This window comes from Arvicola amphibius, chromosome 4 (assembly GCF_903992535.2).
Source record: "Arvicola amphibius chromosome 4, mArvAmp1.2, whole genome shotgun sequence".
NCBI lineage: Eukaryota > Metazoa > Chordata > Mammalia > Rodentia > Cricetidae > Arvicola > Arvicola amphibius.
Genome location: NC_052050.1, coordinates 31,239,917 through 31,312,005, shown reverse-complemented (window position 1 = coordinate 31,312,005; position 72,089 = coordinate 31,239,917). Strand labels below are relative to the sequence as shown.

At 44.2% G+C, this 72,089-nt stretch overlaps 2 protein-coding genes across 3 annotated transcripts; one reads left to right on the top strand and one right to left on the bottom strand.

Annotated features, from left to right (window-relative positions):
• Positions 1-14,656: 14,656 nt before the first annotated feature.
• Positions 14,657-34,742, bottom strand: LOC119813125 (phosphatidylcholine transfer protein). Of its 2 annotated transcripts, XM_038328258.1 has the most exons (6): positions 34,548-34,741; positions 23,124-23,241; positions 19,821-19,900; positions 18,278-18,449; positions 17,142-17,209; positions 15,618-15,818 (listed from the first exon to the last, which is right to left on the bottom strand). In XM_038328258.1, exons 1-6 carry the CDS (start codon positions 34,686-34,688, stop codon positions 15,753-15,755), a joined length of 645 nt encoding a protein of 214 aa, XP_038184186.1. In that variant the 5' UTR covers positions 34,689-34,741; the 3' UTR covers positions 15,618-15,752. The 2 variants fall into 2 exon arrangements, with proteins under 2 accessions (XP_038184187.1, XP_038184186.1); XM_038328259.2 differs by lacking the exon at positions 17,142-17,209 and having other exon boundaries at positions 14,657-15,818; positions 34,548-34,742.
• Positions 34,743-61,322: 26,580 nt separating this feature from the next.
• On the top strand, positions 61,323-63,990 carry Tmem100 (transmembrane protein 100). The gene is made up of 2 exons (XM_038328714.1): positions 61,323-61,460; positions 62,872-63,990. The coding sequence occupies exon 2, from the start codon at positions 62,942-62,944 to the stop codon at positions 63,344-63,346; it is 405 nt and encodes a 134-aa protein (XP_038184642.1). The 5' UTR covers positions 61,323-61,460; positions 62,872-62,941; the 3' UTR covers positions 63,347-63,990.
• Positions 63,991-72,089: the final 8,099 nt, after the last annotated feature.

The following is a 72,089-nucleotide window of genomic DNA, read 5'->3' as shown; positions in this document are numbered from 1 at the left end:
ATCTCTTCAAATGTTGACTTGCTATCCTGCTCATTCTTACCAGAATGCAATCACACAGAGCTTAGAATTCATCTTGTCTCATATGCCTCTCAGATACTTGCCTTTCTTTTCTTTTTTTTTTTTTTTTAATTTGGTTGTTTGTTCTTTTTTTTTTTTTTTTTTTTTTTTTTTTTTTTTTTTTTTTTTTTTTTTTTTTGGTTTTTCGAGACAGGGTTTCTCTGTGGCTTTGGAGCCTGTCCTGGAACTAGCTCTTGTAGACCAGGCTGGTCTCGAACTCACAGAGATCCGCCTGCCTCTGCCTCCCGAGTGCTGGGATTAAAGGCGGGTTGTTTGTTCTTTTATTTTTAAGATTTAGTTATTTATTATACTGTGTCTGCATGTATGTCTTCAGGCCAGAAGAGGGCACCAGATCTCATTCCAGAGGGCTATGATCCAACATGTGGGTGCTGGGAATTGAACTCAAGATGTCTGGAAGATCAACCAGTGCTCTTAAGCTCTGAGTCATCTCTCCAGCCCTTTCCTTTATTGTATCTCTTCTTTCCATGATTCTATCTAAATATTTATATTTCATATATGTTCACATGTTTTTTCTCTATCACCTGTGCTTATTTAGTCTATCATATATTAAATATTTTATTTCAGATTTAATGTTTAAATTCCTTGGAATTTTTTTTTTGATTACTTAGTTGATTCTAATTCTCATCCAAAAATTGTGTCTTCACATCTAATGTTTTTGCATATAGCTTTTGTAGTATATGTAACAAAAATTAATATCCTCCCTTACCGATTAGACCCTATTATATGTCTTTATTTTTTTTTTTTTGTCACTGTATCTTGTAATTGCATTCTGGGATTTTCTTGAAAAGCATTGTATTGGGGGGGAACAATGTAACAAGAGTAAGCCTGAGTTATTTTGTCTTTCCTAAGAAAGATGTACTTTTGCTTATATCAGTGGAGATAGGTCACAATAAAATTTCAGATCTGATTATTTTAGAACTGGTCTTTGCTAATGAAATAGCTTCACTTCATCACTTACAGAGAGAACTTCAAATGTAGCAGGCCTCAGGTGAAGTCATAGAGCAAATGATGAATGATACCTAAAATTTTATACCATACAAACCTCATTTGTTTTACCTTATTATTGGGTTTGGGGACAGCAGACAGCCTGCGGTATTTACCAGATATTTATTTTTGATAGTTCTTTAAGACTTTTTAACCTCTGTTTAGCTTTCAGCCACCTTGCTTTGACTCCTAAATCGGCAATAAGCCCGGAAGCAGCCACAAAGCTCTGAAGGACTGACCTGTCTGTGCTTAGTAAATTTTTTTTATCGCTTTAAAAATCACTTGTTACATAGCTTTCTGTGCTTGCAAACATATTTTTGAAACATTAACCTTTGCAGCGCTTCTCCACAAAGTGGTCTGTTGGGAGCAGTGAGACCCCAGATCCTGAATTTCTTGTAATCCCCTGATCTGAGTGCCTACAGCTGCTCTGAGCACGAGACCTTCTGAAGTTCCTGATGGCAGGAGAGTGGTTTCTGGTGAATTTGGCTGGGGTGTGGCTATCTCTATAATCTGCCCATGAACACAATAAAAGGGGCATTCTTGGGGAATTCAAGGATGACCCGTGTCTCTGTCTTTCTGTCTGTGTGTGACTGTGTATTTTAACCTCCAGCCCCCTTGCCTGAAGCTCGGTAACTGGGTTCAAGCCCACGGAGAGCAGACACGGGGGCGAGTTGCGCCGCAGTGGTCTCTCTGGTGCAGACTTGCCTATCACAACCGCAGGTGGAAATCTCTTGCTTTTCTGTGACGACGAGAGATGGAGACCCAGTTTCACACCTCTCTCAGATTAGAAAACCTCTGCTGTCAATGTTTGGAATATGCCCATGGATGCTTCCCCTCTGCTATCCATCATTTCAATGTTGAAGTTCCTTAGACTTTCTCCTTGATCAGTACACGCTGCTGCCTACCTCCTGATGAAACCCAGTTCACATCTCCATTCCAGTACAGTTCTCTGGGCTTCAAATATGTCCCCAAATACTGTATGGAAACCTGTCCAGCTCCCCATGGTACTCTTAGGATTTAGAACACCTAATACTAAAGCCCTCCTGTTCCTCTGCTCCTTTTCACTGCCAGCAACTTCCTTTTACGCATCTTCCTCTGCCTTAATTAATTATGATTGCTTTAGAAAAGATCCTGCTTTTCTAAAGATCTCAATGACAAGCTCTATAAAGCATCCTCTAGTCTTCCTTGAGTAATTCATAACTGTCTATGTGCATTATACAATGTAGTATACATTGTATAGAATTATAACATGGCATATATTATTTATATGTAAAGCTATTGCTGTACTAGCCCACTGATCTATTGAGAGTGCCCTAGTTTAAGAGAGGTGACTTTTCTCAAAGACGTCCCAGCACCCTGTTGACACAGGGATGACAAATGCTTAGCTCATACCTGTTGTCACAGGCCCCACCCCCATTCTCTCCTGACAATCAGTATTGGTATCATTCTCCTTCAGTGGAGAATTTCCCGGTGAGGACAGACAGGGCTTTTAAAATTCTTCTCAAGATAGGAGATAAATTAAAGCCACTTGTCATCTCCTCTCAACTTTCCTCTACTAAAAATCATGGATTGGCACCGGAGATGTCTCCCTAAAAGAAATCTGATCACGTTTGGCACATGTTTAAAAACTCATAAGCATGGGTCTTCTTATTTATAAAATAAGGTAAGAGTTTGTAGCATAAGCCTTCATTTTACATTCCTAGGGGAATTCTTTACCTTTTTTATTGTTGGTGACAAAGTACTGTAAGCTCTCACAACAACCTCTCCTCTCTGACACCTACAATTCAAAGGGTTTTCAAGTTTCCTTTGTCTGTTATTGCTCCTTCCTCCCAGAACCCGAATCCCAATTGGCTGTCTGTCCACTTAACTCCTATTTTCCTTTATTTTTCAGAAACCTTACGATAGAATTAGTGGATCTAAACTTTTGATCACTACAACTCTTTACTAGGGTGCCACATTCCACTCACATGTTTCCAAATATTTACATATCCATCTGTCTAGATCATCCCAAATAACATAACTTGGTCCTTACTAGTTGCAAATTGCCTAACAGGTGTTACCTTACCACATCCTAACAGAATAAGTAAATGGACCAATTTCCCTTTCTCTTGGGGCCTACTGTCAATTATTTCCTTTCTGTCATTAATTCAAGAAATGGTTTTCTTTATTCTCTATTTTGTGATAGCCATAGAGCACCATCCAGGACACAAATCTGTGATCTCTTCAGAAGCATCACGCTGCATCCAAAGCAGCAAGGAGCGTGTAAGAATCTCCTTTAAGTCGTTTCGCACAAACATTTCAATCTGTCACGCTCCTTTCCATGGGTGAAAGAGCTGAAAATGAAGTGTTTGGCTCTTGGAGAGTTATGGTCCCATTCTTGGCTCACCTTGATAAATATTGATCTTGTATAAATTACTCAGGAGAGGCAGACGATGGTTCTCCGAGCAGCCGAGCAGCACACACAACCCCCCACTCCCCTTTATGCAAAGACATAAATCATCCATGAATAGAGCCCCACATGCTCTATGAATAAGTCCCTTGGATTCCAGGATGACTGATACTCAAGTATTTTTCTCATTTGAGTGCAGACCTAAATGTAAGCAAGCAATCAGACTACAGACTACGTGAAGTTACAATGCCCTTTTGTTCACAGTAAGGTGAGAGATGCATAATAGGCTTTCAAGGGTAAACATCACATGTTTCAAAATAAACACCATTAAATGTGACTGCACATTGGTGCCCTTAATAAAGCTGATGGCAGGCAGAAAGCTCTTTAGAAACATCTCAAGTCATGGTCGTTCAATTTTAAGTTTTAGTGACTGGTAGAAAAAGAAGTGTGTGTGTGTGTGTGTGTGTGTGTGTGTGCACGTGTGTGTAGTTGTGGAGAATTGGTCTTCTTTGACTACAGTTGAATTGAGTCTTTGGTTTCATCTAGAAAGCTGTGAAGAGCTGCACAATGAAGGGTCTGTGTGTGGCGAGGAGTCATTAAAACGAAGGACCAGAGGGCAGCAAACATTGGTTTTCTGAGATTCTTGTGGTAAGATTAATAATGAGTGTTTAACCTCTAGGGACTTCATCACTGGAGAGACATGAAGGAAGATAAATAGACAAACTGACAAATAACTTGTGGTCTCTTGGCAGGGCCAGGAATTTGTCATTAGGGCTAGCACAAAGGGTTGAAATGCTGAAACTTCTTGGGAAAAATAGAGGAATGTGACTTATGCTTTTAGGCACCTTTACTGACGTGACTTTCTCCACCTTCAATGCTTTTTGTTCTCTGACTCCAACTTTTTTTTTTTTTTTCATCCTGTGAATTTTCGTCAGTGCAATTTCAATTGCCTCTAACTCATCCCTAATAGATCCAAGTTTTAGGATATGATGGGCAGAAAGTCTTTAATGAGGACTCATGGGTATGTATTCATGGGGGAACTGCTGTGGAATTCTTTCTAGAGGACATGATGAAGTCAGCCAAATGCCCATAATGGGAGGCTAGCTTAACAAATTAGAAAATATGCCTGTAAGAAAATAAAGTGCAGGAGGTAAGGTCGCAGGTGAACAAGGATGTGTCAAGTGGAAGGTCTCAGTTTTATTGAGCAAGAGTTTCAAAACAATTAAAGCCACCGTATTGTATGTATATACACAGCTCTGTGCATGTGGCCATGTCTTAAGAAACATAACCAGAGGAAGACGTCCATGTCCTACACAGAGTGTGTGCTAGTATTCAGGCATCTGTACTGGCCTGACCTCAGGGAATAAATCCGCAGCTGTAGCCACTAGGAGCACCTCCTGTGCGTGCTATGTTCCCTTTTGAAAGGGCCCTGCCCACCACCTCCCACCTTTCTCTCTCTCTCTCTCTCTCTCTCTCTCTCTCTCTCTCTCTCTCTCTCTCTCTCCTGTCCTCTCCTCTCCTCTTCTCTTTTCTTCTGCTACTCCTGTCCCCAGAGGCCAGTCTCCCCTGTCCCCTTCCCCTTTGCTCATTCCCTTTCCCCAATAAAACCCCCTCCACCCGAGCTCTGTCACATGGCATCTTTCTTTCTCGCTCATGCCACCTTTTCTAAATTAAAACAGTACTGCTGTGTTGCATTAATTTACAATAGCATTTAAAGACTTTTTTTAATGATTGTTTTTTTATTAAAATTTTTAATTTATTTTACATACCAACCACAGTTTTCCCTCCTTCCTCCCCTTCCACTCCCCCCTCCCTCCTACCCCTCCAATCCACTCTCCTCTTTCTCCATTCAGAAATGGTAAGGCCTCCCATGGGAGTCAACAAATCACGCCATATCAAGTTGAGGCAGGACAAAGCACTTCCCCCTGCATGATGACTGAATTTTTAAATATGAAATCTTATCTTATCTACAAGTGAACTATGGACTTTGGGGCCTCTTTGGCAGAACACGTTGCATATCACTGTGGTATAATGAAGACAGTGCTTAATTTGCATTGACCTGGCTGATGACACTTTTTGGTGTTGTTGTTTTATTTTTCAAGAAAGGGAGATGTGAGATTCCCCTCTGTATGCTGTGATTGCCAATGATTAATAAAGAAACTGCTTTATACCTATATTAGGGCAGAACAGAGGTGGGTGGGGAAAACTAAACTGAATGCTGGGAAGAAGAAGGTGAAATCAGAGAGATGCCATGTAGCTGCTACCAGGAACAGACATCCTGGAATCTTGCTGGTATGCCACAGCCACATGGCAATATACAGATTAAATAGAAATGGGTTAAATTAAGGTGTAAGAGTTAGCCAATAAGAAGCTAAGCAGTAACCTAATTAATACGGTTTTTGTGTGCCTCCCACTACAACACAGTTTCTCTGTAGTTTTGGAACCTGTCTTAGAACTAGCTCTTATAGACCAGGCTGGCCTTGAACTCACAGAGATCTGCCTGCCTCTGCCTCCCGAGCGCTGGGATTAAAGGTGTGTGCCACCACTGCCCAGCAAGATGACATTTTTACAATATTTGTATGATCACTAGTAATTACAGCTAAGTCTATAGATAATGATTTAAATTCAAGTACTATATCATTAGCTATAAGAGTTCAAGGATAACACTGTATGTGTCTGTGTAGCCAATGACCAGCTTAGGTACTGAGACATCTTTGGTATACACGTGACTGATAAGCCCAGTAAGGACAACTTGATTCAGCTAATGGAGCTAATACACTCTTTGACATATTAGTAATAGAAGAGAAACTATGTGGGTGGAAGAAACCAGAGTCTGGGAGGACCTCAAGTCTCAGAAGGTTGTGGGATGGAGAAGGACAAGAACAGCTGAAGGTGGTCTTCCTGGAAATCCCGACAAACACCGTAAAAGAGTGTGAGGACTCAACACCTATCTGGTAAAAGTCCACTGTAGTTTAACGTAAAATCTTCTGTTCCAGCCAACGCTCTGTTACACAAGTAGAGGCTATGAGAGCTTGGGGCTTAGCAGTTTATAGATTTAAATTTGTGGAATTTGTGGAGAGAGAGTTGGTTATTATAAGGTAATAGTATGCATGATTAATTTAAAAACATAAAAGTCCCAACTTGCATTAACAGGAAAAATAGATTACAAAAATGATAATTGTGTTATACTGTGAGTTCTGTCAAAGCTGGACAAATTATTTTAATGTAATATATTATGTATATAATAGTATTTAGGTTATATAAATTATAAATATGTCTATATATTATAAATATATAGATATATAGAAAGAAACTGAATAAACGGGGGATTCTGGAATAAAGGCTGGAGTTTCAACTGATGAGGGCCTAGAAAATTATTGTAAGGGGCTGGTAAGCTTTGTCTGTGGAAGCCATGTAAAGGTGGAAGCAAAGAATCAGCTTCACCAAATTGCAGTATGGCTTCCACAGACACAGCTTGGCATGTCCGTGCCTCTGTCGTAGATATCATGTGCAAACAAACACATATAATTAAAGAAACTTACTGTAAGATCACTAGAGGAATTGGAAGTGTCTAGACTAAGGAGGGTGTGGTAATAATCTTCAATTAAAGGGACGGTAGGAAAGAAAGTAGAACTAATGGTCTTAAAGGGGCAGTAAGGCTGACTTATAGCCACATAGGCATTTAATATATGAATATGCACTCTCAATTTGCATAAATATCAGATATGACTATCTACATAAACGCATGTTTAACAAATGGAAACTTAGACGCAACACTTAAAGCACCACTGTGACCCGTTAATGGATAGAAACGGATGAGATAAAGTTGCAGAGGAAGCCGTATGCAAAGATCATCGTTGCTCAAAACTGGGCATAAATGCTTCTTACAACTCTGGTGAGAGTAGATGGTAGACAGTCCAACGAACGGCCTCACTTTATACACATGTACATACACACATACACACATACACACACACATACACACACACACACACACACACACACACACACACATCTGCCATGAGGTGAGAACAGGGAATGTGGGACTTTGGTGACACCAAAGAGCACCCTACTTGTAGAGCTGATGATGCTGTGAGTCCTGCCACTCCCATCAGATGAGGCGTGAGTGCACTTCCAATGCACCCCGCACATGGCTCCCTGGGGCCCTCTGGCGGGGCATCTCCCAGGGGCAAAGCAAAGCGCCATTCAGAAGGATCTGCTAAGTCACTCAGGACCTTGGTGGTAGAGTCAGTTTCTGCCAGACCACACAACCGACATCTCAGCATCTAGGTGGCTATTGGCCAGAGGCTGCTCTCCATTCCTTGTTGGCCTCACCACAGGCCAGCACACAAACGGACTCTGTATTACCAGATAAAGTAAGAAATGATAGAGGGAGAGCGTGGACAGGAGCGGAAGACCCGGTGTTCACGGACTGATGGGAGATGTCCCACCGATTGCTCTTGTGCTGTTCTCCTCTTGAGAAGCAAGTCCGCAGATCCAGCCCACACACAGAGAAGGGCAAAGTCACGGGTGGGTGACTGCCAGGAGGACAGCCAACCAGAGCCAAGAGAAAACGCTGCCTGCCCTGGGCACTGCACCAGAGCTGGGGAAGAGCAACCCGCAGGGTTGGAGTGATTGATGAGAAGATCATGATGTGTTTGAAAAACAGAGAGAAAGCTAGAGAGATGCAAAAAAAAAAAAAAAAAAGATGGGGAGACATGGTTTTAAGATTGGGGGCACGATCTTAGGTAACATGGCATTTCTAGGGCAGGTATTTCGGAGATAATGAACACAATCCCTTGAGTTGAATGAAGCTGAAAAAGGGAAACTCATTTTTAAAAAAAGACTCTCTGTCTCTCTGTCTCTCTGTCTCTGTCTCTCTCTCTCTCTCTCTGTGTGTGTGTGTGTGTGTGTGTGTGTATGGGTGTGAGTGGGCGCACATGCACACACAGGTGTCTACAAAGGCCAAAAGAGAGTATCGGATACCCCTGGAACTGGAGTTACAGGTAATCACGAGCATCCAGTAGGTCCTGGAAACTGAACTCGAGTCCTCTACAAGGGCTACAAACACTTTAAATTTCTGAGCCATATCTCCAGCTCCAAACTCATATCTGCTTTATGAAATCATGGAGGTGGTTCATATGTTGTTTGTTCACTCAGTTTTATTTTAATGGCATTCTAGGAGAAAGCTTGGAAACTATTGCCAGTTGTCCTCCACAGTATTTTTTCCCCCTGAATCTTAAAATCCCTAAGCTCACGGTCTATAAGGAAAAGATTTCAAGTCATGCAATTGGGGGGTGGGGAGGGTTCTGTATGCTGCTGTTTAGGGAGGGAGAGTTAATTGTTTGGTTTTTGGTTTTGAGACAGGGTCTTGGTCTCGTGTGGCCTCTTGAACTTCAGATCCTGTTGTCTCGACTTCCCGAGTGCTGGGATTATACGCATGCACCACCACACTGAGTTTATGTGGTTCTGGGCGGGAACTCAAGGCTTCTTGGACACTCAGCAAGCTCACCACCTACCAAGCTACACCCGCAGAGCTACTTAATCTTATTGTCACTTCTCACTGCTTTCAGCTGAGACATCCCACTTCAATCTCAAACAAGATCAGGGCAAACAAGAAGTAGGGATGGGCAGCTGTACGGTTGATTATGATCCTAGCTGTGTGTGGTGTGGCTGGCTGGGAAGGTCTCCCATAGCCTGTATGCTTTCAGAAAGTCAGAGAAAGGCTTGTTAACTTCCTGAGGGAGAAGGAACACGCTTAAATTGCTGATTCCTTCTCCCTGTTATCTGGGTCAGTTGATCCCAGCCTGCAGCTGCCAGCTAAGCTCCTCCCTGGCCAAACTGTTCTGCTTTGAAATTCTCCCCCAGGCCACCTCGCCCAATGATGTCAGACCCGGGAGAGCCGCGCCAGCCCCCACCCCCACCCCCACACGAGATGATGTACGAGGGGAAACGCACACTGTCTTTGCTCAGGAAACATCTGCTTGGTCCAGCAGTCCTCAGGCAGGTCACACCGCTTTATAAGTTAGTGGAACAGAATCAGATGGGAAGGTGGGGAGCTTCGGAGATGATCCAACCTCCCCATCCAGAGTCACAAAGGCAAATGCGATGTGAGGAAATGGCCTCCAGAGCAGACGCTCTCCAGGGACCCGGCACTGTTGCGCCCTGTAGTCACATTTCCTAGCTTGTAATGGAAAACGAATGCTGTTTACAAGAGCTTAAAGTAGCTGAAATGGGAGTGCGAGCCAAGCTGTGTCCTGGAGGGTAAGCTCTTCTTGGAGGCTTTCAGCGGGCCTGTAATCATTCAATACCTGGCCTGAAATATAGACTCCTAATGAAGAATGTTATTCAGTCTCCCTCAGAAAATGAAACACCGCATTCATCGGGAGGCAGAATCCATGACCACTTAAACACAGGTCTGGGCCCTCTGAAGCTGCTTGACATAACACAAAAGTCACTGGATGGCTTGCAAGGAGCTCTCAGTACCATTTTCATATTGCCTGGATTCCAGCAACTGTTGCTCAGCCTACGAGCTGCTCTAGAGGAACTGAGTACAATAGATCTGATAATATGAGCGCTGAGATGTGCTGTCCTCCTCACCTTCCGGCTGGGGCCAGGAAAGAGGGCTTCTCTTCGCATTCAGGTTACTGCAAGTAGCAAGGCTTTCTCTTTCTTCCCTGTTTGTGTGCTATGCCTCCCCTCTCTCAGGTCAACCATTCTTGCTGGTAGAGAGCTCCTAAAGGCAATGAATTCGAATGAAAAGGCAAATAACAGAGATGAGGAACGGAAGAGAAAAAGCCTTGAAACACTAAAAGCCTCCTAGTAAAAGTTTAAAAATTCTGAAAATTATGCCTGACCTGGGGGCACCCATCCACTATTTGGGGTCGATGAGGATGAGGTAGAAGCGGGGACCACAATGATAGTTTGCCATGTTTGATCTTCCACTTCCAACTTTGACTCATCATTTCTCAGACACAATGAAGTGGGGGACGAGTGAGGCCTCACCGTTGAGGACCCTGAGCTGGGAGAGGTACATATTGCATTCTTGGCAGTGGCCAGCACTTGGTCCCATGCCCACACCTTCGCTGTCTTCTGCTACAACTCCTTCCTTTGGGATCCCACGGGATAAGCAGCAGTGAGTGGCAAGCTTGCCTTAACTTTCCTTTTATAGCGCGGTGAGCCCACGCTACCCCATCATCATGCCCATGTTCTGTGTGTCTGTCGATTATGAGTTTCCCAATTTAAGAAGCCATTCCATCATGGATGCTCCCTGACCACGCTCTGTCACTGGGCCATTGCTTACCAGAGGAAATGGTGTGCCTGACTGGTGCCCATTTCTTACAGTAAGCAATGGGGCCCGGTCACCTGCACCAATGCATGCACTCAGAGAGACAGACACATTGTAGACTTCCCTATAGGCTGCTGTATCTGAACTCAGTTAGTGGGGCTCTTCAGGGAGGCTACGAAACATTTAGGAGGTGGAGCCTTCCTGGAGGAAGCATGTTACTCAAGGTGGGCTTTGAAGTCTTGTAGGCTGCCCCCTACCCTGTTCCCTCTGCTTCCTATGTGCAAATGAAACATGATCCCCCTGCTTCCTGGCTGCCATACCTTCCCTGCCGTGATAGACTGTGTCCCTTCAGAAACTCCAAGTTAATTGACAATTTATGTAAAGCCCTCCATATGAGACCCAGTCAAGCAATATCGTTCTGTTTTCTCAAAGAAAAAAAAGAAAAAGGAAAGATATTCTTTCCTACAGTGACAGAGTATTTTAAGGAAGGAACTACTTGCTTTTTGAGTATCTCACACTGTTTCCTTCCCACTTCTGGAATGTGCCATGGTTTTGCTCTGACTGGCTGCATGGCGTGATATCATACAGCATGGGCGGGAGAGGCAAGGTGTACACGGATGCCCGCCCTTGTCTTCTTTTATTTTTCCAGGCAAACAGCAGAGCTATGCTCTGCTTTAGAAGCTCCATCACAGCATGGACCACTCTACACACAGAGTAAGAAGGCTTTGTGAACCTTGGGGGATCTCCTACAGTCACATGGAAGGAATCCCATGGTTACAGTTGTCAAGGGGTCATGGGGAAGATGGGAGGTATTAGGAATGAATAAATCTTTTCAGGTCACTCCTCCAGCTACAATCCTTCAGATCTCCATGGTGGCTTGGATATCAAATCCTGAGTCCTCGTGTGACTCTCAGGCTCTCCCCTGGCCTGCATGTTATTTCAGGGATGTGGAGCCCCAGCTCCCAGCCATACCAGTCCCGTGGATTCCTCTTCATCTGGAATGGTTTTTCTTTCTCTACCTTCTCTCAGCCAATTCCAAGATGCGGTTGTCCTTTGCCCCTCCACCACACCTAGTGTCCCATGTGAAAGCAGCCTCTCTGTCCCCATTCTTCAACAGCTTGTTCACTGTATCTTCCTCAGTCCACCACAAGCTCCTTGAGGGCAGAGGACAGGTCCTCAGTCCGACTCATTCATTCCAGGAACCATCCTGCCTGCCCTCGGTCCTGATGACACCAGCGTTTGGAGAAAGACCTACACGGTGACTCAGTGTCTCCATGCTCTTACAGATAGCTCTCGGAACTGACTGGGTGGTGGCTTCCTGATTTGCCTCTTCCAAATCCTCCTGGGAAACAAGAGGTGCTAAGGGCAGGCATTGTGGATGTGGGTCCGGAGGGAGAAATCTCAATCAGAAAGCGAGGCCGGGGCTCTCACTGTGAATCATTTGCGAGGGAAATGACCCTCTCCAGGACGTCAGTGCCAAGATGGTCTTTCACTTTGGACTGTTATACAGTGGGGATGATTTGCCTGTGGAAAGAATTTAGCACCACAGTAGCTTAGCTTTTGTCATTGGCTTCTCTGTGGAATCCTGGGTAAACTAGGATGCACCTCGTCCAGACTGCATCATTTCCAAACATCACAGTATAACTTGCATATGGCTGAGCAGCAAAACCACCCCTCCTCAGGGCAGGCCTAAGGCACTTTCAGGGAAGGACCAGTGGGAACCTAGGGAATCTAGAATCTCCCCAAACACTGACTTGGAGAGTCAATTGGAGGGAATCAATGGAGATGAACCCTTCTGTCAAGATGGGTTTAGTCTTCTGAGTGCATCATTTGTTCAACTTTTCCCTAAGTCATTTGTTCACCAGTTTCCATTTGAATACCTCTGGCATTCTTTCCTAAGGCCAGTAACCAGTGGACACTAACTATTTCTACCCAAACAATTACTGGGCGAGGCAGGCATGTGAAAAACAAGCCCAGCAATGTAGAGGAATGGGGGCATGTTTACAGCTCTAAAACCCTGACGGACACACTCAGCCTCCACAGAAAGACAGACGGTGAACTGCCAACCATTCCCATGAAGACCAATCGCACTTGCTTTTTTCACTACAGTGCAAGAGGTTCAGAGTTTCCCAGACGTCATATTGTAACTTTGTGTCCTATAGGATTGCCCTCTACTCCAACTAAGCCAAAAGCCATTTGTGATTACATGAATTGATTTGAATTCAAAGATTATTTCTTATCTTGTGAGTGCAGGTGCCTGTGGAAGTTGGAGGCACTGGCTCTCCTGGAGCTTGTGAGCCACTGGATGTGGGTGCTAGCTACCAACCTTGGGTACTCTGCAAGAGTAGTATTTGTCTTTAACCACTGAGCCATTGTTCTCACCCCAAATTCACCATTTATGTAAGCACCTTTCCTAAAATTTGGTGTTATGACAGGAGGAAAAGAGATGTATGGCTATAATCCCAGGGCCTGGGAAACTGAGGCAGGAGGATTTTGAGTTTGATGTGCGGTCTGCTCAGAGACTCTGTCCAAAAAAAAAAAAGACAAACAATACAATCATTTGGTATTCTTAGTAACCAAAAATAAAATGGCTTCATGAAGCTGGAGAGACAGCTCAGCGGTTAAAGCATTGGCTGCTCTTCCAGAGGATCTGGATTTCATTCCCAGCACCCACATGACAACTCACAACCATCTGTAACTTCAGTTCCAGGGCATCAATGCCCTCTTCTGGCTTCTATGAGCACTGGATACATAAGTGATACACAGAAAAACATGCCAAGAAAACAGTCATATACTTTAAAAAAAAAAAAAAAAACTCTTCAAGAACAGAAATGGTGCCAGGGGATGGTGGTACATACCTTTAATCCAGCACTCAGGAGGCAGAGGCAGACGTATCTCTATAAGTTAGAGGCCAGCATATTCTACAGAGCGAGTTCCAGAGCAGTCAAGGCTGCTACACAGTGAAAACCTGTCTTGGAAAGAAAAAAAAAAAAGAACCAAAACCTCTTTAGGAAAAGAAATGGCTTAAATGACACCATTTCATGTCAATCCTCTGTTCAAAAACTGTGACCTGATCTTCATGCTTATATTTTAAAGGCTCGTTGTCAGGGATCAAGTTAGACTCACAATGCAAGACAATTAGATGCCCCATTCCTAAAATTAAATACCAGTCACTTATTGATAATGACATTTTAATGACCAGTTTATGAAGCATTCACTTACTTGAATAATCTTATATCCAGGATCAATAGGCATATGTCATGGAGTTTAAATTACAGGAAAATGATATTCATTGACAAAGTGTCTGCCTTCATCATTCTTCTTTCCTTCCTTCCTTCCTTCTTTCCTTCCTTCCTTCCTTCCTTCCTTCCTTCCTTTCTTCCTTCCTTCCTTCCTTCTTTTTGTGTTTGGCGTGAACCTATGTACTGCTTTTGCTAGCAACCCTACCATCAGATTTAGATAAACTGAAGAGCAGAGATAAATTTTAAACTTAACTGAAGTCCCTGAACTGGTTCCTCCTAGAAATCAAATATATGTGGCTTTGAACGTAAGTGAGCTATAAATTCTCTCTTCCTAAAGATTTTAATTTAACGGGTGTTTTGCCAGCCCATGTGCATGGTGTGCCTGCAGTGCCTGTGGACGCCAGAAGAGGGAGTCAGACCCCCTGGAACGGAAGTGGCAGATGGTGTTGCGCTGCCTTGTGTGTGCTGGGAACCTAAACCTGAACCAGGGTCCTCTGAAAGGGCAGCGGGTATTGTAAATAGCCGAGTCAATCTCTCTCTCCAGCCTCAAATTTTCATTCTTTCTCTTTTGAAGTCTATGAGTTGGACCAGGTGTCAGTGCAAACAAAAGAGTCCTAACTAATTCATTCTTCCCAAAAGAAAGAGGTAAGAAGGAAAAAGCATACACGAGAAGCATAAGTCACCGTGTGTTTATTCATAGAACACATCTTCCTTCCCAGCGAGAACGCACTATGAGGCCTGCCACCTTAACAACCCCCTTTCTTCTGGCTTTGCATCCTAAGTTTCTGTATCTGTTTATCAAGGTTTGCACGGAGCGGAGCAATGGGAGATTTTCCCTGAGATCACCAAGGCTGTGTCTTGGCCACAGAATATATTTTCCTACAAGAATTCAGGATAAAACTAGGGCTCCGAGAGCCCTTGTTTTGAAGAGGTAGAATTCCAAAGAAAAAGGCAAAGGGCACACAAAATCACTACTTAAGTTTTGTCTGGTTGTAAACTAGTCATGTCCCTTCAACATCTTCCAGAAGGGAAGATCACCTAGCACTTAGGAAGACACAACCATAGTGCTATGCTCAGTCTAGCTTTGTGCTTGAAGTCTAGGGCTCGCAGTAAATACATAGCTAGAGAGGTATAGGCAGCATTTTCCCAGTGGCTTATGGGAAAGGAAAAATCTAGATTTGGGCAGTTAGGGAAATGTGGTCATGTCAGCATGTGCTCAGTCAGGCCTGGGACGTTCATCATGGCCTGATATCACAGCAGCCACCCACCCTGCACAAGTAGGAACACCTGCCTATTACCTCAGATCCTGGCCTATCCAAGTCAACAAAGCATAAAGAGAATGGGCATCACTGTGCCTCTAATGTTGGGACATGGAAGGTCAAACATAGACCAAAGGCCACCTCCAGCAGCCATTCCTGAGTTTCAGGACAGAGTATTGAAGAGAGCCTGCTTGCCAGGAAGTGTCACTCTTACGTTTTGCCGTCCTTCCTCCTCTCATTCATTCCCCTGAGATGACACAACAAAACTCTCCTCGTCCCTGCGGAGGATTTTCCTAACTAAAGATACCCACGCAGACGCCTCCCACTCAACAGCAGAAGAAGGTAGTCGGCCCTGAAAAGGTCTAATGGGGAAGACGGCAGCAAATGAGCCAGGCAGCAGGCAAGCATGCCTGGGAATACATGAAGACCTCTGAAGACGGAAAGAGCGGAGGGAAGGCCGAGCATCCGTTGAAACACATTCAGAGATGGATGCTGGGGTCCCATTCTCCTTCTTAGGTCTTCTTGGGGTAATTCTGACAAGCTTTCACCATGTCCTTCAAAAAGTTTGGAACTCCATTCTGCAAAGGAAAAACAAAAATATGTTTCTATGTATTCTTCATTCTCTGGAATGCGGCAACAGATAATAATGATAGCTTTAGGGGTAATAGAAGAAAATGAGGCCCCTAATCCAATTTCTACATGATACAGTCAGAAAATGGAACAAGGCAAGACCCAGACACACTGATGCTTCAAAGACAGGGCCTTTAGTTTGACTTTTGCTCATCAAAACTACAGAGCCCTTCTTGAAATATTTATTAAAAAGAAAGGAAAGGGGCTAATGAGATGGCTCAGGGCCTAAAAGCACACACTTTTCTTGTAAAGGATGTGAGTTCAGTTCCCAGCATCCATGTCAGGTGGCTCACAGTCACCTGTAACTCCATCCTCGGGGGCTCCAACACCTCCTCTGGACTCTGCAGGCACCTGCAGGTACCTATGCAGGCACATCCCCCCTCCCCCCCCCACACACATAAGTATAAAAGAAAAGAAAAACAAAACCAAACTGAAACAAAAGACGGGATCTGGGATTAGGTTGCTGGATTCTTCCTTAACGAAGGGCTTGCCTTACTGCATTAGCAAGTGGTGTTTGGGGTTAGAGGGTGGGATTCACAGCTGTTTAGTGTCAAGCACTGTGCAAGACTTTTCATAACTGTCTCGCTGGCTTCTACTCCATGAAGTAGGCAATATTCATCCTCTTTTTTTTAAAAGATTTTTTTTTTTAAAGGAAGAAAGACAGGGCTTCCCTAGCAAAGCGCGGATTTAGAATGACATCTGGTGCCTACAGGCGTTCTTTCTTTCCCTTGAGTCTCCTCAGTGCACTCCAGGACCTGTGCAGAGCCTGCTGAACAGTCACTGTGATGCAGGATCGTAGGAGTGGCAGTCTCTGGTGACCTGGACCACTAGCACATTTCCCTGGCCTTAGAAAATAAAAAGAGCAAGGACAGCAGAACTAGGGGCTTCCTTTGGGCTGTCTCTAAGCAAAGTCTGTCTGTCTTACCCTCCATAAGCAGTACCGAAAGCACCATTGTCCCTACAAGGAGCAGACTTTTGTCTGGAAGTTCCAGAGAGTGCTCTTGGAGGGTCTGGGGCCACCAGCAGGGAAGGACTGGCATTCCAGTCTAACAGATGCTTTGTCCTTTGTCACAGCCTCCACCCTAGGTGTTGCCTACTGCAACTCTAACCAAGTCACTCAACCAAGCTCTTCATAAAAGAGTCTCATTACCCTGGGACAATGTGTCTCTTCAACACGACAACCCACAGGCTAAGTCAACATTTGTCAAATGTACATACCCTGCCCCCCACCCTCTACCCCCCCAATCCCCGCCTGCCTCCTGGGATCTCACCTTGGCTGCCCAGTTAATGAGCCAGGACGGAATTTGGCCACCCGGGTTATCAAAGTAGTACATGAAAACTAAAAGGGGGAAAGAAAAGACAATTCAGAAGGGGTGGGGGTGAGGACTGGGAGAAACGCAGTAACAAAGCCCTGCTGACCTTCTCTCTTCAGATTCGGGCCCAGAGAGCACAGCGGAAGGGAGCAAGTGATCCCAGTGAACTGCCCCGACCCGCCTTGTGCCTACTGACACCAAAGCATTGTTGAAAATACAGCCAGGGGAACAACTGGCTGCGACTGCTTAGATGCCCGACAAATGCTAGACACTTGGATGCCACCTCTCATTTCATTATCCAAACAGCCCCCAAGGAGCTGACAGTTAACCCAGCTCCTGCCTGAGGAAATACAGACTCAGGATAGACCTAACAAGCACCAGAGTTACAGCTCAGATTTTTGCCTGACAGGCCACACTCACGCCAGTACGGTGGAAAGTGGATGCCCATGCTTTCCTTTTGGGGGACTGGAACTCAATGTTCCTGAGTCTCTGGCCTTGTGCTGAGCAGAGCTGTATCCTCCAATGACCACCTCTCCAGGCCCAGGCCCTACAGCTACGGGACAAACCTGAAGTAACTTTTTGAAAACCTAGGGTCTCCTCTCCGAGCTCTGACTTCACCTGGACTATAAAGAAAGCACGAGTGAGGTGTAGGACGGAGAGCTGGCTCACCGCTCGAGAGCTCTTCTTACTCTCACAGAGGCTCCTGCGTCAATTTCCAGCACCCACATGATGGCTCACAATCATCTGTCAGTCCTGGGGGATCTGACACCCTCTTCTGACCTCCATGGACGCTAGGCATGAAACATGTTCAGGCAAAACACTCATGCACGTGAAATAATAAGACAAATAAATCTAAATCACTAAACAAACAAAAAAAAAAAAGGCATGCACTGGGTCAGATTGAAACACCTGTGTCCAGCCCTAGCCAATTGAGGTGTGAATTAAGACGCTCCCCAGGTGCTGACCTCCAGTCTACTGTGTCCCCCAGGCCATGGTTTACCCCTACTAAACAAACTTTTGTACCTAACCTGCCTCCTACCTCCCCATCCTTCAAGTGGCCCTGGCTAGCTGCTAACCCGCACCCCAGACTTTACCTCTGCTCCCCTTCTTGCCATCGCTCTCAATCGCCAGGCTCTGCTTGTACTGCTTCACTCGGATCACCCCGGACTTCTCTGGAAACTGAGGCACCGAGATGTTCTGGGCCAGGACCACATAGATCTTCCTCCCGTCCACATCCAGGTCTCGCCGCTGGCGGGTGTAGACGTACTGCACAGCCAGTCAAGGCACAACACCAGTATGGGGAAAGCAGCCCACGGTGGCGGCAATGGAAAGCCGCTCTGTGCCTTGCGCCTAGCATCTGCTTCCTTCTACCGAGACCTCACTTACTGCCTCCTTCCTCTGCAAAGCTGAACTTCACGTCCATCCACAGTTCTCGCTTAGAGAGCACCATCACCTACCTGTGGGTGATCCCTTGAGCTCTCACTTATGCAAAGATCACAATCCTCCTTTCTCCAAGAAGGCACACAGAGAGCATTGTTCACGTAGCTGTCATCATGGGGAAGCTAGCCAAATGCTCTCGGACTTGGTTTCTCCATCTAGGAAAAGGAAGCGCTATTGGTCCTCAGGCAGGAGCGTTGGGAGCATTAGAGAAATCCAAGCACAGAAAGAGCACTGGATAGAAATCGTATCAATCCTGGCTTTGTCCTCATCCACAGCTGTAATCGCAGACCTCTACACATTGAAGGTGCCCGTGTCACAGCTAAAGCCATGGGAAGTCACGTGGTTACCTCAAGTTTTAGTAGGCAGATGTTGTATTTGAGGTAACACTGATTCACCGAGAACAGCCACCTCTAAGAATTCACCTCTAAGAGCATGCACAGAACATTCCCAAGGTCGACAGCACCATTCTAGAACACACAATGGCCTCTTTAAACTTCGGTGCATGTGCATCTCATCTTTAAGGTAGCGTACAGAATGGCATCTTCATCCACACATATCATTCTTTCCCACCTCCACTGCCCTCAGATAGAGTATTGTCAGAAATCTGTAATACTCGTCACAGAAACCAGTAATCAATATGCTTACTCCTACTATTTAGTCGACTGCTTTACTTTATTACAAAGAAATGGAGAGGAAAGGCACCCAGTGTCAAAAAAAAAAAAAACAAAAAACAAAAAAACAGCAGTCAAGAGGACCACGCTGGAGGGAGAAAACTAGAAACAGAGAGGGTGAGGGGATGAGGCCTGGTTCCTCTCTCAAACCAATCTGCCATCTCACTTTTGTGGGCCCCGCCTCCTCCTCTGAAAGATCAAAGGGTCTGGACCAACACTCTCCATAAACGGTTCCTCCTGGACCCAATTCCAGGGCTCATCGACTTCCATCTTTGGACACTTTCTTTAGAAAGGGTTAGGTACCTTCCGGTAACCCTGTTTGTGGTTACTGTCCTATGGAAATCACACTCTGAGGTCTCTAACAGTCACACAAGCAGCTGCAACATTAGCAGATGGTCCCACAAGAATCCAGGACAGTGCTGTCCACAGCAGTCTTGAAATTAGTGGACCCCAGTGTGAGGTTGGTGGCTGGGAACCACAGGATGTTGAGACAGCCGAAGAACAAAGTGCTGAGCAGAAAGGATACATCTCTGTTGGACAACGGGAAAGGGTACTTCACTTCCCAGTAGGCCACCGTCTGTCCATCACATTCCTTTTCATAGAGCTCTGAAGGAGGGCACAGGAAGTTAGTGCATCAGGAAAATTCCGTGGCTTCAAGAAGCCTAGCTAGCCTTACTGTGTGCTAAGACTCTAACTCGCCAGGCGTAGAACTGGTTTTGGTTTTAGTTTAGAAACAAAAGTATATTTACTATACTGAAAGCTTGCTGCTCAGGCATGCTCTAGAGGATTGAGAAACATGGAAAACCTAAATAAACCCAATGCTTGTCCGTTGTGCCAACAGCATGCTGGGATAAAATGCAAAGAACTGGGTATCAAGAAATAATCAGTGGCTTTAAAGCAGGTAAACCACCAGATGTCAGTAGAGCACCAGGAGTTTTGCTTTTGAACCCCCGCCCCACCATACACACACACACACACACACACACACACAAACTCACACACACACACAATCAAGGTTTGCTTCCCTACAGTTAGCCAGAGACCAAGGAAGTCACAGGGTCTTGTGTGTTTACGTTCACAGCATTTGGGAAAGAAAGGGCTGATAAAGAAGGCTGTGTCCTTAAACAGCTAGAAAGTAGCTGAACCCTGGGTTTCTTGTTTCTTTCCTTTCTCTACAACAGCCACGGCTTCAGTAACTAAATTCCCTTAATGTCTGTGCTCTAGTGCCAGGACGTGCAGACTGCAGCTCTTGAAGGAGATGACAAAGGGACTGGGGAGCACATATACCTAGGGTTGTATGGTGGGCTCTCATCTAACCGTCCAGAGAAGGATCAAGACATCCTTGCAGGAGATGCGTGGTGGTAGTGGTGGTGGTGGTGGTGGTGGTGGTGGTGGTGGTGGTGGAATTGGCATTTAAAAGACTACTGGTTAAGGAACTTTGTGGCCCCTTGGTGGAATTGGCATTTAAAAGACTACTGGTTAAGGAACTTTGTGGCCCCTCAGTGCCACAGGACACTGAAGACAGTCAAGAAGAGAAAAGATGAGTAGCCTGTTGCCTCTACATGTTCAGTATTCACACACAGACACACACACACATACACACACACACAAACACACACACACACAAACATACACACATGCCTGTCCGTCTCTACTATGAGGTTTAAGTAGGTAAACTGGCAATTTCAGGGCTAGGCAAAGGAGCAAGCCATGACCAGGATGTTCAGTTTATTCCGACAGTAACTTTAGGCTCAGTGAGAGTCACACGGCTCTCAGGCCTTCCTAAAACCCAGGGGCAGAGAGGCAAGGAGTTTCAGATGGTTCTAGCAAAGCTAACAGAGGCTTCCACTGTACCAGAAACCACTGTGTGAAGAGCTGACGGTAGGATGATGAACGTAGTCCACCCGTAAGCTAGAATTAACCAGACAAGCTCAATACAACAACAGATCTAGTTTAATATTGGAAAACAAGGAAACTCACACAACCGGGGCCCAGCGAACACCATGCACAGGTGAAGAGAAGAGAGAGTGCACCTGGATTCCCAGGTCTTTTTTCCCTGGCCCCAGGCGGCCACACCTAGCCAAATGTGATTGGCTGAACTTCCCCATCATCTCCCCCTTTTGTCTAAACAAGACAGAACCAAACCCAACACAACTATATACAATAGGAACAGATACCAAATATAAAATTACAAGCAGCAAACAATATTAAGCAAGAAACACATAACAAAAGTTTTACTAAGCATTCTATTTTAAGGAGTCTAAATAACGTATTGAAATTAAGCTTGGCTAAATCATGAGGAGGGTAACTACAATTATCTAATCTTTAACTCCATCGAAGATCTGCGAAGGGAAGTAATATTACTTGAGCAACCAGGAAGAATAAATGAGAAACTTCCAAAATGTGCAACAAATGATAGAGACAACTGACTACCTGAGCAACTACCCAAAGTCTCATTTGTAATGTTGAGGCAACCAACTTTGGCTAAGGTCTAACATAACTGACATACCAATTTCAAAGGCAAGAAACTTTTCAGAACTATCTTACCCTGTCTTGGCAGGAGAAGACAATCCTGTTTTTATCCATTTACAGATACTCTGTATCTCTGTCAGTGGTCAAGGTATGAGCTTTTCTTTGCCCAAAGGCCAGTTCTGCCAAGAAGACAAGCTCCAAGTGGAGTGTCTTTGGTGCTCAACAGTCTCTCGGGAGTAGAGCGGTGTTGTGAGGAGCGATTGTGTCTCATTACCATGGAACTCTAGGTTAGATTAAAGGCCATTTTCTACAGCTCTTCGAAGAGGTTGAAAATTATACTATCTATACTAAATATTGATGGAGGAGAGTTATCTGTCTATGTTTCTTTCATTGGTTAATTAATAAAGAAAACTGCCTTGGCCCTTTAAGAACAGAAAATTAGGTAGGTGGAGTAGACAGAACAGAATTGTGGGAACAAGGAAGTAGAGTTGGGGAGACGCTTCAGGCATTCGCCATAGGAGTCTCCATGCTGCTCCTCTCCGAGATGGACGCAGGTTAAGATCTCTCCTGGTAAGCCACACCTCGTGGTGCTACCCAGATTACTAAATATGGGTTAAAGGAAGATGTGAGAATTAACTAATAAGAGGCTGAAACTATGGGCCAGGCAGTGTTTTAAAAGAATACAGTTTCCGTGTAATTATTTCGGGTGTAAAGCTAGCCGGTGGCCGGGTGGTGGGACGCAGCCCCGCCGCTTCACACTACGAAATATAATCTCTATGTATCTAAAGAACCTGATTAGCCTAAATATAAATATGACAAACATAAATGACTATTGATCTATAATTCTCGATACCTATCTAACTTGAAGACTAAGAGAATAAACAACTGTGCAATAAATGAGGACAATGACTTCCAAATGTAAACAATGTATATCATTACATAAACAATATATAAATATCTTAATCAGAGCTAGAAATGTACACTGCAATATGGTAAATATATATATCAATACATAACAAATGTTTTAAAAAGAGGTAGAAGCATACTCGCATACAATATTTAATATAATTTAACTTTGTATCAACATACAAGAATCGATACCAATATAATTTTCTAAAAGGAAGTCTGGATACCCATCTTCCAAAAAGGCTTCCACGCAATCAAGGTACATGGGTTAACACAGCTCAGGAGGCAGAGCAAAGCAACCGTGAGGACAAAAGGGAGATCCACTCTCAGAAAGGGGCAGGGTAAGTACCGGAAATGGCGAGCTAGGTTTCAGTCTCGAGGATACAAGACTAAATTAGCCAAGCATACATTAACTTTCTAGGGATTATTTTTTAAGCAACCTGTGACTCACCTTTCACATACTGGTCCCACTTTTTCCTGTAGTCTAAGTCCATGTAAACATCTGCAAGTAGAGCTGGTGGACAACCTTCCAGAACACCGAACACTTTATACTCATAGAGTCCAGTTGGCTATGGAAACAGAAGGGGGGGGGCAATCTGTTGATACCAGAGCTGAGATCTCATGTTGCATGAAAAACAGCTGGGGCTGGGGTTCAACCATTGACCTCCTCTATAGAAGCAGGCAGGACCCCCAATCTCATGTATCTTCTATACAGCTGTGGGAAGCATTGGCCAGATGATTTGATGATTTAAGTCACTAATAAGAAGAGTTACATAGCAAATACCTGTATTTATGTCAACAGGTAGACAAGCGCCACCCCTCCAAGACTTATCAGAATATTATATTATAAATGTCAGAAGGACCAGTAATCAGGAGATTAAGAAAGACATGCTTAAAGAGAGAAGTCTGGAACCTGTGTTCCAGTGGAAGGAGCTGTGGGTAGACAGACTGTAGAGTCAATACACCAAAGAACCTGGAAAAACATAGTGAAGCTTTGATTCTCATCACTCTGGGAAACTAAAGATCTTTGTGGACTGAGGCATGGCCAGATATGAATGACTAGGGATAGATTAGGAATGAGCAATTCTAATTAAATTTTAAAAGATTGGTAGGTAGTCTTGGTAGAGAACAGGGCCATAGGCAAACAGAGATGGCCCTAACACTCAGTGTACTAATTCACCTAATAGACGGCAACTAAAATCAGGGAGCTAACAGGAATAGTGGGGATGCCACAAAGGTAGAGCCAATAGGAATTGTTGCTGGAAAGATGGGGAGAGGGAAGCAGATCACCAAGGAGAACTCCGTCAGCCATTGCTGGACATGGTAGGTGAGGGAGTGGTCCTCGCTGACAGAGAAGAAACTGGAGAAGTGGGAATTGATGAGCTAACAGGCCATGCAAGAGTTCTATAAAAGTTTGGTATCTTTGACTTCCAGATACATATGCAGAGTTCTAGGGAGGGGCATATTTTATATCACCACTGAGTGCAATGAAACTAAGCCTCTTGATGAAGTCATTTACAAGATGGGTTTTTCAATTGTTTTATTGAAATCATGTTAGACCAGATGGTCCTGTTGTTTAGAAAAAGACAAGTTCTAGATTACATGTACCAGTGAGTTCCTTTCTTCTCATGTCAAGCCACATCTTTGTCTGTGAGGATTCTAGGCTCCAGGTGGCCCCACTATACATTTCCCTGGGTACAAGGGCAACCCACAATTCCCTGAGCCTGCCTGGTCTGGCTTAGTGTCCCTAGTGCTAAGACAAAAGCAAGCAAGCAAGCAACAAGCAAATGGATAAGCATAGCTGATAGATGAGTATCGGGTGCCATCAACTACTCTAAAGAAGCTCCTTAGACCCATGCCAAGGACCCATGTGAGGTCTAAGAAAGTCTTGGGGGATCTTTCTACAGAGTGACTTCCAACTCAGCTGGCATTAACATACCAAATCATATCCCAGTTTAGGAATCTCAAATGGATGTGAAGGAACCCTGGCAGAGATGGAAGGTGAAATGAAAAGTAAATCCATAGTGATCCGCCCAGCTCTCCAAGCACATGACTTGCCATCAAGGCTCTCTAATAAGCAGATGGTAATTGGCTGTATCCACGACCTGTGTGCCTGAGCATAGATTGATGCCCTGAACGAAGGGCTATCCCTGGGATCTGATGAGAGGCCTCAGGAGAAACAACTTCTGTCCACCCTTACTGCACAGACAGGAAAGACTAGGGTGAGGGCTTCTCCATATGCACCCACTTACACCAGGACAGGCACATTTTAATCAATGGAGAGAGAATGGATGACTTGTTAGGGTAAATACAGTGTAATGATTCTTTTTCTGCCCCTCCAGCCAGCTCCCAAATAATGACATGGAGACTTCTTATTAATTATGAAACTTTGGCCATTAGCTTAGGCTTATGCCACTAGCTCCTATAACTTAAATTAACCCATTTCTATTCATCTATGTTCTACTACCTACCACCCATGCTCATCCTGTGTCCTTCATGTATCTCTCCTGTGCCTCAACTATCTCCTCCTACTTCTTCTCTTTGCCCAGAAATTCCACCTACACCTCCTGCCTAGCTATTGGTTATTCAACTCTTTATTAAACCAATCACAGTTATATGTCTTCACACAGTATATAAATATCCTACAATAATAGACATCCTATTTTTATAGATGCTCACCCAAAACATGTTAAGGTAATGATCATGGAGTCTTCCATGATTTACTGTAGATATCCACAAAAATGAAGACAACACTGTATTCTTAGACTAGGTCCTTTCTGTTCCTGAGTGCAATTACATCCCTCCATGACCCTGATTCTATCTGTATCTCAGAAGAGGACCAGAAAGTCAAAGAGAAAAAATAGAATGACCTACAGTTTGCATGAACACAGAAGAATGAACTATTGTGGTGACTTCCTTTAGTCCCTCCCATCACAGCAGGAAAGAATGCCCAGCAGTCCAGAGGAACAAGACTGTTGATGCCCCCTTCCTAATCTCTCAGTCCCACATTCTTTTGCTGAGCTCCACAGCCTCGCCCAAGTTCCTGCATTAAAGCGCTTTCTTGTTCATGATTTCTAAATGGATATAGCAAACATACTCATTTCTATTTCATCCTTTAAAAGATAAAGTGAATTTTAATCATTACAGAAACAACCCATATTTGTTGTAGAAAGTCTGGAGACATTATAAATAACTATTTAATGAGAGACATGCACCTCATAATTCATAAGTATCTGCCAATAATATTTGATGGTATTTCTTTAAAGGGAACAGATATTTGTCTATGTGAGCAAGTAGATTATAAAATGGTATTAACTGGTGGCATTCTTACCTCAAACTTATTAGTATATTGAGACTATGGAAAGTTCACATGAAACAATTCTTTACCAAATGCATTTCTGCTTCAGAATATTTTATAGAAATAACTATTTCCAAAAAAATCATAAAACAAGCAATTCAAAATCCCAGTTCATTTTTCCATTAGGGACATTTTCTCAGAGATGAGGGTTAGGATACGAGCATTGACATTCAAAGGTTGTCTGCACACTTTTTAAATATTTATAAAGCTTATACAGCAGAGAGTATCTCAGAAGCAGTGAAGAAGCAGCTCCCTGGGATTAGGTATCACTGTCTTACAATTTCATGTAGAAAAACACAGTGCTTAGCTTTACTGAAACAGAATTTATATTAACAATATATGGGGCCTTTTAAAAATTAGATTCACAAATCATTTGAAATTTTTTTTGGATATTTTCCCAAGCTTACAAACACTGTAATAAATAATTCCATATATGCTTATGCAAGAGATCCTTGGATTCTCCTGAAGCCTCCCACAACTACCTCTAAAAAAATGGCTCATATTCCTCATTTATGGCAAAATATACTGGGTGTGTAATGCTCCATTTCTACGACCATTTCTTACACTTCAGATACTGAAAGGTTATGTGGGTGGAAGTGAGTTAACAAATATCACACATGGAATACAATAGCCAGGAGGAACAAGGTCTTGTTATTATGGTATACAACCATGTTCTTCCTTGCTGGGTGAGTTCTCATGAGAATATGAATGGCTAGTAACTTTTCTAGTCTCCTGTGAAGGAGAGCTTCCAAGCAATGTTCTCTCCTTGTTTCCAATGGGAACATGATATTTGGATCTGTTTTATCTCTTCTGAGACCGAAAAGCAAACAATTAAGAAAGAGCAGAGAAGAAAGATTCATAGCCACTGGCATGATGAATCAGCTAAACTCATATCCATGCTGCAGATCTATGTTACTAGCTATGTAAGCAAAAAGTATCTTTATTGAGGGCATCCTCAGTCTAGTATTTTATTACTTACTTGCCCCGAAAAGCAATTCTAACTGATTCAAGTTGTTATCACTGACATTATAGATTTTATTTGAAACTTGTGATACTAGGAAACGGTGAAAGCTTTAAAACAATGAACATGTAGGGATGAGAACATAAGTTTGGATCCCCAGCACCTATGTAAAAATTTTATAAAGGTAGAGACAGAAGGCCCATGGGGATTGCTGACCAGCCAGTCCAGCCAGTCAGTGAGCTTCAGATTCGATGGAAGATCCTTTCTGAAAACAAGGTGGAAGACTGGAGAGATGGCTCAGCAATTAAGAGCACATGCTGTTCTTCAGAGGACCTGGATTAAGCACCCACATCAGCAGCACTGCAGTTCCAGGGGATCCAGCATCCTCTTCTGGCTCCATGTGCATAGACATGCACTATAGTACATGTGAACTCAGGTAAGCACACATAAATAGGTAGGTAGGTAGGTAAGTAGATAGATAGATAGATAGATAGATAGATAGATAGATAGATAGACAGACTGATAGATGATAGATAGATGATGATGATAGATAGATAGATAGATAGATAGATAGATAGATAGATAGATGATAGATAGGTAGATAGATAGATGATAGATAGATAGATAGATAGATGATAGATAGATAGATAGATAGATAGATAGATAGATAGATAGATAGATAGATAGATGATAGATAGATAGATGATAGATAGATAGATGATAGATAGATAGATAGATGACAGACAGACATGTGGACACATGCATACACACAAAAGAAAACTTTAAAATCCCACTCTGTATCCTTTTTGGTTCGTAATACACTTACTACAAAGGAAATACAAAACAACAACAAAAATCACTGCCCCATATGACAGAAAAGACTCTCAAACACACAGACCTGAGCAGACCCTCCAAATTCCCTTTCTTTGCTTCATAAATGATTAGCTGAGCTGCCTGCCCTCAGTGATCAATAAAAACAAAACATTTAACCAAACTAAATAAACTTTTACCGTGAAGAGACTGGGCTCAGGGTAAAGGACTTTCTGCTCTCTTGTCCAGTTGTGACACCCTTTCATCCCACTTCCCACACACGGCTCTTCCTAACCCTGTTTACTACTGTTTACAAAAGTCACCTGCCTAGCTTTCGCAATGCTGAAGACCTTAGCGTCAAAGAACTCTCCCCCATTGAAACAGCCACCTCACTCCCTGAAAGTCTCTGTCACTAGGTCTATATTGATTCTTCACTTCACATTACTCTAAAACAGAGTGGCAGAATAGTGTTAACACTTGTGAACAGTGGAAAGACCATGGGATTGTGTATCAATCCACTAAAACACTATAGAAATCCAAAGCCTTGCTAAAAAGCATTGTCAAGGAAAAAGAAAGGACCATGTGGGTTCTTTAAGAGTAGTGGAGTTTCTCTTGACTCCTGGTGAATGTCTTAGCTACTTTTCTATTGCTGAGAAGAGATGCCATGACCAAAGCAACTTATACAAGAGTTTATTGGGGGCGTCCTTATAGTTTCAAGGGTGACTCCATGACCACCACAGTGGGAAGGGAGCACAGCAGCAGGCAGGCAGACATGGTGCCAGAGTGGTAGCTGATAACTTACATCCTTGTCTGAAAATAGGAGACAGAGAGAGAGAACGGTAATGCTGTGGGCCTTTGAAATCTCAACGCCTGCTCCCAGTGACACACTTGTTAGAGTGACCTCCTTAACAAGACCATCCCTCCTAATCCTTCCCAAGCAGCTTCACCAAGTGGGATCAAGCATCTAAACACATGAGCCTCTGAGAGGCTTTAAATGACTACAGTGGTTTTTCTCCTTTAAACCACCACAGTGAGCTTAATAACTTGGGCAACTAGACTGATGATCATTGGTTTCAATGCCATGCTGAACCCATGGCTTCTGCTGATAAAGAAAAAGAAAATATGACAATCAGCAGAGATAATGTAGATTAATGATGGAGACGTGAGGAAGAACTCCAGAGAGTGGGAGCTCCTCCAAGGGAGGATTGTTGACTTGCTGCCCGGACGACGGCCCTGATCAGCAGATCTCACATCAAGAAGTGGAGGGAGACGGAGGCAAATTTTACTGAGACCGATCAGTTTTGAGAACATCGCAAACAACAGGGACCCATATGTCTTTTGCATGTTCCCTTCACCTATTTGAAGAAGTCACCCTACATTGCTTGCCCAATCAGGTGAGTGACCTAACGATCTTCAGTGGGCCCTGCCCTTCTGCCTAAGAAGAGGTAACTATGTTTTCAAAGGGCTGCTACAGAGGACGTTAAATTGATGGTTAATGTTTAATTTTACAGAGACACAAAGAACTCCACATGCCCTTCCACTAAGTAACTCATAAAAAGCTCACAAGCTGGCAGGGATTTAGGCTCTCACCTCTGAGCAGTGATCAGCCACAGGCACTGTCTTAACTTCACCCCTCACCATGTGTTCCCCTTGGTGATCCATCAGGGGTCACTGCAACAACCACATGCTTTGCGTGGAGAAGTTTTTCTAGCCCTGAGACATGCTATGATTCTTTCAGTAATATTGGGAATTGTTTTGTTAGTCCTAGTCTCCCAATAATTTTATAGTTGTGATATTATTGACTCATCTGTCTTTGAGGTAGACAGAGAAATCACTGTGATCTCCATTTTTTTTAATATGAGGAAATGAAACTCAGAGATATTGAATTACTTGTATTAAGTCTGATCATTAGCATCAGGTCAAACAGAGGAGTCTTTTGACACCAGTTCCCTCTGCCCCAAGAGCATCTCATTTAGCTCCATGCTCTCTATATGCCTTATCCAAACCACAGGCTAATGATTCAGGTCAAGAAGGCCCATCACATAAGATTAGGCAGGGACCATAGACGGATGATGTGAAAGACACCAGAGACTTGCTAGGAGTCAGCTGATGACACAAGCTTGCACAACCTGTCCCTTCTGCTGCATTAGCTTCAGAGTGGATTTTTATTGGAAGGTCTTCCCGAGTCCCTAAGCCTGGTGCATTTGCCCAACAGTGCTCTGGGTGGCCAAAGTGTTGTTTTAGATGCTGTTTCTGGAAAAGTCAGATTCGGACCAGAAGAAAAGCAGGGCAGCAGTAAGGATAATGTTCTCAATGTTAACAGACTAGATGTGGCTAGGTTTTCCACTGTGGTCCCTAAGTATTTTCTCCTGAACTCTGTAGCCAGAAAGGACAGCACAGTGATGACCGCATGGGCTTGGAGCCACAAGCTAAGCTGGGCTGAATCTAAGTTCTCCACCTGTAAATGGGTCTAAGAAGCACTCATAGAATGAATCCGAGGGCCACATCAGGTGATCCAGCAGAAGTCAATAAAGGGCGTGCAGATATTTGATCTCCTCTTCCCAGGTTAAGCGTGAGGACTGAGAACCACAGATATCTACTGACACCTCCAGGTCACCTGCTCTACACCAGGCACTGAGCTTAGGGATATATCAGCATCTCCCCCTTACAAACAAAGAATCAGAGGCTTCAGAGGGAGGACACATGACTAAGAAATGCTACTGGTGTGATCTTAGGATGAGAGTTTGGTTCTGGTAGGCTATCTAAACACCAAACTGTCTTCTCTAGAAAAAGCTACACAATTTACTTTCACTTGCACTGCTAGGGTCATCGGTGAGCTCATTTGACCCCAGCAGAGGAATTGCCGTGTATTTATATGAGAGAAACGGAAAGTATCCAGACGCTGTTTACAGCCGACCTTTGCTAATCCACATAGAAATAATTACTTGTGGATATCACCTGGCCACACCACATCCCCACATCCTTCTGACCTGACTGAGACAGAGGCACCACCCACATGAGGCCCTCATTTGTGGAGCTCCTCTACTTTCCATCACTAACTCTAAGGCAGCCCAAGTGCCGCTCTTTGCTCGTCCCCTGTGAATGCTCCCTCTGTTGTGCACTGACTTGGCCTCTCACAGAAGAGCACATTCCTCAAGGGGACAAGGTGCCCTTGTATAGCTGTGGATGCTGACCAACTCCAGCTATTCTATGGGACTTAATAAATTCAGGGGGCATAAAAAGCAAGCATTTTCCTGAAAATGAAGTCAGGGGTTAAAGCTGAAGCTGCTATGGCTACAGACCGTGAAGAGCAGTTGGCTAAATCTATGAAATAGTTAAGTTCTAAGAAATTACAATGGGTTTAAAACCTAAGGGTTACAGATAGCTAGCTAAAATAATGATTACAAACACTCTCTGAGCCCTTAATGAACACCAGGTAATGAACTGACCACTTGCATGGCTTGTCCTATTTAGTTCACAAAATGATAATATGATCTGTAAGCCCATTTTGTCAGACAAGGAAATTAAGGATTAAAGATGTTCAGAGGGCTGTCAAAAAATGGTAAATTTATAAACAAAAACTTCCATTCAGCATTACCTCCAATATTTCTCTGGTTCAGCTGGGTTTTGGTATAGTCTTATGACCACGGACCCAGTACATTCAAGTATTTCTCTATGAATCATCAACCAGTCTCAGGGTTCTATAGCCAAATAAAAATTTTTCACCGTATTTGAAGCCCCAAACAGAGGGGTGGTGAGAGACAGGGCAGAGCACAAAGCTTGGGAACAGAAGTGGGGCACCCTCCTCAACCTCATCCCCCCAAATCTAAACCTTGGGATCAGCCCTATCACACCGCTACACACTCACCCCGAGAGCAAAGAAAGGCTGTTGCCCGTCTCTACACACTTGGGGGAGGGGAAAGAGGAGAAAAGTGGCCTCTGTGTCCTGGGGGATACAGGTGTCCAGCTTGTAAACAGGCTGGCCCTGCTTGTTTGTAAGCTACAGTTCAGGGAGTGTCCTGAGTCTGGAAACTGTCCTATCCATCACACTGGTAGGAAGAGCAGGCAAATCAGGCCTCTCATGCTTCCAGAAAAGAAGTTTGTGGGGCAAGTTGGATTAGACCCAGCTACAGGACAGTAGAGGAAGCTTGTAGTCCGCAGAGAGTCTTGTCAGCTAAGGTCACCTGTGCTTCTCTCCTCAGTTCACAGAGCAGCCTGGATCAAGGCATTTGCACTGTCCTCTGGGGCAGGCCTGGAAGACTTTGTGAGGTCAGCAGCACCAGGAAGAGCCACCACTGGGAAATGACTGCTGGCTCCTCACCTAGCTGAGACACAGCCAAGGACACACCAGGATGGAGAGATATCCTACAATGTCATCAGACAGAGTCTTTCGATCCAGCATCTGCCTAAACCACACTTGGGACCGCTGTGTGCCAGACTCTGTCTATAGACCATATTGTTGACTATTGCCAGGGTAACACAGTCCAAAGCTGCTGCAAGACATGACTATCAACCACTGGGAAAGATCACTGGGTCACTAACCCAACCATCAGGGACAGCCCATCTTCTAACGGACATTGGCTTTGTCTTCAGTAGTCACTTCCCTTGTTTTCATCTGTTTATAACCTCCTCATCTCCCAAAGACTCTCCTGCCTAAGACCTTAGCATCCCCACCAGGCTGCATGTGCCTTCTGCTCAGAGAGGCAGAGGGCTTAAGGAACCAGACAGCTGGGTTCAGATGTTGGTTCTAATCTTGATGAACCAACTTGTTCCCTCCGCACACCCCTTTCCATATGGGTAAAAAGGCAATGATCAACAGTGTCTATCCTAGGCTCGAAGTTAGAAATGAGCAAGCCAATGTATGGTGCCTGGATTATAAGAAAACAGGCAGCAACTGTTAGCTGGTGCAATGACTGGTGGCAATTCCGTGACTAAGGGTGACATGGAAAGGCTAACAGGATAAGATTACAATCTTTCTTACAGGACAGTGAAGAGACAGAAGTCAAGAAACCAGTTAAAAAGATGAAGCAATATGAGGTGAGAGGTGCTGAGAACCCAGCCTGGAAAAAGGAGAGAAATCAGAGGGAAATGGATCTGACGCCTGATAGACAACTTGGCAAATGTCTCGAGATAGGTGGCTGGCAGGGAAGGTCTAAGGATCAGAGAGACGGCAGAAGGATTTTGCCTACAGCGTCCACTCTCACACGAGGGTTGCTAAAGTCTCGTTAGGACGTTAATTTTGTCTGTTCTGCACGGCACGTCTCTTGCTCATCTTGTAACCAGTCGTCCTGCTCTATGACAGGCTAAGTTTGGTGAGTCAGTGACTGCCATCCTTAGCAAAAGATGAACACAGTAGGGAGCACACGCCTGTGGGTGCATGTGAGCACAGTTGGCCAAAGACAAAACAGCAGCTAGAAGTTCTCTGTGTGCACTGAAGTTTAAGGGAGACATAAAGTCATGGCCAGGCTGATAATTACCATCAGTAAATTACTGTCCCGGGCATGGCAGAGGCACACAGTGAAATTTTCTATTGCTGACCTCACGGAGGATTCCCAGCCCCAGAGGCTGGTGAACGTACATTGATACAGGCTGCACGGTGACCTCAAGAAGGAAGTACAAATGGCCTTAGCTGACAGGACTCTACCTTTATCGCTCAGAAGCTTCCTCTACCTTCACGTATTATACCACAAACTTCTTTTACCAGGTTGTGGCCCCTCCAACTGCATCTTTGTCATGACCTTCCCTGGGCCTCTGGGGAGTTATTTCATCCCTCCGGGTCCATTTCTGCGCTAACACTCAGGTCTTGTGCCAGGGAACTTTGGTTGACTATAGCAAATCAATGAGGACAAGCCTCTGGTTTCTCCCACCTGGGGGCTACTTGGTTCTAGAAGCTTCCAATAAAATGCCACAGGATGCTCTCAGCAACCAACCCCACTCCTCCTATAGTTTCCACGGCTCTTTCTGCCTGAAGCTTTACAAGCAAGTTATTAAATACTACTTAAAGTTGGAACCCAAAGACAGTCCCTAAAATGGTGAGATTCCTATTGTCACTTCTTAGCCACTTTGAACACCCCAGTCTCTGAGTCTTGTCTCTTTCCCACCTGTCTCAGAATATGGACCCTCTCCACCTGATACAGTACTGGTACCCATCTGGCAGAAGGAAACCCTGTCCTCCACAGGCATGAGCATGGTCTAGGAATCAGTTAACTAATGTTTTAACTCTATCGTTTACTCCTAACGAACTACTTCCTGAGTTGGGCCAAAGCCCCAAATTACTCATTTCCTACTGTCTGTCAACTGATCGCTGCCAAATGCCTCTCTCTTGTGAATGAAGATAGTCACACACTCCCAAATGCTCTTCGGCTCACCATTTCAGCTCCATATCTGCACCGTGTATTGAACACATTATATACTGAAAGTCCGGACCCTAAACCGGTACCTTTGGCACATTGCCCGGTCTCCAACCACAGACCATTAAATACAATACCCTGCTCCCAGGTCGTTTGATGTTTTTGCAAACGCGACAGAGTAAAACATAAAACATAACAATCCACAAAATCCAGCAACAAGAATGACCTGAGGCTGAGCTAGAATAACTTCCAAAACACATAGGATCTGCATAGGGCAAAGTAACTCAGAGGTGCCTGGTCACTCCCGCACAGCACAGCTGCCAGCTCTGTGGGGAGTCCTGACCGGGGTGGGTACTCAGGGCCCTGATCTCCTCCAGCAGCCGGGTCAGCCGCTACCTGGTCGAGCAGCCGGTAGATGGTGATGCCCGAGGACTCCACCAGCAGCTGCCAGTCGGCCCCGGCCAGCGCTGGCTGCTGAAGCTCCGCGCAGGCCTCCCGGAACTGCTCGTCTGAGAAGCAGCCGGCGGCCCCTGCCATCCTTCCGCAGCCGGGATACAGCGCCCCGAGCGCAGGTCACCCACTGGCCCTTAGAGAGCTCGGGGGCAGTGCCACAAGGTGGCCCCAACCTGATTGGCAGGGAAGAGAAAAGGCGGGACTTGGCAAGGGAGGCAGGGCGTGGGTGTGGCAGGGAGCAGAGATGGGGTGGGGGAGCAGAGGCTGGAGAGGGTGTGCCTAGGCCTCAAAATGGGCGGGGCTAAGCAAAGGGTGAGAAGAACGGAAAAGAAAAACTTGAAAAAAAGCAAGAGCTAGGTTGGGAAAAGAAGAAAGAGCTGAAGAAGTAGACTTCTTTGGATGGGGGTGCGCATCCTATAATCACCGCCACAAGCTTCAAACCTGTGTGGGACTGGCTGCTACCTACCTATCTGAAGACGAAAGGTGAAAGGACACTAGCCCACTTGAACAGTGGCTCTGGCAGGCCTTGCGCCCCTTCCCTACCCCTCCCACCCCACCCCCACCCCCAACCCCCACCCCCACCCCCGGCCTTGCTAAAAACTGTTAGATTACATTCCTAAAGCTAGCCACTAAGGTGTTCCTTTATATGCTCACTCCTTCCTCCTGAGGCTGACTACCAAAGACCAGCATGCCCAATTAAAATTAAACACCGCATCCTAACAAGGGGAGTTTCCCTCCTCACCTTTATAAACCGAAATTTACTATGTGACACATCTGTCTCCTCTCTATCCAGAGGCAGCCTTTTGTCCCTCTGGGACAAATACCGCATCCCCCTTTCCTTGTTTCCTTCCCCTCTCCCTCATCCTCTGTCTCCTTTTCTGCTCACCACATCCTTGCCCATTCTCACACAGTCTCCCCTTTCCTTCTCTTAAAAGTCACACCTGGCCTGGCGGTGGTGGAGCACGCCTTTAATCCCAGCACTCGGGAGGCAGAGGCAGGCGGATCTCTGTGAGTTCGAGGCCAGCCTGGTCTACAAGAGCTAGTTCCAGGACAGGCTCTAAAAAAGTTGCAGAGAAACCCTGTCTCGAAAAAACCAAAAAAAAAAAAAAAAAAAAAAAAGAAAGAAAGAAAGAAAAAGAAAAAAAAAAGTCACACCTGTGAGGTTATTTGCTGCTGTTTTCAGCCTGAGCCAGAAAGCAGCCACTTTAACTTTTCTTCCCCGCTTAATAAAGGATCTCTCTGAGAAAACAGGTGCTTATGTTTGGTCTGTGGCTAAGCCAGGGCCTGGGAGGGAGACCCTACTGTCCGGGAGGCCGCTTCAGAAGGTCTCTTTCAGAAGGAAGACTTGTGGGAAGAGGGGCAGGAAAAAAAGCTGAAATCGCAGGAGTCAGATGCTCAGACTCCATTTCAATAAAATTTTCCTTCTTTCTGTTATACATTTTGAAACACTATTTTGAGAATCAATCCCTTGGATTCATCAGAAGGCCAAGGGAGTAAGTACATGGCAGAAAAATAGTTAAGACATTGAAACATAATGGGCAAGAGTTTTGCTACCCCAATGAGTGATCTGAGAGATACGGTATCCGGATCTCTGTAGCTTGCAGAAGTTAGGTCTTTGTGCAACTCCAAGATCATTTGTTCATTCAGGTCTCATGGTATTACCGAATCTCTCGGCAGAAAACTGTACCTGCCTTTGCAGGTAGTGTAAAGATCAGTGCAACAGCTACACGGTTGCCAATACGGTCTAGAAAGCCACGTTGCCTAATCTACAAAGTGGGTCAAAGACTGTGCTACCTTTCACAACTGAGGGCCATAGACTATGCTTCCCAGGACCTAGCAAAGTAATGTTTAAAGTTTACACCCTCGTGTCTGACAGCAATAAACTGAAATGCAATTATTTCTATAACTAGAAAAAAGAAGTTGATAGAAAAACTATTGGAAGCCAGTTTACAAAGGCTCCAGGATCCCATTTGTCACAACATGGATAAATCACTACTTTATTCAATTCAGCATGAGTTTTCTTGTTCAGGGCTGAAGGAAAGTAAGATATTCCTAAACTAAACACACAAAAGATTGCTTCAAGATAAATGATCTTACTGCTTTAATAGTGGCTTGTAAAACTTTCTCAGTATTGTAAACACTATATTTGACTTAAATCAAAATCTATTACTGAAACAAACAATCCCATTACCCTCAAAAAAGAAAAATAAAAGAGTACCATACATGAGACACCAAATTCAAACTGCACTTAGCACTTATTATATGCGTTTTAATACGTTGCCTTGCACACACACCACACACACATTTATTTTATTTTAGTAGGTACAGACATAATAATTTTAGCAAGTAGTTTTCTTTCATGCAGTCCAAAGATCTAGAATGACTTAGAAAGGGTCTAAATAAGTCTGCTCTTGATGATTTACACAAATAAACCAATGTGTCTCCTTCATGAGGAAAGGCCTTTTTTTTTAGAGACTAGGAGGGCAAGGGCTCACAATGAAGACCAGACTGGCCTTGAACTCACAGAGACATCTCTGCCTTTGCCTCCTGTGTGCTGGAGAGAAGATGCTTTTTAGATGATCTGACTACACAGTGACCCAAACTCCTGGTCTCAGATATACAAATGCTAGATAAGACAGACCAAACATAATTCTCTACACTCTAGATTTTAGACCGAAGAGACAATGTGAATGCCACAGAGAGATACAAGCACTGGAATGTCTCAGTATGGATGGCTCCACCCTATCCCTTGCTCACCCCCATCCCTGTTCCCCATCCTTGCACGTTTGTGGAGAAAGTCTTACTTAGAAGAGGCTACTGAGAATGACCAGAAGAAGAAACCCTTTCTGGCTTCTTTTTGACACCTGTATGAATATAGAAAATATGCCTTAGGTCGTGTTGTAAAACCCAGAGACCGGTTCTGCCACTAGTATAAAGCCACTGGGAGTGCTGTCATTCCCTGCTTATCAAAGAATGGCTGCCCAGCAGTTTAATGTGATGAAGGTGAAACGCTGGCTGTTGTGGATTTAGCATGGGTTTTAATCTCTCTCCACTTGAGGCTGTAGAGAGAACAGGCAGTTGCTTCCCTGAGGATGAGGACTTCCTCAGGGAAGGACAGAAAAAGTTCCTGAAGGATTCAGGCTTTATAAGGGGACACTGGTCTAGCTTCCCCGCCTTCTGTGGCTACCACAGCATCTTCAGTTCAAGTACAAGCATTAATACCTCAGACTGTGGCCGTTGGCTGGGGTTGTAAAATACGCAAATACTTCCGCCTTTGATGCCTGCATTCAGAATCCATGAGAACCACAGAAAATAAATAGGCACAAAATTGGACTCAGGACCATTGAACCACTGGGCTGTTGCCAGAATCAGAATGTGAGACACTTTCCCAACCAGGCCACATGGAGTTACCACAGAGAGCATAACACCCACAGAAGATGGGTGTACAAAACAGATTAAGAGTCATCCAAACCCTAGGGCTGGATGTTGGTCAGTGGTAGAACACCTGCATACCATGCATGAGGCTTCAGATTTGAGCTGCAACACCAGGAAAAAAAAAAAAAAAAAAAACAGAGGAAACAGCTCTCCATATGAAAGAATCAGAAGATGAACAATTAGAACCAAAGAAATTCTAATCTTTTGACTAGAGTCAAAGAACCCCCAAACCAGTCCAATTTGAAAGTTATTAGTTAATACGTTTATAACAAACCAAAGATGATCTGGGCCCAACAACACTAAGAAAAAGGCAATTAATTTGAAAAAGTAGAATTTCTACCAATGAAAGATGCAGTTACTGGAAGGAAAACTTAAGCATCGTCAAATCGTTGGCTTGCTCCAGTGTAAGTGATACAGGAATGAACAGGAGGCCACGAGCACAGCACTGGGGAGATAAAGAAGCTGAAAGCACGAATGAATGACTAAGATGCGTGTACGTGGAGGCCAGAAAACGGGAGCCTATTTCCACCTTGACCAGAGGTCAGAGAGTTGGAACTCACCTCAAGGTTATTGTGCTTCTGCCTCAAGCAAAGATCCCATCAAGACATCAGACCAGAGAGTTCTGCCCTCTCAAGGATATTGTCAACAGGTGTGTCTAATAGCCAGCCCTTGTAAGTCAAGGAAGCCTCCAACAAAAGTCTAAGGGTCCAACTAAGTTCCAGTTTCCTTAAGAGATAACTTTGGATTCCACCCAGAGAGTGGTTTGCCTACAGAATGTTTTGCTTTAGGGTGTGAGCTCTAGCAGCAGAATGTTTAACTACGGCCTTAGCCCGTGACCTTTAATTGGTCTGTTCATTTCCTTGTTTCGTGTTAATGCCGGGATTTTTTTTATTTATTTTTATTTATTTATTTTTGTCTTACTCTTACCTTTTGGGGTCAGGGGTATTTAAAGCAATTGGAAATTAAACACAGGCAAATTTCAGTACTCATTGGAATTTCCTCACGATACTATTCTATGTTTCTCCATTTTATTATTTTCATTTGCATCTTTATATTCCTTACTAATATTTTCTGAATCCCCACACCTCTACACTGGCAAGAGGGATTTTTGTCAAGGCTGGTCCCTGACACACATAGCTACATAAAAATGTCAAGTATTACTGACTGGGGCCCCAAAGAAGAGGATGCAGAAGGTGGGAAGTGGGATGGGTAGTTGGGGGAGGAAACAGAAACTGAGAGTAGGGGGAAGGCACAGGAAAATAAAATGGAACTAAACCTATGGAACTAAACCTTTCAACAACCTGTAAAATAGCACAAGGTAAGGCCTGAGCTTTCTTTAAAGCAGAGGTAGATAAAGAGATATTGATTAATTCTGATGGTGTTTAACTGTGCACATAAAAACAAGGAAATGAACTCCTAAATATTAATAAGAAAAGAAATGAGCTGGGTGGTGGTGGCGCACGCCTTTAATCCCAGCACTCAAGAGGCAGAGGCAGGCGGATCTCCGTGAGTTTGAGGTCAGTCTGGTCTACAGAGTGAGTTCCAGGAACAGCCAGGATTGTTACACAGAGGAACCCTGTCTCAAAAAACAAAAACAAAAACAAAATGAACAATGCGAAAAATGATATTCAGACAGCATGGAAGGATGTTCAGCATCATTGTTTCTTTGCGTATAAATTGAAGCCAGAATGAGGTATCATTATATCTCTATTAGAATGGTTATCAGCAAACAGTTGACCGGTACTAGGAAGGCAGCTCCATGGGCAAAAGTGTAGCTGCAAAGTCTGTTGTCCTGAACTCAAGCCCCAGAATATACATGATGGAAGGAGTAAGTCAAATTCCACAAACTGTCATCTGTAGCACAATTAATAAAAATCCAGAGACAGAAATTGGGGTTCAACCTGAAGGTCAGAAAAGCAAAATAGCCTGCCATTGGCTTTTATCTCTACTTTAGTCCAAAATGGTGATCCTGTCTCCAGGAATCTCAGAATGAAACTGTTTTTGAGAGTTTTCTTCTCCTGTTTTATATTCCTCTCTAGGGCTGGGATTAAAGGCATGCACCACTACTGCCCAGCTTCTATGGAGAACTAGTGTGACTACTGGGATTAAAGGTGTGTGTCACTACTGCCTGGTCTGTCAGGCTGACCAGTGTGGCTGTTTTACTCTCTGAACTTCAGGCAAGCTTTATTTATTAAAATACAAATGAACTATCACTACAGTTGCCTGACCCCTATGCATGTGTTAATGGCATGTATACACACAGACACACAGACACACACACAAATAGATAAATGGATAAATACATAAATGAACAAAAATAATGAAATGATTTCTAAATGAAAAAAATAGAGATCCTGATTGAAGAAAGTTTTGGCAAGGCTGTGGAGGAGCTAGATCTCTCTCTCTCTCTCTCTCTCTCTCTCTCTCTCTCTCTCTCTCTCTCTGTATCTTTCTGGAGTTCTCTCTGCTTGTAGAAATAGAAATGGTCTAAACACTTTGGGAAAGTCTTGAAAGTTCTTTACAAAGTTAAACACATAACTATTATGAAACCTAATCTTTTCATACCTAGCTATCTCACAATAAGAATTAAAGTATTGGTCACACCGTGGACTATACACACATCTTCATAGCAATGTTTCCATGGGAAGATAATTAGAAATAAAGATGTTCTTTAGTGAGTTATCTACCATTGAAGCACTAGCCAGTAATAAAATCTTAAATGATGAATGTTTTGGGCTGGAAATATTACTCAGTTGTAAAGTATTTACCTAAAATGTGTGATGACTCAGATTCAATTTCCAATATGACTGTGTGTGTGTGTGTGTGTGTGTGTGTGTAGCTAAATCTAGTTATTAAAATCATGTAGTACCCTAAAAGACTTGCCCCTTCTCCAATACCCTGTACCAAAGAGCACATTCAGAGACCCAGATCTTGGCTTCCATATACCATCTCTGCTAACTACTTGGAACACCAACTAATTATAGGTTTGAACAGGGAACTTATAAACATGGGGACATTGTGTGCCTGAAACTAAGGAGACAGTCAGAGAATTCTGGAATCATGTCTACAAAGATACAAGAGCTGTAGGAATATCCACGGGCAATATTCTTGGAAATGTGACGTCAAGGCAAAAAAAAATTAAAAAGAAATCTTGGAGTTGAGGAAATGGCTGCATGTTAAATTGCTTGTCATGCAGGTGTAAGGACTTGAATTCTGTCCCCAGCATTCATGCAACTAAATGGTCATGGTGGGACACACTGAGATCCCAGCACTGAGAAGGCAGAGATAGATGGCTACCTAGTCTAACCCTCAGGCCCCAGGTCCCAGTGTGAAACCCTGTCTTAATTAACAAGGTGGGGCCAGCAAGATCACTCTGAAGATAGAAATTCTGAGGACCTGAGTTCAATCCTCAGAATCCACACTAAAAGGAGAAAACGAACTGACAAATATCTACATGTGTGTCACAACATTATACAAATTATACAAACACACACACACACACACATATATATATATATATATATACAAAACTAATAATAAATAGTAATTTTTAAAAGATGGAAGGTTTCTAAGGAGCAACATCTGAGGTTGACCTCTAACCTACATATTTATATGGACACATACATACGCACGCATGCTTAACATGCGAACACACCTCCACCAACATCTGTACCAACACACGGACACATGCACCATACAAATTATGTTTATTGTTTGGAGGGATGTGTAGAGAAGATAATTGGATGGCGGCAATGAAAAGAAATCTCTGTCTCTGGATATGAATGCCAAAGAACTGAAACAGGAGAGAAATAATTAGAAAATCCCCTTTCCTCACCCTCGATGTTTTGTTAGATTCAGGAAAGGATTTCCTGCGTTGCTAAACTGTAACATGAAAGGTGGGGTTGGTTATATCAGTCACCTGAAAGTACAGCCCACAGATTTTCAATACACACACACACACACACACACACACACACACACACACACAGAGGAATGTGCAACTCTTCGGAGAGATGTGGTCTTTAGCACCTGATCAGAGAGGAATCATTTCCTACATGACAGAAGAACTAGCATCACAGTTCTCTGAGATTGCAATGATAAGTGGACCACATCATCTAAACATTTTTGTCAAACGTTTAACCTGTAACCAATAGAAGGACGCGAATCAAATAGATTAAGTAGAAAATCTGTTAAGATATTTACTCTAATTTTTTTAAAAAAAAAAATCAATGGATTGAAACTGCTCCAAAACTCAAGAGAAATAACAACTATACATGATACATAAACTCTAGTTGGATGATAGAATTGCAAGACACTTTTGGTGTTTCTGGAATAATAAAGAATATTTGAATATGAAGCTTTCAGATGATACTATAGAATTGTTCTTAATTTTTTTTCTTCAAGACAGGGTTTCTCTGCAGCTTTTTTAGAGCCTGTCCTGGAACTAGCTCTTGTAGACCAGGCTGGCCTTGAACTCACAGAGATACACCTGCTTCTGCCTCCCGAGCACTGGGATTGAAGGTCTGTGCCACCACCATCCCTCAAATTGTTCTTCCTTTTTTAAAGCACAGAAATGAAGTTGTCATTGAGAGAACGTGACTTTTATTTTTGGGACACGTGGGCTAAATTTCTCAGGGGATAATTACCGTGCTTCCCCATAATTTGCCTTCAAATGTTTCATTTAAAAAGGAAATAAACATAGAAAACTATAAAGAGCAAATGAATTTACAGCCAAGGCATCCAGGTCTCTATTGGTCTGTCCCTTGAACATTTCGATACCTTTGAAAGTATTCTAAAACAAATGTTAGGGGGAAATCCAGCAACATGTTTCCCTGGGTGTCATAGTTCCTTTCCCTGATTCCGGAACAAAATACCCCAACCAAAGCAAGATAAGGAGAGGAGAAGGTTATTTGGGTCACATTCCACAGGGCATCCATCCAGGCAGGGTAGTCACAGCAGCGAGAGCTTCTGAGCATCGTCACACCACAGTACGGAGTGGAGTAATGACTAAGGCTCACTTGCTAGTTTGCCTGCATTTGAGGCACTGCAGGCAAAGGAGGCCTTGCTGCTGTGGGTGCTGAACTGAGAAGCAGAGAACCTGCTGGATACTGTGTTATGCCTGTAGATTTTTGTGTCACGCTTAACGATGACATCCTCTCTCTTCTAGATCTGCATCAAATAATGGCCCACGTAATCCCCCAGCTCTTTGGCCCTTCTCATGTCCCCCCTCAGACCACACAGTTTGAGACTTCTGATCTTTGGATAGGCAGGGTCTATGCCCCTGCTTAGCAGACCAGTAGTTATAGAAAATGGATTGTCAGCCGTCATCTAAGATTAAGATTAAGGAATCAAAGTCACCAAGGAGGAAACTAAGACAGGATAGAAAGACAAAATCACAAAGACATAGGAAAAGAAAAAAGATCTCCTCACCCTTAATCTGGCTGGGGTTATGAATTCTAGCACAGGCCTGGTGAAATGGCTCAGTGGGTAGAAGCATGTGAACCCAGGCATCAAAATCTGAGTTCAGTCCCCCGTACCTACAAAGTGGCAGGAGAGATTGGACCTTCACATGTGTGTCAAGCCCTATACCCACATGCCTGCACTCACTCATACCTGCACATGCACACACACATAAAAGAAATTAAATTAATTGAAGAATTACATCGCGATGAATAAAATGTGCTATGAAGTTTGCCTACGTAGAAACGCTATCACTCTTAGGTGGAGAGATTTAAAATAAGAAGGTTAAACTAGTAATGAACCATACATAAAGCTGAACAGATATGACCTTCAAGTGTGACCTTCATACTTCTCTAGATGTGAACCTGAACATTTCTGGGAGTCTCCTAAATACAACTATGAACTTGTTTTACAATAAAAACACATCCTTACGGAATTCTCATGACTCAGAGCTTTCCCCTGAGTCATACCGCTTTCGGTGCATCCCAGAAACAACCCCGTGAGCTCACTTGATGTCCTCTGCTTCCCTTTGCTATGACACTTCAGAAGTGACCCAAATCCAGCACGCGACTGTTATGAAGACATTTAAGCTTGATTCTCTTTTTGAGAAGCCCACACCCAATATTTGGGGGCTCCTTGCCCTGCGTGCTTCTCCTTCTAGTAAATCCCATGTTTAAACCTTTACTAAATCCTAATAAACCTTAGCTCGGCTTCATAAAAACAAATGATGAGTGGATGAATACATGAATAAATATACCTAATACATGAATAAATATACCTGCGTTTACTACAGCTGTTGGGAAAATTTCTTCGCTAGATAAACAATGTCGACCCAGTCCCTGTACTGTCCCCAAAACAAACCAAAGTCCAATGCATGGAAGTTCACCCTGGGGGCTCCGTGATCTCACTAGGCATACTTACAGAGTTCGGTGAGAGGTTTCAGGCAGCAGCCCAGGTAAAGCTAAGGCAGCCTCAGGAGGTCTACACCCAACTTCTAGAGGTATCATAGATGAAGACCCCGCAGTTAACCTTCTCCAGACTACATTGGCTAGTCCCTTCCCTAACCACCTGTCCCGTGTGCAATTAGGACAGACTTGCACGCGAATGGCTGAGAAGAGTGACTGAACACTGAATTGTGAGGGTCTGAGGACACACTCCGCTCCTTCCCCTTGTCGGAGACAACGCAAGTCCACAGTCTTCGTCTGGATGGATTCTTGCATGGAATTACAACTGATCTCACAAAGATGGTGGAAGGTTTGCTCTTAAAACTGAGTACTACAAAAACATGATATTAGCCAGCAGTCAATTTCTAATATCAAATTTCTTCCTACTTAGATACCCAAAGTGGATTTTATTTCCTCTGCCCTGGCACTTGATTAATAACTGTATTCATTGGTTAAGATATTCGATACATTAGAGATAACATCCTGATCTATTTAAACTATAAATCTAGTGAGATTTGGGCAGAACAGTGGATGTTCATGGCATGTCACACCAATTCTAACATTGAGAAGAATGGTCTGGAGATGAAGCACTTTTAAAAGACAGAAGATTTAAAAAAAAAACAAAACAAATTCACCAGTGGGAACTATTTCCATCAATCTGCAAAGAGGTGGCTGAATGACTTGGTATCACAGAGCAAAGAGCTGAGTGAAGATCAGCCCTTCTCACTTTCTGCTGGGATGGTTTTCATAACATAGTGCTGATTCGGTAAATGGATCCCCAAACAGAGCTGTGGTAGGGGAGATCTAGGACCCCATCACTTTAAGAATTAGAAAAAACATATTGAAATTTTTAACTGGCTTACTCAGTAGTGATATGAAAATCATACCTGTCCCAAGGAGTCACTGAGTGGATGGACTAGAAAACACACCTCAAAGAGCTCTGTGAAGCAAAAGTCAACACATCAGAAATTCCTTTTTAAAGATGTATTTTTTTTATTATTTTATATGTACAAGTGTAGTGATATTAAGTTTGTATTTTAATAAATAAAGCTTGCCTGAAGTTCACAGAGTAAAACAGCCACACTGGTCAGTCTGACAGACCAGGCAGTGGTGGCACACCATCTTTAATCCCAGTAGCCACAATAGCTTGCCACAGAAAAACCAGCAGTAGTGGTGCATGCCTTTAATCCCAGCCTTACAGAGGAATATAAGAGAAAACTCTCAAAGACAGTCTCATTGTGAAGATTCTTGGAGGCAGGATCGCCATTTTGGACTGAGGCAGAGGTAAGAGCCAGTGGCTGACTGTTTTGCTTTTCTGACCTTCAGGTTGAACCCCAATTTCTGTCTCTGGGATTTTATTAATCTTGCTATATACACGTGTTTTCTCTGGATGTATGTGTACTGATACATGCAGTGTTCAAGGTGGCCAGAAGAGGGCTTTGGATCCCCTGCAACAAGATTAAAGACGCTGAATAACTACATATTAAATCCAAGTCTTTTGAAAGATCAACAAATAGTCCTGACCCCAAGTCATTTCCTCCATCACAAACTGCTGCGTACCGCGCCCCTGTGTCTGCACTCTGTGCGCTTGAACCCAGTTTGCGAGCTTTGGGCAAGGGGCTGGAGGTTAAAATACACAGACACACACAGACAGAGAGACAGCGACACGGGTCATCCTTGAATTCCCCAAGAATGCCCCCTTTATTGTGTTCAGGGGCAGATTATATAGAGATAGCCACGCCCCAGCCAAACCCACCAGAAACCACTCTCCTGCCATCAGGAACTCCTGAAGGTCTCGTGCTCAGAACAGCTGTAGGCACTCAGCTCAGGGGATTACAAGAAATTCAGGATCTGGGGTCTCACTGCTCCCAACAACAAACAGCTCTATTCTGGTTGATTCAGCTTGCACAACTGTGTTGAGGTCAAATATTGCCCATAAGTCTGTATTGTGAAGGTTAGATCTCCAATGTATGGTCCACAGAGTGCTTGTAGAATCTTTTGATGGTAGGGCCTCATGGAAGGAAGTTAGATGCTACACAGCATGCCCTGGAGGAGATATTGGGAGCCTGTACCCTTTCTCTTCCTCTTTGTTGCTCAGCTTTCATGAGGTGAACAGGCTTCCCCGGGTGCTTCCACCATGAGGTACTGTCCAAAGCCGTGGGTCCAAGTAACCCTGAATTGAAATTTCGGGGGCTAACGTCAGGGGCTCAAAGGAAGTCTTTTCTCCAGTATAAGAAACCTTGGAAAGCTGTTCTGTTACATCAGAAAGGCAAACAACTCAGCTAGATTGCTTAGGTCTTGAAATACTCACAAAGTTTTGCACAATGGTTAGAGTAGGACCTTTAAATGACTCACAAGTTACACCAGGACAGGACAACAGCAAGGCACGAGAGAGTCAAGGTGGGGCTGCGGAGAGAGCTTTCTCTGCAAAGAACTTGCTCTATGGGCATGAAGACCCAAGTTCTGTTCCCAGTGCTATGTCAAAATGCTAGCATAGTGGCATGTACATCTAATTCCAGTGCTGGGGAGGTAGAAACTGAAGGGTCCCTGAGGGCCACTGGCTCGCCAGTCTGGCCTAATTGGTAACCTCAAGGTCAATGAGAGACTCCATCCTAGATAAGGCATACAGTGTTCCTGAGGGTGGTACCTGAAGTTGTTTTCTGGCTCTTACACGCACGTGCACGTGGGTCCACATACACACAGATGCACACATACATCACACATCTCAAAAAGCCTGCTCTGGCTGGTCTCCAAGGCAAACACAGTGACCTCTGTAAACTAGCCAGGTATAGTTTAACCATGCCAAGGACTCTTCCTGAACTAGAAGTTACGGTCAATGCTTGTGTTTAATTCCCATGATGCCAGGCTGAAATCAGGGCTGTTAGAACCTTTGGGTGAAGTAAGGAGAAAATTAAGGTTTTGAGAGGGTTGCCATGCGGCAGTGGGGAATCTGTGCTATTCCACTTTAGAGTCCTCTCTCGTATGCTTAGGTCACCCACAATGAATGCAGAATCTTCTTATCAGACTGCATCTCCAAAGGCCTCTATGCTCCCTAACTGTATCCGAGCCACCACTGCAAGAAGAGCACAAACTTTCAAACTGAAAAATGATTCTCTCTCCTCTTTAACATATTTGTTTTGTTCGTTTCGATATTTATTTGCTAATAAACAAGTAGACGCCTTAATAAAAGAATTAACTCAAGGCAGTGTCTGCTAGCTCCTTCTGTTTACATTTAATTTCTTTAAGGTCATAACAGCTGCCAGAGAACAAAAAGCTGCAGTCCGTCCAGATTTCTGTCCTCAGCCAAGTGCCCGTGTGAGAAGAGGACCCAGCGGGTCAATGTTATCCAGACTACAGCTTTCACTTTGCAGCTCAGAAAACTGAGATGCCAGGATTCAGGAGAACGTGGTTGTTTAATTGCTTTAATCATTGAACGTAGGTGACAGGAGAAAGGACTTGGCAGTCTCGCCTATTAATACAGGTACTGTACATGAAACAATGAACTTGACAGTTGAAGGAGCCAGGCTTATCTGAATCCTGGAAGAGATTCAGAGAATAAAGTCATCATCCACCTGCCTTCCAGGAAGGGGATTCCAGAGACAGACTAGCTGTATTGTATTACCGTGTCCCTTCTGCTTCCTAATCACCGTGTGGGATCTGAGTCCAGCACCAGGACTTCTCAACCCAGGTGTAGAGTTTCACTCGGGCTGTGATTCCAAGCAAAATCACACACAGGTTAATCAGCATGAATATGGCCTTTCCCAGTACGCTTGAAGTTCTCTCTATAATAAAATAGCTTCAAATTTGGGGCAGAGTCTGGCTGTCTTCCTCTGGGAATGTAGGCCACACTCTGGGTAAATTCAGCAGTCCATCTCAAAGAAAGAGTTCATTTGGGTCCCCTCTAATTGCTGTCTTGCTAGGGCTGTGTGTCCATGAGGGCAAATGAAATTTACCTGAATGTTTGGGCACCTTCAATGACTCCCTTGTCTTTCCTTCAAAGCCACCATTGATGTGCCAACAGTCTCTACTCTTCCTACTTCCTAGGCAGCCTGAACTCAATAATGGTTTTCTGTCTGTTCTGGCCATGCTAAGGAAAGGCCACCTTCACAGCTCCTCTTGACATTTGATTCTGATCATCTCCTTGCTGGATCCATTCCTCACTCAGAGATTAAAGCAGCTAGCTTAAGATGCTAAGCATATCATGTCATTTCTGCCCTTACAACTTGCTATAGTTTCCTCTCTGTTAATGTAATAAAATAACCCGACAAAATAACTTTAAGGGGAAATGTGATTTGTTTGGCTTACAATTCCAAGTCCGAGTCCATTTTCACGGAGATGTCAAGGCAGAAACTGGAAGCTACTGGTCATAATTATAGTCAGTAGCAGAGAGAGAATGAATGTGTGCAAGCCGGAGCTTGCTTGCCTCCTCCATTCCAGGACACTAAGTCTAGGGAATGGCGCCACCTATGGTTGGCTGAGTCTTCCTTATATCAATTAACATAATCAAAACAATCCCCCTGCAGACATTCCCACAGGTGGTTCCTGTTTTAGATAATACCTCAGTGAGACTTTGCCCAAGCGATTCTAGATTGTAACAAGTTGGAAAAACTAACACACAGCCCTTTAAGGCCTTCTCATTGGCATCAAGGAGTTCAAGTTCTTCATCCTCTGTCTGCAGACTGTTGCCTACCTGTATCTCCATCCTCATTCTCTTCAAGCTCTCCTACATTACCTCTAGATTCTGAGCTATGTCCAAGTGTTTCTCCACTTCCTGAATGCCATCTATAGTGCTGTCTATTCCACGCCCCCTTTCCTCGAACTCTTCACAAATCCTGACCCTTCAAGTGTCGCAGTGGATTGTTCTGCCAAGGATTCTCCTTCCACGGCGACTCTCCCCATTTGATTTCTGGTCATTCTTCTTCTTTTTCAAGTGGGCTACTATACTATATTATACTATAATATAGTAACAGTAGAGACTTTTCTTTTTCTTCCTTAAAGAGAAAGTATTACTTCTTGTGATAGACCTAGCACTGCAGCCCAGTTGATCCTGGAAAACCATGAAAGGTGAATGAGTGTTGATCTCATTCTGTAATTGGTTGAGCATCTGTCTTCTACATTAAATGATAATAAGCTTTGCTGGGGATGAAGCTTAGGGGAGCAATTCTTACCTAGTATGGGTGAGGCTGAGTCCAATATTTATTATGAAAAGAATTATAGACCTCTTTCACTCCCCTCTACTCCAGTTGACCCCCTTCATTTCCAGCAAGACACCCTTGTACTTTCCTCTCTCTCTCTCTCTCTCTCTCTCTCTCTCTCTCTCTCTCTCTCTGTGTGTGTGTGTGTGTGTGTGTGTGTGTGTGCAAGCACATGCACATGAATAGAAGCATTTAGTAAGGTGACTTACAGAAGCCTAGATAAGAGGGTATTGACAGGAGAGCTTGGGCATCTTACCAGTGGCCTCATGAGCCCCTCCTAGCATCATAGACATTAACCGTCAATGAATCTCCACAATGGAATACTGGTGGGTCCGATCTCATGCAGGCTTTTTCTAAGTACAACCACTGAATGCGCAAGTGCAATTGCATATCGTTGGAAGGCAGTGTGGCACAGAGCTCCACCCCTTCCTGCTCTCCCGTTCTTTCCTCCTCCTCTTCTGCAGCATTCCCTGAACCTCTGACTAAAGTGTTTCTACTCTCTGTATTGACCACTTTCTTTCCTGTGTTCACCTTTTATTGGCTTTCTATTATTAGGCTCCATCAAAGAGTTCATGAAGGGGAAAGGATTCTGCTGAGAACAAGCCTGAGAGTCAGTGTGCCAGGACTTCTGGAAGAGTGTTAGTAGTGGCATCACAGCAACTTCGTTTTGTTTTCTTGAATGAATGTTTATTGACCACTTGATATGTGTCTGTGAGTGCATTTGTTCCTTGAAAGTGCATTCTCTCACTGTAACACTGACGTATGTGTCTCTATTTCTAATTTTCAATTATTTTTGATACATTAACTAATTATTAATTTAGTGTGGATGCACTAGTCCACACTATGCACACATGCATAGGGAGGCAAGAGGTTGGTATTTTCATGGATTGCTCCCTACCTTGTTTTTTTTTTGGAACAGGCTTTCATCGAGCCTGGAGCTCAAGGACTCGGTAAGATGAGCTGGCGAGCAAGCTTCAGCAGTTCTGTCTCTGTCTCCCCAGCAGAGGGCTACAAACACTTGTCATTACACCCAGTTTTTTATGTAGGTGCTGAGATTCAAGCTCAGGCATTCATGCTTACATGGTAGGCACTTCATTTTAAACTCAAAAAAAAAAAAAAAAAAAGCATGTACTGTAGTATAGGACAAGTAAGAAAATAAAGTTTAGTGCTGGTTTTTTTTGGGGGGAAGTAACAGAATCATTCAGTCTGTCTTTGGTCGAATATAGAAGCTTCGAAGAGAACAATCAGGAGTTGCTTAACTTCTGAAGCCTCGCCGTTTCTGGGTTGGGTGGGATGGTTGGTGGGGGCACGAGGCGTATCAAGTCCACATTTGCCTGCTAGAGGGAGTCCTTCGTAAGATGAATTCAATCTGAAGCAAATTCTGGTACAGAGGGTGTGGAAATCTATAGATCAGTCAGTCACAGCTGTGGAATAACAGGCTACAATGATGGGATAACAGGCCACAGTGCTGAGATAGCACACCACTGTGCTGAGACGCACGCAGTGCAAACGCAAGTTATAAAACAGTCAAACGGATCTAGAAAACAACAGAGAGGGCAAGAGAAAAGTCTTCCCGTAGACAATACATAACCGGAGAGCAGGTTCTACTACACGCCTTAGAGGTGGCAACCTCTTTTACAACAACTAGATGAGAGTCCCTGCCAACTCTGGGGATTTTGAGCTTTCCCAGATGTAAAATTTGCTCATTTCCTATCACTGATATTAGGATTCGGGAATCAAGGAAACAGCCATCCCAGCACAGGGTGGAAGAGAACTAGAAGAAAAGTCAGAGAAGAGGATGGTCAGCTCACTCAGGCCACGGAAATCAGACAGGCCTGGGGTAGTAGACGCCCCTTCAGCCAAGCTCAGACTTTCTTAGGCGGGCTGAGACAGGGTTGGGCACCCATCCTTTAGGACAGCAGTATTGCATTATATAGCCGTGTGCTCATGGCTGTCAGACAATTGCCAGCCTCATTATATAATGGGGTTTTGGTATTTTTAATAATGTTTGCTGTATTTGCAATCTTCTGCATTAAAGAACCACTCTGGATGCTGGTAAAGAGAATCACATTGCTTGGTGGACCTGGGTGTTAGTTCCCCAGGTCAGCAAACGAAAGCACACATCAGTGTCCCAGACAATATGCTGCCTTCACCAAGGCTGTGCCTGCAATTGCCCCTTCCACACGCTTGCCCTCTGTCATCCTATATGGAAACAAGGCTGGTGTTATTGTCCCCTTTTCCAAATGAGTGACAGGCCAGAGACACTGTCATCCACAGTCATCTTTCAAGGATCAATTAAGATCCGATAGTTTCTTTTCAAAAGTCTTTTCCTTTGATTTTTATTTTAGGTGTATGGGCATTTTGTGTGCATGTGTGTCTGTGTCTCACATACTTACAGTGCCTTCAGAGGCCAGAGGAGAACAAAGAGCACATTGGACCCCCTAGGACCAGGGTTATAGATAGTTGTGATCCACCAAGTGGGTGCTGGGAGTCAATCCTGGATCCTCTGGAAGATCAGCCAGTGCTCTTAACCACCAAGTCACCTGGTACAATAGCTTTAGATGTAGGCATCAGAAACCCATTAATTGAATTTGGATCAAATGTACCATTGGTTCCTCTGTGCATCAGGTTCTCTCTTAGGTACAGAAATGCAGATACATTTTGTATGTCCTGTGTTCTTGAGCAGTGCCCAGTCTATTAGATTAGAATAGATAAATAAACACCTAGTTTCTACCCTGTTTAGTGAGGGCTGTAGCATGTGTAAGCACCAAGCAAGGGTCTCAATTCAGGGAAGCTTTGCTCTTTGGGATGATTTAGCCAAGTCTGAAGACAGATGGCTGTCACACTAGAGGGGCTGTGGCTCAGCAGCACTGAGTAACAGCTAGGTTGTCGTTTGTTATTCTGGAAAAGCTTAGAGGCAGCACCTAATCAAGATAGCCAAAGAGAGACACACAAACAGCGTCTCGAGTGACTGAGAAGAGAAACACAAAATACCGTGTTGAGATTTGTGATGTGAACCAACCTGGGTTTGAGACTGGAGACTGAGAGGCCAGTTCATGGTGCCCAGTCAGAGAGGGAGGGTCTCCTCCTTTAATAAAATGGAGTGGGTTTTCAATGAGGGAGTGGTGTAGACAAGCACATTTACATGTTTAATTTGGTATATATATTAATGTGAAAAAAGCTGCTAACTTAATATGAATAAGGAAATGCATGTTCCTGTCTTCTTTCCTCCCTCTCTCTCTCTCTCTCTCTCTCTCTCTCTCTCTCTCTCTCTCTCTCTCTCTCTCTCTCTCTCTCTCTCTCTCTCTCTCTCTCTCTCTCTCTCTCTCTCTCTCTCTCTCTCCAAATATCCTATCCTAAAGGAGTAACACAGTAAACCATGGCTATCTATCATAAAGAGATCTAATGCTTTGAACAGAGCCACACAACAGCACTGTGTCTCTTTTCTGGATTCTGTGGGTGTGGAGGGGAGAAGCAGTAAGGAAATGTACACTCCCTGTGGCCAGAGCACACCCTCTTGGCAGCCTATCGGGAGTCCAGTTGCTTCGACAAAGCCTGTGGAGCTCCTCTGTCCAAGAGTCTTGTTGGTACAGGGAGGACAGCTTCCTGTTCCCAGAGAGCTTCACCCTTGGGCTTTCCTACCCCTCCTTCCTAGAGTTGGCTACTCCTGTGTCCTGTCACATTAAACTGTGAACTGAGGTCTCAGACTTACGTCATGTCAGTCACAGCAGGGTGAGGCTCTGTAAGTGTGCATTCTGGCCCCTGGGGCCTGACTTTTGAATTGATTTTTGCAGCCTGTTATGTGATTTGACAGTCCACACACACCGTATTGTGACAACAATTGGAAATTGGAGCACAGACGTTGTGGACCTCAAAATTTCTCACAGAGCAAAGAAAACGTTTGTACTGTAGACAGTCCCTGAAGCAGCCTGCAGCATGGAAACAGATGGATAGTCTCACAGCACAAGGTCAATGGCTTCACAGACAGACAGTGCACTAGAGGTTTGTTTGTTGTTGTTGTTTGGTTGTTTTTTTTTTTTAAATGAGGTTTCCTACAGCTGCTTCTCTGGTGGATTGGGTGGCAGTACTGACTTTCTCCCTAAATTTTCTGCCCTCAGCTTTCATAGGCTGAGTTTACATATCAAGAAAAAGAGAGAGAGAGAGGAAAGAAAAAAGAAAGAGAGGGGGGGGGAGGGAAGGAGGGAGGAAGGAAGGAAGGAAGAAAGAAAGAAAGAAAGAAAGAAGGAAAGAAAGAAGGAAGGAAAGAAAGAAGGAAAGAAAGAAAGAAAGAAAGAAAGAAAGAAGAAAAGAAAGAAAGAAAAGAGGGAGAGGAAGAGAGAGAGAGAAAGAGGGAGGGGAACAGTAGTAATACATTTACAAAGGTTCTCACTGATATAACTTTCACAGTTGGGTCCCCTGCTCACTGCCACAGAGAGGACAGAAGATGCAAATCCAAGTTTCCTGATTGTCACTTCATGGCTGTTTTCATTGCACAACAAGCGCGGAGAGTTAGAAATGTTAATTTTATCATGGAAGTGATTCAAAACCTTATGCTGTGACCCTGGGGTGGGGGTGATTCAGTTCTACCAGGGCTGTAAGCAAAGTTTTCCATATTTAAATGAACTTAGAAAGTAGATAATCAGGAATAATTCAGGGGAGAGAGGTGTTCCCGGGAACAATGAGACCGTGCAATTGGACATCCTTTAGAGGTACCAATGGAAGAATTACTGAGTGCAAGTGGCCAGTCAGAGTTTGGAGTCATCTTGGGTTTCCCACTCTGAGTCATGGTAGAAGAAACATCTTGTTCTCCTTCTGGGGCCTTGCATTCTCATGGGATCATTGGTTTTTTACCAAGTTCCACGCTTCTTTTTCTTACAAAGGCAATAATGTCTTTCCTGTATAGTTTACTTAAGTAAACAAGAAAGAAACAATGGAAGGCTGTCTCTATGAAACAAGATTTCACTATTATTATTTTATCTAAAGAAAGAAGCCAATGATCGGTGCTCCCTGCTTTGCTCCATAAGATAATTTCATAAGCAGTTTTATTTTGAACTCAGATCAGCTGGGCAAACTGTTCTGTTTCCTACTTCCCGCCCACACCATGGACATCAAAGACTTCTTAAGTGGATTAAAATGCATTCGGGAGGCTTTGTGGGCCAGTTCTGCGCTCAGTCGTCAGTGCACTCCTGCAGAGGCCCCATGAGAAGGCGATGGCATGTTTTTCCTGGCAAAATGATTATTGCAAAGGCCAAGCAATTAGTCTCTGTGAGCAGCCAGGCTTCAGGGGCCACAGAAAGCACATGTGTCATCTGAACAGGAGAACGGTATTCCAGAGTGCGAGGAAGAGAAGCTCAGGGCACCCACCATCTTTGATTATTTGTATTAAATGAAATGATAAATCTATGAAAACAATATAGGTAATGAAAGCAAATGCATATCCCTTACCTGTGTTGTGGCCCCATCCATTTCTGCTGACAGTCCCACTGAACTGCTAAGCGTCTGGGGTTTAAAGTCTTAGAAACCCCTCTCCTGGTAGCCAGTCCCACATAAAACCCACTGCCAAGCTGGCCTGATCTTAGCCGTCCTCCTAACTCCTGCTTGTCCACACTTCCCAGTAGCAAGGTTCCATGTCACAAATTCTTCTTGCCTGCTGTCCCAGCCTGTTCTCCTCTTCCCCGTACGACTTTCCACAGAACATTCCAACACTCCAGTTTAGGCCACTGTTTATAATACAGAGCTGACTGTAGTGTCCCATTCAAAACAAACTACAAATGCATCATTTGGTCACTAATGTGACCATGAATCATTTCCAGTCTCACATTGGCTGTTTTCTGCCTGACCCATTCAAGCTACTTACCTATTTATCTCTTGCAGGGGATTCAGACTTACCAAATTCGTGTCTGTGCAATACAGATTACACCATTTACCCAGAATTCCATTTTCTCCATTATTCCTTATAATGCCTTATGCCTGTCTGGCATGAAGCTACCAGTCCCCGGTCATCTCCCCGGCTCACACACCTAGTCCAGGATCTATAGGTTCTCTCTGGAGCATGTGCTGCAGCTTACTATGCACGCTAATGCAGATTGCCTGCCCTGGTGTTCACGTGCCCTTCCTGCTGAGCGCTTAACTCTTAGACAAGACCTCATTTTTACCACTGCTTCTGCCTCTTCTCAGCCACAGTGCTTACTAAGGTCCTGGCCTCCAAAAGGAGCACAGCAAATATTGAGGAACTTACATTGAAGAGAAAGGAAAGGTCTGGGGAACCCCTGAAATGCTCCCACTGCTGTAACTTCTGCTCTACACTCTCTGGGTATCAACTCCTGCCAGTCTTGCTTCAAACACACCCAAAACTGTCTCAGTGCTTAGAGTCAAAGAAGACAACACATACAATTCAACCATTACATTTATTTTCAGAGAACTATGGGTAACCTGGTGCGGTAGACATCCCTTTTTAGGGTACTTTCCTAAGAGTAAACACAATGACAGTACATCACCCTGCAGTCCCCCCAAAGTGAGGCTGAACCCCAATGAAAACTATTCGCATAATCTTAAACAAGCACAAACAACGAGCAGTAGATTCCTTGTGGTACAAGGTAGAGGCCCCAAGAGTTACACGTTGGTTCTGCCGCTTTCCCTAGGAGTATGGGTTCACAAAAGTACTGCACACTGCAGAGTCTCCGAGTCTTCCACAATAAAACACAAACACCAGTCCCTGGGCTGTGGCTTGTATGGCACGTGATAGATGCTTCTACAGGACATGCATCTAAGACAACAGTTCCCAAACCGCGGGTCACAAACCCCAAAAGACGACCTGAAAACACAGATATTCACATTAGGATTTATAACTGTAGCAAAATTACAGTTATGAAGTGGCAGCAACAATAATCTTACGATTGGAGGTCCCCACGACATGAGGAACTGTATTCAAGAGTGGCAGCCTTAGGACAGCTGAGAACCACTGACCTAAGGGATTCATGCTCTCCTTTCTCTCCATGAGTGTATCTTAGGAGACTCTAAATTGACCAAAACATAATGAAATCGGTTTGCATCTAAAGCAAACTCCTTGCTCCTCCTTGCTATTAGATCTTTCTACTTAAAGAAAATCGCAGGGCGTGTGTTTGGGAGGAGTTATAGAAAGACACATTATCCAAAAAAAAAAAAAAAAAAAAAAAGAAAAGAAAAAAGAAAACATAAAAAGCACAGATCGCTTTCCAAAATGTCCCTGATGTCAGAGTAAAACTGCAGACACACCCTTATTAAGAAGAAAGAAAGAAAGAAAGAAAGAAAGAAAGAAAGAAAGAAAGAAAGAAAAAGAAAGAAAGAAAGGAGAAGAAAAAGCTGGAGAAAAGTTGGCCAGCTTCCCAAATCTCACTGAACTTAACTGGCCTGGGTGATAACAGAGATCTTCATGTGCTGATTGGACAGAGAGGAGCCAGAGGAATTGGCATCTTCTGGGATGCTGGACACCAGCCAGCCAGCTCAAGCGAAATGAAAGTGGGAAAGCAATCAAACGCACATGAGGGCCGCTCCTCTCCAAATGTAAAGCGTGTGTATTCCCAGAGGAGAAAACGCCAGAGCTTCAGCATCAGCGTGCCAAAGCTCCAGCCTGGTGTCTACTGACCGGAAATGCATCAGTGACCTCTTTGTACTCACCATCCTTCTTGCTTCATCCCTACCCCTACTCCCCCCTTCCCCGCTAAGCTACTGTGCCTTATGGCCAAGGAAGATGGGATGTTAGTAAGGAGGCATTCTCTGCATGGAGGCCTCATACTGTTGTGGGCGATGCTTTCCGTGGCCTCAGTTCTTTTGAGATGTGACTGTCCTGTGTGTTATCAGTTCAGCGCCACTTGGGCGTCCTCAGAGGAGGAGAATTAGTGCCCTGGCTCACCTGGCTCCAGGGGATGAACCACACAGGCACCACAGTCAGCATTCTTTCCACTCTCGTCCCTTGAATCTGCGGATGACAGAGATGCAGAGGATCCCACTCTACCTTTCCTTACCTCTCCAAAGGCCTGCCTTCACCCACCCTCCCTCCACACACCCCTGCCTTCACCCACCCCAACCCCTTCACACACCCCTGCCTTCACCCACCCCAACCCCTCCACCTACCCCACCCCTCCACCCACTCCTAACCCCTCCACCCACTCCTAACCCCTCCACCTACCCCACCCCTCCACCCACCCCCAACCCCTCCACCTAACCCACTCCTTCACCCACCCCAACTCCTCCACCCACCCCACCCCTCCACCCACCCCACCCCTCCACCCACCCCCACCCCTTCATCCACTCTCAACCCCTCCACCCACCCCCAACTCCTTCACTTACCCCCAACCCCTCCACCCACCCCCAACTCCTTCACTTACCCCCAACCCCTCCACCCACCCTACCTCTCCACATAAAAGACCACAAAGGAGTTCTTTTCTGCAGCTTCATGACATTACAGAGGAGTGATATCTAAAAGAGAATTTTGGTTAGAGAAAAACTTGAAAATGAATGTTGGCATAAGATTTAAAATGAGAAAAAAAGCAGAAGAGGTTCTTAGTGGCCTTTTAAATAATTGGTTTATTATAGATTCACGCCTGCAATTACAATGGATGATGCTGGCACGAAGGAAAACATAGAGTAAAATACAGCAGCATGTAAGGAATTTCCTCTCACCAAATTGTCTCCGGTCCCTTAATGGTCTGTAAGCCTCGCTGAGTACTTTGTGCACGATCCCTAGCCTGGTGATTTGCATCCCGCTGTCGGCCTTGCTTGTTGGTTGCCTCTAGCAGCTGTCTCAGTCGGAGTCTGGCTGAGAAAGGTAAGGCTTGATTTCCTCGCTCTTTAAAAGATCTGGGAGAGAACTGTAGAAAGCCTGCCGGGGTTCGCCTAGGAAGGACTAGTATCATTCGTGCATTGGAAGCCTTCAGAAAAGTTTTCCAAATTTAGGAGTCCTCTCAAGCCCTGCGCTCTGAAAAGAACCGGAGAGATTTCCTCCCGCTTTTGCGCGTAGAGGGCTCACAGAAAAAAAGGCTGGATGCATTGTGTTGAAATTTTGCACGTGGGGCCAGGTGTCCCTGACGCGATTCCCCAGGGTGCTTAATACCAAACACATTTAGCACGCGTCACTGTGGATTCCTTTTGAATTTCTGGTGGAGAGGTAAAAGTTAATTAATTAAAGCTGCCTGTGTCCCTGGTTGCCTTGGTGGCTATCTTTTCTGGCACAGTTTCTGGCTAATTCCTAAGCTTTCTATTTCTTCGAACTCACCAGTTCAAATCAGGAGTTGTTTGAGTTTGGAGACTGGTGTCTTCATCCCGAGACAGATGCCTACACACTGTGCTGGGGGAGTGGTACTGACCGCACACCTGAAGCCAATGGAAGGCTGAAGCTTCAATATTAGAAGTGGCAACACACTTGTGGTCTTGCACTTTGGGGACCCAGCTCTGTCCACTGTCTTTCCTTACCGGTTCAGCGCAGGGCTCACCATTGGGAAAGGATGCCTGTCTCCTCTCTCTAGGTTCATTTCTTTACCTTTGGCTTAGGAAGCAAGGAAAAACAGTCTACAGGTGGGCAGGATGGTGTTCAGAGCTTCCTTGGGGTTTCTGGGGATAGGTTCCATTTACAGAAAATGGCCTGTGCTAGAAATTAGGGAGGACTTGCCCCAAAGATGGGACTTCACAGGTGAAGACATTCTCTCTGGGAGCTTCCGCTTGATGTAGCCCAGGCCCCAGGCCACCATCTTCTGAAATGCCCTGGTTCCAAATATGCCCAACCTCAGGGCCCAGTGATGTCCCTAGGTTAGACGTGAGACTTCATTTCTCTAGGGCTCATTGAAAGCTGTAAGTACGGTAGCAGTCTAGGCTTCCTAGGGACCTGCGGGGACCTGCTATGTCCATTATGCCAGAGCGCTCAACCTCAGCCAGCTCTCAGGGACTTCTCAGTGTGATCCTGAGAAGAAAGGACTTCTGGTCTCTGGGTCATTGTTCGCAGACTGGGCTGGAAAGGTGAGAGGGAGAGGAAGTAGGGTGTCGAAGAGGATCCAGGCCAGAGGTCAAGAGGGTTGAGCATCTAACAGATGGGAAAACGCAGTTACTCCAGTATTGACGTGAATGTGTAAACACTACCAGGATTTGGTAAGACTTAGACAGATTAAAGAAATTATGAGCGGATAACGTTTAGAAATATAGGAACAGGCTTACCATAGCCCCCTAGAACTGTCACTGAACTTTTCCACCTCGGGCTTTATGCATTTCAAATACTTTACAATTTCAAGTAGCTGGTCTGTAAGAAGCAGAAGCACATCAGGCCATTGACGAGGGCGGGACGTAGCCTTGAGCTTAGTGTTTAATAGAACGGTGTGTCAGGCACGTGTGTCTTTGAATGTTGCTGATTAAAGTGGGCCAAGGAGCAGCAGGCTTGCCCTAGGCAGGAAGATAGTTGGGGACCTGCCTCTTTGGAGTCTACATTTAACAAGCTCTGTGTGTGAGTTTGTACCCATTCATAACCGAGGTCCAGTGGACCAGGCGATGAAGCTCTGTGACTCGAGCTACTGATGAAACTGAGACAGGGGGATTTAAAGTTCAAGGCAAAGGGTAGGCTGGGAAATTAACTCAAAGATAGAATACTTGCCTAGTATATATGAGGCCCTGGGCTCAATTCCCTGTATGAGAAATAAAACGTGAGCGGGGGTGGGGGGGGGGGGGTGGGGGGGTCCAGAACAAGAATGTGTTTCTTTGTGAACTTTGTCCCATTTCCTTACTTCTTTAAGCCTCCATAGCTTCGTTTACAAGTGAATGGGAATGAACTCATGTGTCAGCCCTTAATATCATGCCACACCCATAGTAGGCACTCCGTCGATAGCAGCAGTGTTGATGATGGCAGGAGTGGCGATTTCAGGTTTGTCAAAGCTATTCAACTCCTAGCACAAGTAGTAAGCAATCCTGCTTCCATCAGGATAGCCAGGGTTTCCCAGCTTAAGCGGAAACCCAACACATATGAGTCCACTCTCTACCTTAAAGATTGCCAGGGTTTCCCAGTTTAACCAGAAATAGTATTCCTCACTCTTGCCTGTAAGTGAGGCAATATCAGACAAGGGGTGGGTCTTTAACTTTCTATTGGCCATCTTGTACATACATAAGTAAAAATCCTGGCAGAGCTAGGAGCTTGGGTCTCTGCTGGCCTAGATGCTGGCTTTAGTTGCTTGAGAACGCCACAGCTGTTCCTGCCTTCTGAGAACGTCTGTCCCCCCCAGTTCTGTCCCTCAGCTAGGTCTGCAATGCTGACTCTGGGATTCTCTTGGATCCTCTTAGGAAAATGCCTGATGGGCAGGCAGAGGAAGATCTGGAGTTTGGCTGGGGAAAAAATGAGTAATTCAAAGCAGCCCCGCTTAGTAAACGCTACGAAGAGAAATAAAAGTCGATGCTGGCTCCTGTCTCTGGGGACTCTGAAGTGATGATCCTGAATTACCATGTCACCGAACAGAGCTTGGGGCGAGCCAAAACTCAGAATCTGCTGGCAAGGAAGAGAAGGAAGGGAAAAAAAAAGTGGCAGGGAGGGGCAAAGCAGAGGAGGAGGGAGTAAGATGAGAGGGGGAGGGAAGGACAGGCGTCACTTAAGAGCAAGGGTGGCGCAAAAGAAGAGCTCCAGCATTCCAAACCTAAACTACGGCTAAGAATTCTTATGTCTTTTCTGTCTCCCTAGACAATCCCTGACTTGTCCTTTTACCAGGGCCCAGTGGGTGACAGGCTCTTTCCCAGAAACTGAAGAAAGATACTCTGACTGGTCCTTCTCCCCCAAGTCAAGTGGCTTCCGTGGCAATGGACTGCCTTTCCCTGAGGTACGTGTGGTTAATCCAGGAACAGATGTTGATTTTTAAATTATGATCTCAGTGGAGAGGGAGATCACTGGACAATAGTAGTTAGTTTGATGATTAAATTATAAGCAAATGGCATCAGGTAGAGCTCTCTAATTTCGCTCCTTGGTGAGTGATATTTTGACCTCCCAGGAGTGGGAAGAATGAAGAAGGTCTGATTCAGTATTGTGCACATTTTGAATCACTTGCTCAATACACTCAAAGGATTAATGTCATCAGAAGGGTCTCAAGTGTCCAGCAAATATGTAGTCCTTGCGACTGTTTGGGCTCTCGGTGTGTAAGTCAGTGACTCGGCATATCTGAACTTCAACAAGACCTTCTTCCTGCTTCCTCAGACCAGGCTTTCAACAAGATGCTTTTGGATCTCAGGTGTTGTACTAAAGCCTTCAAATTCAAAACTAGGAAGGGGCAAATTTTATACAGAAGGACATTGATGAAAGCTGAATTTGGTTAATTTTTTTGTGATTATTTATGCTTATTTATGTAAGCATCTTAGAAAATATAGAATATCTGAATTCCTTGCTCTTTTTCATAGAGAATTTGTAAATAACAGCTAGTTACTCTAATAGTTGGTTAACAGTTAATTTTTTTTGATTTACAATTAATTTTGTCTTAAGCATTGTACAAGCAAAAAAAAAATTATATCCCATAAAGTGGTCAGAACTTCTTTTTCTTATTTTTCCCTATTTAGGAGAGATAGGGAGATGGTGCCACATTCTAGTTATAAAGTCCTGAAGTGGTTGGAATGCAACCATTGTTCGTAAACTGAACATCTGTCTGGGTGCTGCGTGGGAGTGGTGGGGGCATGACTGAGAGTTGGGGTGGGCTTGGGAAGGTCCCGAGCACACACTTCGCGTGCACCTTGTGTAAGGAGCCGTCAGTTGATAGAGAAGCATGTCATTTGTGCACTTGCTGTTTATCACGACGACGTTGATTTCATAAGCCGTGAATGGGTGACGGCTTGGAATCGAATGCGTGTCACGCCTGGCAAAACTGGCAGAGGCCACATGGCTGTGAGCAGTGGAACTGTTCAGAGCGCATTCCCCTCCTGAATGAGCCGTCTTTGGATGAGGATCCAGACTTTTCCGAGCTTAGAGAAAAATAAAGGAAACAGGCAAAGAAGGGCACTTCGAAAGGGTATTTGTAGGGCCACCAAGGAATATGGAATACTGCAAAGGGCTTCCTGCTTTTCCTCTCTCTCCTTTTTTTGTGCATAGTTGCTTCCCTTTTACTCAATGTAAAAGAATGTTCTAAGCGGGGAATGCAAATAAGCGAGGCTTGTGTCCTGGGACAGGAGGTGCCTCTGCACCTCTCTGCTTCCGTTTGCATCCGGTGCTGGTGACCTAGCTGATGTCCCCTGTCTTCTTTTTCACAGCGTCCACCCTGGCAAGGCTTTCTAAATCTAGTCTGTGAAGCCAGGTAGGATACTTACACCCCCCAGAAAAATGACTGAAGAGCCTGTAAAAGAGAACCTGGGATCCCCAAAGTCGCCTGCGCTCACGATAATGGAGAAAAACCCTAAGAGTGAAGTCGTGATCACCACAGTCCCCTTGGTCACTGAGGTTCAGCTGATGGCAGCCACAGGGGGTGCTGAACTCTCCTGCTACCGCTGCATCATCCCCTTTGCTGTGGTGGTCTTCATCGCCGGGATCGTTGTCACCGCCGTGGCTTACAGCTTCAATTCTCACGGTTCCATCATCTCCATCTTCGGCCTGGTCCTTCTATCCTCCGGACTTTTTTTATTAGCCTCTAGCGCCTTGTGCTGGAAGGTGAGACAAAGGAATAAGAAAGTCAAGAGACGGGAGAGTCAGACGGCTCTTGTGGTAAATCAGAGAAGCTTGTTCGCGTAAGACAGAGACCAAATGGGAAATTTCACTCTAAAGCTTGGCTCCAACTGTTGAGTTCGTTCATACGGAACCAGCCCAGGAGGGAATGGGTTCAGTTTTGGAATGGACTACCAAAATCAAAGTGGGGCAAAGAGAGGACTAAAAACAAGGGGTCAAGACGGTTCCCTTTGTAGGGAATAATATTTTTAATGACAAACTTAATCCTAAGGGCTAGTGCTAAGACAAAAGAATCAGCTTTCTTTTTGCCTTAAGCATTTGGGGAGTATGGGATATGTGCAACACTAAGTAATATTTGATTCACCTTAGAGAGTACCCAAGGGATGATGGACAAATAACAAAAACCCTGGCGAACCAGTTCTATAAAAGAAATAGCCCACGCTCTGGAAAGGGGTGTTATAAAAATATTCCACCACAGGCCTACATTGACTTGGCATTCCAACATGGACCTAAAAAATTCTGTTATATATATCTTTTCCAATAAGTTGGTTCTCTGGCCTCTCTTTTAAAAAGATTTTCATTTTGAATAAATCATCACTAGTGGTACTTTATCTTGAAGAATAAACTAATATTTTTTATATTTTAACAATGAACAATTTTAGATGATTGTAATAATACAGAAGAAACCAGAAAGGTAGGAGATAACACGAATGGCATGGGGGGTAAATTAATACCGAAATAATCCAATATAGCACCTTTGATGGTTTTTATACAAAAGTTTAATGTGCATTTCACTCAAAATAATAAATACTTATGGCTGCTGAAACTTCTTACATGGTTGTTTCTGCTGTCCTTATGTTTTTAAGACTGATTTTAGTTGAATTATGCATGTCCACGTGGGGTTTGTGCACATGGGTGGCGGTGCCCTTGGAGTCCAGAGGAGGGCATCTGATCTCCAGGAATTTCAGGTACAGGTGGTTGTGAACTGCTTCACATGGGTGCTGGGAACAGAACTTGGCTCCCCTGCAAGAACCCCCTGTACTATCTCTCTAGCCCTTGTCCTTACTATTTTTGTTGCTATTTCAAATTTTCCATCTCCCCTCAGCTTGTTTGCAAAGTATCAGCTGTGTATTTCTCAACTGGAGCTGCCATCTCTTCTCCTGGAAGATTGCTGTTTTCATCTTGTGATGCAATACGCCCAGTAACATTTAACACGTTCTGGAGGGTTTCTAAAGCTGCCATCAGGAAATCAGTGCCTGAGTCAGGAAGTTAACAATGTTCTCTTAAATGTGCATTATACTTTTTGTTAATTTAATCATGAATTAATGCAGATTGCATATTTAGTTGGTCATAATAATACTACACAATTAAGGTTAGTGTTTGAATTTTTTTTCTGTGGTTCTGAGCTATCCCATATCCTTCCCATTACTCCAGCAAGACTTATTCCTCATTATTGCAGCTTAAAGCCCACTCAGTCTGAGTAAGAAGACAATTAAACATGAGGCATTAGAGTTTGTAGAGTCTGATGGGGACCCAGCATGTCACAGTCCTTGGAAGGGATTCTACTGAGGGACTTCATTAAGTCTTCCAGGAACTCTCTGACACTGGCTGCTCCCCAGCCTTTGCTTGCTTTTGTATCTAGAATCACCCTAAGGATTCTCACGACCAATTGCAAGTGAATGAACAGGGCTCATTGCGGGGCCGTCACTGCTGTGATGTGATATGCTTTGTTGTTGGTGGTGGTAGTGGTGGTTTTTACTTTAAATCAAAGACAGTCAAAGGTTCAACATTGCTTTATGAAGCAGTTTCCCAGGGAAAGTTCAAGCTTCTCCTGGCTGGTCTAGAGACAACTCCTCTTTCACTCCCAATCCAATAACCCTCCCTATGAGTCAGCCCAACAAGGCTCCACCACCCTGCCTTAAGCTCCGGTTTTCCTACCTCCGTGTCTGTCCAGACTCTTCTCTCTCTCCTATAATGATAATACCGTTCTTCTCCATCTCGGGCTGCCCAAACCCTGCTTCTCATCAGCTACCTGCTCCAAAGCTGCCTCCTCCCGGAACCCTCGTACTATGTGAACGCAATTGCTCATCGTTTGTGGTACTTTCCAGTTTCTAAGCATGTGGGTGATATGGATATTCATTTATCCCTTCTCAACCTTTGTCTTTAGGAATGAGCTGCTTGCTGTTTTCAGTGTGCTGGCTACTGCGCTGTCTTACACAGGGAAGAAACTCAACATACACTCAAATGAGGTGCTAAATAAACTCAAGAAGGGAAAGGTGTGTGGTTTATCCAGAATTACATCCTATTCTTATATCTTGAAAGGAAAATATTTTGATTTTCAACTTCCCCAAGAGTAACTTACCCTGCATTTCCAGCTCCAAGGTAAAGGCAGAAATGGTCCACTGCTCTTTAGCCTCTAGCCCTTCAAAATGATTGAAAAGCAAATGCATAAATTATTTCTGGCCAGCAGGGGGCCTCATACTGCTACCAGAGTCCCCAAAGAAATCCTATGGGAAGATTTTAACTACATGACTAAATGGAATAATATCTACAGATAGCAATGTGGTTCCTAACTGGAGACGATTTCCCAAGTGGCCCATTTCCATCCACTTTCGTAAGTATCTTTGTACAATGAAGGTTCTCCTAGCATGGGGAGACCTTGCTTTCTGGATAGCCGCCAGGCCTCGTAAAGGGTGTGCATCCCTGTGAAGCTGTGGGGCACAGAGGTAGTGCTGATCCACAGCGAATCACAACTCCAGTAAGGGAAATAAACAAGCCTTGACTGATATTCCCAACTGCAACGTGCCTTGCTTGAATAGTGTCTGTCTTTACAAATAGTTCTCACATACACAGGCAAACAGGTGCTAAGTGTACCCGCATACATAATGCAAGTTGGAATGGAAGTGTGTCTGTATGCAGGATCTCTGTATCCCAGGCTAGCCTCAAATGCATGGCAGTCCTTGCAATCCTCCTGTCTCAGCCTCGGGAGTGCGGGAATTACAGGAGGGAGGGGAAGGGAAAAATGAAAAGATACAGAAGTGGGAGAGAGAGAGAGAAAAAGAAAGAGAGAAAGGGAGAATAGATCAATGAGTAGATGAGCAGACAGAAAAACCTTCCGCTCTGTTTCCCTCCTACTGACTTATCTGCCATTCAAGCCAAATTCATCCATATCCCTTTGCAGACAAGTAGACAACAGTAGAAATCTGCAAAGAAGCAATGGGTGCATATTCTCATTCTTGTGTTATGAATCCCAAGGGCCAGAATCCCAGTTTTACGGCATTCATGAAGAATTATCATTACCCCTTATCCTCATTAGTTCCCCTGTGTTAACCAGACCCAACCCTCACAACTGCTACAGTCAATAGGCCATACCTCACCCTTCTGTGAGACTAGGCGACCACTCTGCTTGGCAAACTCAGCCAATTAAGTGACTCGTTTAACCAGGAGCTCATGGCACAACATTGCAGTTAATACAGTGTCCCTTTCCTTTTGAGATTTTCTAGCAAAAGTGCCATAGACTGTAATGCTTATAACCCCAGAAATGGATTTGTTACTGTTTTTGAGCCTCTGGAATCTGAGCACAAATGAGTGACAGAGTATCTGCTTTCTTAGGTCCATAGACAAGTTTCTCACCATGCACCCTCAGAGGAAATTACCAAAGAAATCCCAAAGGGCCATTATCTCATCCAAGAGGATCGATCTCCAGGGCCCATCTTCCAAAGGCCCACACCTCCAAATGCTGTCATGCTGGGGATTTGACTTTCACATATAAATTTGGGGAGTATGCAAAGCTCATGTATAGCTCCTGGCTTCATGATTCTCCATAGCCAAAATAATTCCCCAAATGTCCCCTTAAGAAAGGGAGGTGTCAATTGCTGAGAAGAGACACCATGGCCACAACAATTTTTATAAAAGAAAGCATTTAGTTGGGGCTGGCTTGCAGTTTCAGAGGGTTAGTCCGTCATTGTGCTGGGGAGCATGGTGGCAGACATGGTGGAGAAGAAGCTGAGAGTTTCTACATCCAGATCCCCAAGTAGCAGGAAGAGGGCGACTCTGGGCTTGAAACATACTCTTTGAAACCTCAAAATCTACTGACACCTTCCATCCAACAAGATCAAATTTCCTACTCCTTCCAAAGAGTGCCACTCCCTGCTGACCAAGTACTAAAATCTCTGAGCCTATGGGGACCATTTTCATTCAAACCCCCAGAGAAGGCAGTAAAAGTGTTTGTATATCCACTTAATATTGTTATTAAGTTATCATAGATATGTGGAAAGGTGTAGAGCCCAGTGCATTTCCACGAGCCAATCCTGTGGAACTGTGCTATGGTGAGGATATGAAATATTGCCCACAGGCTCACGCTGTCCCTAGCTGGTGGCCGTGTTTCGGGAGGTTGTGAACCCTGTAAGACATAGGACAAAGTTGGTAGACGAAAGTCTCACTGGAAGTAGGCCATGGAGGTTACAGCCCACTCCTGCTCCTGGCCTGTTCTCTGCTTCCTGCTTCACCAAGACGGAAGGACCCTGTCTCACAATCCACCACCATGAACTCTGACCCAACCCCTGCCATGCTGAACTAAAACCATGAGTCAAACCCTACTTCCCTTCAGTTGCTTCTTCCATGGATTTGGCCACCACAATGGAAAACTAACGCATATGCCCTAACATGCAGATAAAGAAATACTGTTTAAATATTGTCAGCCCTGGAAGTTCCTTTGTGGCCACTTCTGGGCACTGTGTATCCAAGGAGAACCATTATTCTGAACGCTAACAGAGCAGTGTTACCTGTTGGTTGGTTGGTTTTGAAGATATTTTTCATTTTGTGTGTACATGTGGGGCCTGAGTATATGTACATGTATATGTATGCATACACATGTATGTACATGTAGGAATCATTGAATCCCCTAGAAATGGAGTTTCAAGGGTTTTCAGCTGTGATATGGGTGCTGGGAACCAAACCCAGATCCTCTGCAAGGACAGCCAGTGCTGACTAGCTTCTGATCTTTGGTTCTTGTTTCCTTGGAAAACAAAATATCCTGAATAAATGGAATAATGAGTACATTTTTGTGACTAGTCTTTTTCCAATAATGCATTTGTGAAATGTGCCTAATTTTGTTATATATAGTAATATAGGGATCATTTCTACCTCTGTGTAGCATCCAAAGACACTATCATAATTGGTCCTTTGTGGTGTGGGTAGGTGTTCAAGGAGTTTCTAGTTTCTAAGCATTAGGAATAGGGCTTTTGGTAGCTAGCCTCCAATATGGCCCCAGTGGTCCTTGAGTTTTGGTATTTACATGCTTTCGTGGCTCTCCACCTATACTAGTCCCAGGACTGGTCGGTGTGGCAAATAAAACAAGGCTGAAGTAATGGTATGCCACTTCCAAGATAGCGTTCTACAATACATCGAGGCTTTTCTTTCCGTATCTGTATCTCTCTGGCTTGCTCACTCTCCTGCTCTTACTTGCTTTGAGGGAAGCTGTTAAAATATCCAGGCACCAGTAGCGAGGCCATGTATGGAAGAACCAAAGTCTGTATGGTTTCTGTTGCTGTAATTAAACATCCTCACAAGAAAAGCAACATAGGGAGGGCAAGGGGGGGGGGGTTATTTGGCTTATAGTCACAGGTCACAATCTGTCATGTTAGATAAACCATGTTAAGAACTCCAGCAGCTACTCACACCACAGTCACGGCCCAGAGCAAACGGAGAGCAGGAACATCCTCGTTTGCTTTCTCTTATCTTGCTTTCTCCTTTATTATACTCAGGGTCCCTGCCTAGGGGATAGTTCTGCCCTTAAAGGACTGAGTCTCCCTACATGTATTAACAATCGATGCTGTTGTCCCACAGACAAACCTGAGCTAGATCATTTCTCATTAAAACTCCCTAGGTGTTCTGTGCTGTATCCATATCCAGTTGGCAGATAAAACCAGACAGCATAGTTCCCAACCAACAACTGGAGTTGAGTGAGCTTGGAGCAAATTTTCCCTGCCCAAATGTTTTCTAACAACTGGGTTCTTGTTGACAGCTCAAGCAAACCTCATTAGAGACCCCACTAGACAGAACCACTCAGCCAGAGCTGCGCTGCGTCTTTCATGAGACATGGGTACTTTTGTTCTTGTCTTCTTCCTACATAAAGAAGAAAAAAAGTATCTCATTGCAAGAATGAATGTGAACTGACAAACAATGTAGGCCCTACTCACTACTCCCAAAGAATAAAATGGCCTTGTGTCCAGCCAAGGCACTTAACTCCTTGCAACTGAAAGATAAAAACACTTAGTTTTTTATGTCTAAGTCTGGGAGGTAATTTTCTATACACAAACAGAAAAACAGTGTACTATTATGAGCTTTCCTCTGCGTGCTTTTTGTAGTACATGTGCATGTATTTCTGTTGGATATAGACCTATTAATGGATTCCTGAGTCTATGGGTGTGTGTGTGTGTGTGTGTGTGTGTGTGTGTGTGTGTTCAGTTTCAATACCAGATGTATCATTTTACAGTTGTTGGGAAACCGTTGAATCAGTTACTCTGCCATCAACACTGGAGACTGATTGTATGCACAACTTCATCAATTGTTTAAATCTATTTTTTCATCTCACTCTCTCCACCTTTTGGAGTATCTATTTGGGAAAGAGGACATGGCACTGAAAAATTGATCTGCACTAGGGAAGAGAAGGCTTAAGATCAGACAAGAGGTAAGAGAGAAAATGGGATTTAGATTGGACTTTGGACAAAACAAATCACCAAGAGATAAGGTCTTCAGAAGTTCTCTGGAAACCAACAAAACAGATTAGAGCCTCATTAGTTCATGATCCTAAGAGGTGCCTGCATCAGGCTTGCACTAACACCCCAAACTTCATGATCTGAACTTCCCATAGAGTATCCATTTGGTCTTGACAAGAGCCCTGTGAAGTAGATCTTACTATGATTTCATTTTACAGACAAGAGACTGAGTCATGGATTAAGCCAAGTAAAGGAGAGCACACCGCCAGGATAGAACAGGGCAAGGGGCTGGAGAGAGAGCTCAGCTGGCAGTGTGTTTGCTTTGCAAGCATGAAGGCCTGAGCTCAATTTCCCGTTCCATAGTTACGTCAAAAAGCCAAGTGTGGTAGCATGTACTTGTAATCCTCAAGCCGAGAGGGTAGAGGCAAGAACACCCTTGGGGCTCACTGTCTGGCCAACCTAATGGACTGGGTGAGCTCCAGGTCAATGAGAGACTTTGTCTGAAAAAAAAAAAAAAAAAAAAAAAAAAAAAAAAAAAAAAAAAAACAAAAAAAAAAAAACGAGATAGACAACACCTGAGGAATAACACCCAAGGCTATCCTTTGGCCTCCATGCTCATTAACATAGGCTTAAAAACACACACTTTCATATACATGGATGCCTAAACATGCTCATGCTCACACACACACATGCAGAATAGGGCCTGGATTCTAAGGGTGGAACTCAGCCACATATCCACTTGTTCTCTGGGATCCATGTAAACTTTGAATGCCTCGCTCTGGAATAAACGCCCTCCGTAGAATCTGAGCGGTGCAGGGTCAGGTCAGCAGCGGTTCTGAGAAACTTGGATTAAAACATCAGTGGAAACAATTACTGAATCACTTACGTCTGCAGCCGAGTCCTCGGAAGGGGACCTCCACATCTTTTCAGTATTTTATAAACACCAAGACACCTTCTGCAGCTAGCAAACACAGAATCGAAAACGGTGCTTTTATTCTCAACCTCCTAGAGTTTCCTATGGCAGGGTATTCAGAGTTCTGAATGTGAGCCCACCTCAGGCTGCCAAGGAAGGCAGGGTGGGGTGCGGGGTTAATTTTGAACAATATCTTGACTGGACTAAGAGAGGTCGTTATTGAGGCACACCTCTGGGCGAGCCAATCAGCAGAAAGATGGATTTGCAGCCCGATTAAGATGGGAAGCGATTGAGGAAGACACTGGACATTGACCTCCGGCCTTTGTATATACCTGCCCATACACATGTGCATGTACACACACACATACACACAATTCCAGGAAACACCAGAATAGGACACCACTTCGCTTCGAAGCTGCTGACTCAGGGCAGCAACCTGGCACCGCGTTTGTTTCCAGTCATGCACTGACCCGGTGACTTGTTTGTCCAGTGTCGGCAGATCATGAGCAACCTGCCAAACACATCTAGGTACTAGAAATTCAAATGGTAACATGGTAATTGATGCTGTGCATTGTAATTGATTTGTAATGAGGCTGGCAAAGGCAGATCAAACATATAAATCTTCTAGAAAAGTGACGAGATCCTATACTGCCAGTTTCCCAATCTGAATATTAACCATCCATCTTGGAATTCCAGGACTCAGGCATCAAGACAGAATAAGCACAAAGAACCCATGGTTATTTGAAAGTGCCTAGATGAGTCTTAATCTTCCGAGTAATGGGAGTGCGAGTCAGCCCCTGATCTGTTTCTCCATCATTTTCAACTTAATCCAAAATTATTATGGCCCATGACCGTTGTAGGTAATTTGTCATTAGTAATTGAGATTGATCCTTATGTAACCACTGAGGAGGCTGTCATCTTCTAGAAACATACTCGGCCTAGGACCCTTACAGATTAACAGGCTCTGGGACCATTGGGGCGCATGGAGTTAAGAAAGCCTTTGTGCTGTTTTAACATGAGTCAGCCGGTGATGGTGATCTGTCACTCGTCATTCTCGACTTCTCCACCATTCGCTTTGGAGATTGTAGGCTACACCTAAGATAAAGAGAATCGGTGTGTTTGCTCCCCTCGCCTCCCCATCCAGGGAAGCCAGCAGGTGATGGCTCCTCTTTGGAGT

Excerpts from the sequence above, each read along its gene's own strand:
- Tmem100 (XM_038328714.1), top strand. The coding sequence starts at position 62,942 with ATGACTGAAGAGCCTGTAAAAGAGAACCTGGGATCCCCAAAGTCGCCT.
- LOC119813125 (XM_038328259.2), bottom strand. The coding sequence starts at position 34,688 with ATGGCAGGGGCCGCCGGCTGCTTCTCAGACGAGCAGTTCCGGGAGGCC. Across the intron at positions 18,450-19,820 it reads TCCCGTTGTCCAACAGAGAT|TACGTCTACACCCGCCAGCG; the intron begins GTATCCTTTCTG and ends CTGGCTGTGCAG. Across the intron at positions 15,819-18,277 it reads TGGCAAGAAGGGGAGCAGAG|AATGGAGTTCCAAACTTTTT; the intron begins GTAAAGTCTGGG and ends TTTCCTTTGCAG.